At 36.2% G+C, this 72,089-nt stretch overlaps 1 protein-coding gene across 3 annotated transcripts; it reads left to right on the top strand.

Annotated features, from left to right (window-relative positions):
* Window positions 1-3,757: 3,757 nt before the first annotated feature.
* On the top strand, window positions 3,758-44,200 carry GMI1 (gamma-irradiation and mitomycin c induced 1). Of its 3 annotated transcripts, XM_020350509.3 has the most exons (37): window positions 3,758-4,009; window positions 4,259-4,620; window positions 5,083-5,115; window positions 5,197-5,283; window positions 5,371-5,426; window positions 6,872-6,955; window positions 7,840-7,912; window positions 8,228-8,283; window positions 8,381-8,486; window positions 8,601-8,666; window positions 9,430-9,516; window positions 10,234-10,284; window positions 22,984-23,119; window positions 23,283-23,344; window positions 23,682-23,810; window positions 24,493-24,583; window positions 24,674-24,708; window positions 25,683-25,758; window positions 25,845-26,027; window positions 26,319-26,477; window positions 27,899-27,920; window positions 28,018-28,132; window positions 28,204-28,317; window positions 33,136-33,245; window positions 33,628-33,805; window positions 33,884-34,004; window positions 34,097-34,191; window positions 38,941-39,039; window positions 39,776-39,842; window positions 40,055-40,140; window positions 40,227-40,511; window positions 40,583-40,723; window positions 41,004-41,118; window positions 42,089-42,293; window positions 42,423-42,614; window positions 42,831-43,151; window positions 43,881-44,200. In XM_020350509.3, exons 2-37 carry the CDS (start codon window positions 4,270-4,272, stop codon window positions 44,155-44,157), a joined length of 4,464 nt encoding a protein of 1,487 aa, XP_020206098.2. In that variant the 5' UTR covers window positions 3,758-4,009; window positions 4,259-4,269; the 3' UTR covers window positions 44,158-44,200. The 3 variants fall into 3 exon arrangements, with proteins under 3 accessions (XP_020206098.2, XP_020206099.2, XP_020206100.2); XM_020350510.3 differs by lacking the exons at window positions 42,831-43,151; window positions 43,881-44,200 and having other exon boundaries at window positions 3,764-4,009; window positions 42,413-42,592; XM_020350511.3 differs by lacking the exons at window positions 3,758-4,009; window positions 4,259-4,620; window positions 5,083-5,115; ... (1 more) ...; window positions 5,371-5,426; window positions 6,872-6,955 and having other exon boundaries at window positions 7,842-7,912; window positions 8,392-8,486.
* Window positions 44,201-72,089: the final 27,889 nt, after the last annotated feature.

Below are 72,089 nucleotides of genomic sequence, written 5' to 3' on the forward strand. Positions count from 1 at the left end.
TCCATTGAAGTTGATCCGTGCATAAGGAGAGCTAAGGAGAAGAACATTCATCACTCCTCCTTACCATTTCCATCAGGTAGTTATGTGTTAAACCCAACCCTGGAACGGGGCCATTCTGGTTTAAGAACAGGCCATTCCAGGTATGAAATTTACGTATAACGAAGGGGTCCCGAACAGGCCGTTCCGGATTTGGAACGGGTCATTCTGGCCAATTCTAATGTCTATAAATAGCAGACTCAGGCACTATTCTCAAGGCCAAAAAATTTCATCCAAGACTCCTTAGAGCTTGAAAATTCTCTCTCTTTCTCTTATTGTATTTCTTGAGATTTTGTGAGGTAGTTGTAGTGTGAAAGGTAGCCAAAAAGTACCTAAAGAGTCTGCATATTTGAAGATCTAATAAAGCTCGATCAAGAGGTATTTCAATTAACACTTCTCTCTCCTTGCTTCTGCACATTAATTGACTCTTGTTTCAAATAAAAGGAATAACCATGTAGATATCCTAGGAAAATTTGTGTAATTTAAATCCTTATATATGTAAATATGCATTGATAAAAGGGAAAAATGTCTAAATTATTACTCATTGTTATGCTAACTCCATCATAGGGTACCGAAAGGGCGTTGTAGGAGTGCTTAATACCTTCCCTACATGTAACCAACCCCTGAACCCAATTTTGGTTATCAAGGCCATTATGGGATTTTCAAAAACCTTTGTTTTTCCAATATTTTGAGTAAAATATTGGTGGCGACTCCTATGAACCTATTTTCAAAACCATTAATTAGGGATTAGTTTGGTCTCCGGGCATTCCTTAATTTATGAAATCCAAAAGGATGTTTAAACCATAGGTCGCAAGATCTGAAATTTTTGGGTTGCGACAACTAGGAAGGAAACACGTACTCTATGCTCATGATAAGCACAGGTCTAAGAAGCTCATCTCCTCTAGTAGCCTCTTCTAGCCTCCTAGCCATAGACCTTATTAAAGGTCCTATGGTCTTCAAGGATTGTCCTCCATCAATCTCTTATTTCATGTCATGAGTTAGAGTGAGAAATATGGAGTTTATTTAAGAGATTGTTATGCGACTCTTTTTACCTTATGTTGGATTTTATATTTGCTTAATTATGCATGGATTTTGAGTATTTTTATATCCATTATTTTTCTAAATATTAATTTATATGTATGAGAGGTAGAGGGTGTCGCAAGGGCCAAGTCCTATAGGAATGAAGAGGAGTAAGCTAGACTTTAAGAAAGAATGTCCAAGCTCTTGTTAAGCTTAGGACCCCTTTTAGTTGCTTGCTTTCTTTTCTTTGTGTACATTTTTCCTTGTAAATATTTTCCTTATTTTTTACCTTGTATTTTGGGCCAAGTAGTGTAGGAATTTATGTCCTTGTATTTTTATGTTAGGGGTGTAAATAGTAGTTTAGGAAGGGTGCACCAATAAAAGGCTATTTTAGCTTGTTGGGCTTAAATTGGCCCATGGAAGCACATGGACATGATATCCATGGTGTTGGATGTCTATTCCTAGTGGACAAGGTGTCTGAATGTCCAATTCAAGTCTACAACATGCGAAATGGCCTTGTCCAGTCACACTAAATACACATGCCAAGTGGCAACCTCCGATTGGCTCTTCTAGATATAGAATGGTGACATGAGTCACAGTTTCCTTGCCTTGCCACATGGCAACCTTTCATTTTCTATTCTAGATCTAAGATAGTGACATAAATGGGAGGAAAATTTGAAATTTGAAATGTAATTAGGGTTAGTAGTCTTGAGTTCATGTTAGCCTATGTAGACATCAGATTTCGTCTGGGTTACTCCATTAAGGACGAAAGGCCGCTAGGACTTAAATAACAGCCCTCGAGGGTCCAATAAAGCACGAAAACGGACCAAGACAGCACCAAGAGGCGCAAAAGACTTAAAGCCACTATCCAATACCTAGAACGGTTGTTCCAAGTCTTAGAATGGTTGTTCGAAATTCAAATTTTACATATAAAACCCTAGTTGGGAACGAACCTATCCAAATCCGGAACGACCGTTCCCAACTTAAAATTTACACTACAAACCCTAATTTGGAATGACTTATTCCCAAAAACCCTTTTAATGTTATTTTAAGGCCCATAACGACCATTTTAGTGCTGGGAATGACCATTCCCCTTCCTTGGGTGCCTATATAAGTGTCCCTAGGGCTTAGTCTTCCACACTTCACACATAGTTAAGAGACTCCTATTAGAATCATTCCCTTCTCTTCCCTTACATATTCTTGAGCGACTATGAGGCTTTTTATAGAGCGAGAGGCTGTCAAAACATGCCTTTGCACCACTATTTGAAGATTTATTATAAAGTTTGCTTCAGAGGTTCTTATCAATTTCTTCTCTTTCCTTATTTATTTATTTGTTTTTATTTTCATAACCTTATTGTCATGCAAGAATCAGTAACCATGTAGATAATAAGTGTTTAAATGACTAATAAAAAAAGGGGTAAATACTTAATTATGTTTATTATTTTACTAAATTCATCATAGGGTATTGAATCAGGGCACTATGAGGTGCTTAACACCTTCCCCACGCATAATCGACCCTCGAACCTAAATTCTAGCTATGAAGGCCATTGTTAGTTTATTATGAAAACCCTTTTCTTTTTTAAATGTTTTGAGTAAAATATCAGTAACGACTTCTTCGAACTTTTTCAAAAATTATTAGTGAATGATTAGTCTAGTCCTCGAGCGTTCCTAAACCGATGAGAGTTTCAAAGCGAAGTCCAGACTATCTATGGGCAAGATCAGAATTTTTCGGGTTTCGACAGATGGCGACTCCACCAGGGAAGCTTAAAGAGGGCTAGACTCATTTAATGATGAACTTAGCATAATTAAAATAATAATTAAATTTGTACCCCTTTTGCTTTGTTTATCAATATTTGTTTCTTGTATGACTTTAATATCTATGTACTTGTTTAAATTTCCACCTTTGTTTGGAATAAACTATACAAAAACACTTACGCACTAAAATATTTTATTAGAATTTGATATTTAGAAAGAATAGTTAAAATACAATCTCAATTAATAATTTTTTTTGAAAATGATATTATCAAAATGGATGAAATGAATTAAGATTTGTTATTAGACCTAGATTAATTATATATATATTCATAACAGAAATAGTATTTATTATTTATATTTATTTATTACTTTGAATACTTGCAAAAAGCCCATTGATCAAGAAAAATTCTAGTCCAACTCCCATCAATGCTAGCCCTTCATTTAGGAATGATAATTCTTGTGAAAAGGGAAGGAAAAGAGTTTCTTAGAATTGTGAAGTATTAGAAACATTTTGAATTTTGTGTATTGTTTGGTCGTAGTAAAAGACAAGAAAGAGAAGATAATAGTCATGTGGGACCACTATTTTTTTTGTATCATGTGATTTGATAAGATTTGAAGAGATTGTTTGTTATTTTCCCATTTTAACCTCTTACATGTATAAGATTTGAAGGAATTGTTTATTATTTTACCATTTTAACCTCTTACTTATATATATCACGTAAATGTTAATACATACAATTTTTAAACTAATTTATAACATCATTTAAATTATTTAGTTAATTCAAAGTATATGTAAACAAAAAAATTTAACCTTTCTTCTCTTCTCCTCTCCTTAAATCAAACACCTCAATTTTCACTTTTTATTTTTTACTTATTCTCTCGCGAGGAGATGATTTAAAGTCTCTTCTTACCGTCTTAAACAATCCCCATGGTATCAGGCTTTCAGACATTTTCGGACAATAAAACATGACGTGTCCATTTCCTATTGGCTCAGTCCTCGTCCCGCTACGCCTGAGCACACCATATTACAATCTCTGCGACCGACCCTTCACTTTTCCTTCTTATTCCCACTATTCATTCACTCAACTCCTCGTCCTTTTGTCTTCCCAACTTCATTCCCTATTTCATTTCTCCGAGCTTCTGCAGAACCAGCGCGTCCTACACTGCGTTCATTTCAACGTCATTAGGAGCTCGTAAGGTAAAAACATGACAATTTCAATGAGAAAATGTTTGTGTTGCGTTCATATATGCATATGCATATGCACATGCCCTGCGTGTTCCGCAAGGAACAAATTCAACTTCGCTCATTCTTTCAGCTTCCACTGATACGAACAACTTTGCTTGTAGAACAACACCTCAAGTCACATATTGTGGCTTATTTCTTTTTAACTGCGATTTTCTCTTTTCTGTTTTCTACGCGTTCCGAATGACATTGCGCTGTGGACAGGTTGCGAGATCATGGAAGGGGAAAACCCTAGAAAGAGGAGAATGGTGCAAAGCGAAGACGATGATGATTGTGATTTTGGAAAAGTGTTGAGGTTCAAAATCCTATTACCGAACGGAACGAGCGTGGAACTAGCATTACCCGACCCTGAACCGGAAATGCCTTTGTGGAATTTCGTGGGTTTGGTTAAAGATAAGTACTTTGAAGCTCGTAGGCGTAGGCACTTTGAGTCAACAAACAAGTTAAGAGACGTTAACTGGAAGGAAGGTTCTCTCTTTATTCAAGATGCCAATGATACGAAAATCAGGAACGTTATTAAATTGAAAAGCTTTAAGCCAAACAAGTGCCACATTCTACGGCTTCATGTCAGTATACCCTACTCATCCTATGTTCTGTTCTGTTTCGTTACGTAAGGTGTATGTAATTTCTTTTAGGATTAAATATGTTTTAGTTTCTAAATTTTGTTGATTTTTATTTTTAAGTCTCTGAACCAATTTCATATAGAAATTTTAGTCTCTAAAGTTTTTTCTTTTTTATACACAAAAATTTTGACATAAGAAGCAAAATGTTAAAGGAGAAAATTGAAGTTCAGTATTATTCATCGTAAAAAAAGTCACAAAAGTTTATGGTTTAGGATTTACGAATAAAAATATATTTTATCATATTTATATTAACCATGAGCTTATGGGGGAAGGAGTTAGGTAGAAGCGAGAGTAGTTAGATTTGATCCTTGTTGTGTCCTTATAATATTTTACATGATAAAAAAAAATATTATCCATGTGCTTATTTGCTGAATCTTCAACTTGTTTGTATTCTTTCTGAGTCAGGATGGGAGTAGCGATGTTGCCAAGTCTTTCGAGGTTAACATTTTTTGTTGATTTTTGGTTACTGCTGGTAATCTTTTGTTCCACGGTACTATAATGCTTCTGTTTGAAATGCAGAATATGTGGGATTTGACGCCAGATACTGATCTATTACTGGAGCTTCCTGAAGAATATACTTTCGAAACAGCTCTTGCAGACTTGATTGTGAGTTTATTAACTGAACACTGTAGTACTGTACAATGATTTTATTCAGTTCACATCTTGATACTAATACTGCTATTCATACACCAGGATAATTCCTTGCAAGCTGTGTGGTCCAACGGGGAAAATAAGAGGAAGATAATTCGGTACGATTGTATGACATCAATGAGATAGTGATATTGTCTTTCTACTATTATTAAGCGTAGCAAAAGAAAAAAAATCCGCAGTCTGTTATTTTGTATAAATAATTAAGAGGTTCAGGACTGTGAATTAAAATTTATTTTTAACATGGGTAATTTGATCTCAAAGTATTTCTTTCGGTTATGTTATAGTTATTTGCTTTCAATTGATTGTGACTAATCATTCTTTTAAGTACCGTAACTGAACCTTCCATAGAGAAAGATATTAAAAAATACGAAAGGTTGGAATTCATTGTTGTTATTATTACTGTGGTAAGAATTTGTGTCTCTGGCGAAAAAAAATGTGGGTAATTAATATTGAATGAAGTGGGCAGTTAACTTTGTTATATGAACAATTTTTGTTCCTATTTTATCCTAAAGAGATCTATCAGTGAGAAAATATCAAGATATGATAGAAGGATATAAATGTTTTATAAATAATAGACATGACAAATATGTATTCCTTTTATATATTGTGACAGATTATTATTATTTATTACTGAAATGTATTATTAATATCAGAAGAATGCTGTGCACAATGAATTCTGCAAAACCCAGAACAATGATCCCACAAAGGTTCACACCCTTGTTCTCACTAACAAAAAAGCAAAATCTAACTTTTCCTCTCCCTTCTCTCACTAGATAAGGCTTGAGACATGAATTCCCCTCTCTAATTCTCATTCCGTCCCTTTTTATTTCTCCTGCTATATGTTTCCGAACCATGGAGCCAGATAGAATTTCAAAGTATTTGCCCTGGGGGGAAATCCATAACTCATAGTTAACAGTATATTCCACATTCCCAAAGAATTATGGAAATTTAAGATATTTGATTACTTAATGATTAAGCCCTACTCTTAGAATAGTGGATTTAAGTCTAACTCAATCCTACAAAACTGGCTTGTAAGGTGAGGGTTGCTTTCCACTTATATACTATTTAATTGCCTAATCTCTAGTCGATGTGAGACTTGGACTTTTCCGATACAACCCCCTCATGTCCAGCACTATTGGGCTTGGTATGTGGATAAATGATAGGTGACATTTTTTTAATGATCTAGGATTGGCGGGACTTGAATACACCCCCTCATGTGCATGGTGCATGTAACAATGGTGGGTGACCCATTTTTAAGAATCTAGGATAGCTCTGATACCATCTTAAAATAGTGGATTTAAGCCTAACTCAACCCTACAAAACCGGCTTGTAAGGTAAGGGTTGCTTTCCACTTATATACTATTTAATTGCCTAATCTCTAGTCGATGTGAGACTTGGGTTTTTCCCAATAGCCACCATTATTTTTGACGTAACATTTTTCTGTATTAAAATATTACATAGTTGATTTTGTGTCTTGTGTTTGCTTACAAGATTTCTTACACCTATGCACAATGTTCCCTAAAGTGTATTTTATGATTTGCAGAGTAAATCTGAGTAAAGATAAGATTTCAATTTTCGATAATGGCCCAGGGATGGATGACACTGATGAAAATTCCCTTGTGAAGTGGTATCTATCTGATTCTATTTTATTTTATGAACTTAGTATTTGAATCAAACGTCAAGACATTTGAAATTTTTAATATTTAGATATGAATATTAGCCAGACTTGTTTGTCAGAAAAATGCAAAACCAAGAGCCAAGAGGTTGATTTTACTGACCAAGGATATAATGATATGTACTTTCTTGCTTATGTAGCGAAAAAAGTTTTTGTTAGTTGATCAAATTTAAAATCTGTTTTCGTTTTTGGTGTTAATGGCCAAAGGGATTGAAATCTAGATGTTAGGAATAAAATGTCAATTGATACCAATATATTAAGTGTAGATAATAATAGGCAGAGAAATTTTCTGGTTGAAGGTTCATCAGTATGTTTTGCACGGAGTTTGATGGTTATTGTGTTTGGTATTACAATCAAATACACATCTGTGTTTTTGAAAACAAAATTCTAAGAATTAATTGGTACGTGAAAACATTTTCTATTTTAATTAATAATTTTAAAAATATCATCTTGCTTTTACTTTGTTTCCTATTTTCTTTTTGCTAGTTTTACTATTTTCTTGTACAAATCTATAAAAACAATAAATAAGGGATCAAAGTAGCATTTTTATAACTATTAGTGAAAACAAATATTTTTTCGAAGTAAACAGCCCTAACTAAAATTTCAATTCTGTTCACACATTTTAGTTGTTCCCTAATTAACACCTAGTTTTCAAACATGCCAGCCTTTTGATTTTAATAAATTCATATGTCTTTATTTGTACTTTCATCTGACAGGATAGACAGGTTAAATTACATTCACTTTCAATCATATTTTAAAAGGAATTTCTCAGGACTTTTATTGGCTACATATTCTACTGTCTTCACTTGATCATATACTTTTCATCTTTTGTACAGGGGAAAAATGGGTGCTTCACTTCACAGATCTTCAAAATCACTGGCTATTGGTGGAAAACCACCTTACTTAATGGTGCTTTTCATTTTTTCTCTCTTTCTTTCTTTTTATTTTATTTTTATATTTATTTTTATATTTTATGTTGAACATGTTTACGGTAACATTCCCAAATATTGCAAGTATTTTAATTTTTAATCTTGAAGAGCATGGGTTTATGAAATGTGTTAGTAACTAAAGGTATTTCCTTCATATTAACTTTTGTTGAATACACTGCTGTTTTTTCTGCTTATGCACATAGATGAATGTAAATGTTAGTCAAAAGAGGGGACGGGGTAGATTTCTACCGTGTGTTTTAATCTGATTGTCTGTTTGTTGGGGGTAATCGTGCAGCCTTATTTTGGGATGTTTGGATATGGTGGACCTATAGCATCTATGCATTTGGGGAGGTATGATTTCTTACTAATATACAAGTAATTTCCCCATATTATATCTGTGTAATCTGTATCCCCAAATTTCTTACTATTGTTATTTTCACATAATAAGGCGTGCTTCAGTTTCTTCCAAGACAAAGCATGTAAAGAAAGTCTACATGTTACTTCTTGAGAGAGAAGCTTTGTTAAGTACATCTAACTCTAAAGACACGTGGAAGGTATTCATGTTTCCCGAACAAGGCAATGTGTTTAATGCTTTCTTTTTTGGTTATTTGTTTATGCTCTCAACTGACAGTTGGATGTTACTTTTATATATTATCTTTTTTATTGAGACTGGTGGTGGCATCAGAGATCCCTCAGCCAATGAAATTAGGGACTCTCAAGGAAGTTTTACAAAGGTTCCTACCATCTATCATCTTTTGCCTATTTTCATTCTCTTATTTATTTTTATCTTTGTGGATTTTATTTTTGGCTTCAACCACTTAATCATATAATAATAATAATTGGTAAGCTACATGCCCCTCACCATTTGCATTGATGTTTCATTTCGCAGTTGACAGACATATTTTGATTTTGTTACTGACTTTTTATTTGTTTATTTAAGCTATTAAACTATTATTGCTGTCTTAACATGGGATTGTCAACATTTTGGTTCCCTGTAACTATCGTGAAAATTTATCTAAGGCTGGATGCTGGATAATTTTTAAAGACAATCAGTAATTTTTAAGATGATCAGCTTTACACTCTGAGAATGCGGTTTTAATGTCTAGAATAAAGCTATCAGATGTAGGTTTTGCATCTTTCACGTGTTTTGTTGCCTTGAAATCGTATTTCCAAACACCCTATTCAATTTTTCGTGATATGCCATTAATTTTTATTGATAGATCCAGTGTCACATTTTCTTAATATATTTAAGTACTTGGTTTGGTTGAGCCCCTGATTCTTTTTATCTAATCAAGGCACTCCCCATTTTACTTTTTATGCCATATTTACATGAGAAAGTTGGTTATCTCTTTACTTATATATATTCGAACATTAACAAAAACATGTGATATGATATTCTTGCAGGTTGAAACTTACAAGTCCTTTTACTTTACATGAGGATGTTGGTTGTCTCGTTACTTAATTTGAATATGAACATGTGATGTGATACTGTTGCAGGTTGAAATTTACAAGCCAAAAATAAAAGATGTTCACATAAACAGACTCCAGTGCTTCCTGAAGGACATATATTTCCCCTACATTCAGGTTTGAATTCTTCCAATAATTTGATCGAAATCTTTTTTTAATAGGCTAAATAAATATATTAATTCAATGAGTACCAGAAATAATCCCACAAGAGTCTAGTAGAGACTATCAGTAACATTGTACAAGACCTGCAGAACCTGACAACATTTAGATGACTGCTACATAACTGTACATGTAAGAGCATTCCCTCCAGTTAGGTAACCCGTGGTTGCAGTGAATTACAATTGATTAGTTACCCATTAGTTAGTGTTTTAAATAACAGAAATATCTTAGGGTTATCAGTATCTACTTTAATCTTTTTATCATTATCTCTTTATTTTTTTTCTTTTTATATTCAAGTCATAGTTTCCTTATTTTAGAATGGAGATAGTAGTTTTCTCTATAAGAGTATGATTGGAGAATGTAATTGGTGTGAAAAATATTATTGATAAAAATTTCTTTTTTTCTAATTGGTATCTCAGAGCATCCCAACCATGGGAGTTCTGTTTCTGCTGCAACAAAAACAGAGCACTGTTGCCTCTCTAGCTCTGCCGTTAAGGCTGTTGGCGGGCCAGATTTAAATCTTACCATTCGATGTTAATGATAGTGAAAATTCAATAACCTTGTTGAAATAAATATGTTCAAGTGCTTAAAATCCTTTCCTTCTCAGAAGAACATATAAAATATTATTCTTCTCTCAATTGAATATATTTGTTTTTAATTATTTTATTCTTACAGAGTGATGACATGACAGACAAAGGGAAGACTATTACACCTATCGAGTTTCAGGTTCTTGCTTTAGTGTTATATTTTTACAAGCTCATCAACACTATAATCATAGCTTTATCTTGTTGCACATTTATACTATATTATCCAACAAATAAGACCAAATTATATTGAAAAAGGTGTAATGTGAATTTTTAAATATTGACTAGAAGTCGTAGCCTACCTAAGTAATAAATACTGTATCATATTAACATCACTCATGATTAATAGCTTTGAGAAAATAATGTTTGATTGAGATTATCACTCAGCAATCTGAAGTGATAGTATTTACCCATTGACTAAGAGTCCAAGGTCAAATTTTTCTTCTTCGTTGTACCTTTGTTCAGAGCGTACAGACTTTTTATTCATATATCTGAGTGATAGTATCTACCTATTGAACAAGGGTCCAAGGGGTTTGTACCTTTGTTCAGGTCATACGAGCCTTTTGATGTGTATGGTAGGGATGTAAGCAATTCGTGATCGACTCATGCATCCGGTCTCACTCAACTCAATTACATTTTAATAGGTTGGATTGTTTACTTTATCGATTATAATTGGGTTGCATAACAAGTTAAAGGGTTTGTACTCCAATTAACCTGACCTAAATTTTAAAAATAACTAAAAATATTAGTTATCAAATATACATGAGACAACACATTAATTATCGAATAGTAGTGGGATGAAGACACTTTGTGTCTCTATATTTATTTAGAAGTAATTATTAATATTTGTTGAATTAACTGGTATTGTGTGTAGTCTTTCAACTTCAAGGTCTTGGATTCAAAAACTGAATATCGCCTTTATAATAGGTATAGATACATGAAACAACACAAAATTAAATTGAAGATATGCTTGATATATTAGTTAAGACTTAAGTTAATAATCTAATATGTATTCAATCTGATTGCGTACAACTATATATAAATATATATAGAGAGAGAGAGAGAGAGATAATACATTAGTTAAAACTTAAGTTAATAATCTAATATGTATTCATCCTATTATTCTTATTTATGTTATGTTGGGTTGGGTTGCGTCACTACACAAATAAAATACAAATCTAATCCAATCCAACCCGATTATGTTAAATTGGGTTAGGTCCTAAAGGTCTAATCCAACTCACTTACACCCCTAGTATATAGGAAAGCGGATTATAGAATTGCAATGTTCAACATGAGGAGTCTACAATGTTAAAGTAGTAGGGGCTGAAGATGGATGTGCTGGACTGCTGGATTTTAACCTCTAGTATTTCTGATATTCTTTATCACATAATTTTGGTTTAGCTTTCTCAGGTTTGAAGACATTTTCCATCTTGTCAGAAAAACCATTATGAGTATCAATTTTTCTAATATGGCCCATTGTCTTATAATTAGAGCTTTGAGGACTTTAACCATTACCATCACGGCCTCCTCTATTGCTAAGATTTCCCCTTTCTCAAGTGGATACCATTGCTTAAGATTCAGACGAAGATTTCTACTCTAAAGGGTAGGAACAAGTTGTTGTGTTATTAAACTCTCCATTGACAGAAATTCTTTACCGGTCAAGATTTGATGACAAACATGACAAAATCTGGTTTCATAGCACAAAGAATCATCCCCATATGTAACTTGTTCAATTGCTTTCAATGAGTCAGCTTCTAAGAACATCTTCATTTCTTCAACAGTCAATTGGGCTTGAACAGCAAAGGAGATCATATCATGATCTGTTTGTTTGTGGGAAGTTAACTTTTGGGCAAAATCCTAAAGGAGTTGAACATCATTTGCAAAAATAGGAGTTTCAAAAGGAGTTCCAAGTCTTGAATGTTCTAAGGTTCCCTAGTATATTGAGATCCGTTGATTGCCACTAGCGATGAGAATAGGCTAGGTCTTAAATAGGGATTTATGGTCTGACCTCTTTAAAGTCTGACCTGTCCTAACCTGTTTAATAAAAAGGTCAAGTTTAGGTTTTTAAAAGAAGCCTATTTATAAAAAGCTCAAACTTAGATTTATACACAAGCCTGTTAGGCCCGATTATTTTTTCATTATAGGTTTATAAACTTACGGCCTGTGCATGAGTGTACATTAATTTACATGACTAGGTATGAATTGTTCTTTTAACAAAAAATATTCAATTTTTCTCCTATATTTCTTTTAAAATTTAAATTTTAATAATATTGAGTAAACTATATTTTAAAAATAATTTTGTTGATTTTTAAAAAATTAAGTTTATGACATTAATAATTTAAATAGGCTTTAAATAAATTAATAGGCTATACCAGACTTTAAAAAGACCAGGCTAGACCTATAAAAAAAGCCTATAATAAATAATAGGTCAGACTTAAGTTTTAATTTTTTATAGAATAAATCTGACCTTTATATTCAAAGCCTGACTTGACTTGTCCTATTCCCATCGCTATTTGTCACAACAAAGCACGAAACTGAAATACCAACTTCTATCGTTCAATATTATCTAAAGATACTTCGTTACTGTTCTTTTTTCGGGTAATCATAGTAACTTAGTTAGGAACGGAAGTTCAAGAGAACCCTACCAATACAAATAATTGTTTTCATTGTTTTTATGAAGTTATTGCGGGAGTGCTAAAAAAGGAGGAAACAGGTCTAGATGCCAAATAGGTGTTCAAACATGAAGTGACACTTGAAACAGGGTGTGTAAAAGTGTCGATGAGACCCTTGGAGAGGATGCTTTGTCACGTCGTATACCAGAAGGCAGCATGTGTAGCTCACGCACCTGAACGGCGCAAAGTAGCAACTCATAGAGGAGAGCATCGATGGCTGCAAGAGATTGGACTGCTCTAATACTAACATAAGATTAATAGCTTTGAAAAATGTATATATATATATATATTAAACATATAAGGAATCTAAGGAAGATCAGGGAGGATCACGGGAAAAGGCGGAGAGAAGTAGGCAGTAGACTGACTACCATGAACAAGAACAATAAATATGCAAAAAGTAAATGAACAGAAAGTAGATGAACAGAAAGTAAACTTAAAGCATATAAATGTTGAAGCCCAAATGCGGCAAAGCCAGACGAAGAGGGCGGAGGAGATGAGAAGAGAAGAGTAGATTTAATACAAAATAGTTGTATTGATTGACTGATAAAAGATTACAAAGGCTAGAGAGAAGGAGGTTCTCACTCTAACTCTCATGCTTAAACTCGAATCTGCCTAACATCATGGGCAGAGATGCTATTTATAAAATAAAATTTTTTACTGTTACAACAGTAACATTGAAATCCCGCTACAGTGAACAGTAGTGCTCCGCTTCCGCTACAGTGAATAGTGAACAGTTGCGTTGAACATTATCCTTTCGCAGGATGAATAGTAGATTGCCACAGTGCTGGTAACTTCACTGGAACTGTTTATCTCTTCAAACTGGGTAGATGTTTACATACATTGCTGGATTGAAGTGATGCCTATAGATTGTTATGATAATATGAGGTGCAGGGTATTCACAATATAAAATATGAATATATTCACAATATAAAATATGAATATGTCCACCATTAAACAAAATTATCATGATTAATAATCAAACAAGCTGAAGATTGGTTGGTTCGAAATCTGCTACTGAAGCAGTTATTCTTCTTCTGAATTAGCGGCTGCTTCAATATCAATTCCAAAACAGTCATCTTCATTTTGGAAATATGATCCAGATGAGGAAGGAGAGGAGACTTCCTTCTTAGCTTTTCCTTTGGACGAACCTGACTCTGAGTCCGTCTGTAGGAGATCAAGGATTTGATGAAGATTTGTAGCCAAGGCTTCATCACTAGTAGATGCTGCAAGTGCTGCTGCAATTTTGGCCTTCCTATTGAGAAACTGGCAGGTTTCTGGGTCAGCCGTCTTGAGGCTTTTTGGATTCTTCTGAAACCATAAAGCTACTCCTTGGGTGTTTGCTCGGGATGCATCAAACTGATCCCACCATTTGACGGAGGCTTGCTTGCCCAAGATTGGAAGAAGCTTGGAATTCTTTTTATACTGGTGTTGCCAGGCAAAAATCCAAGCTAATGAAAATTTTGGAAAGAAATGAAGAGAGGGATGAAATGGATTAGTTCCTTCTTCAAATCTTGATTTGAATTGGTTGTATCCTTCCTTGATATCATTAGGAAGAATACTTTGAATTGGTCCAAAATACTCCCACCATTCAGCGAACCACTGAGGGAAAAAGTATCGGACTTTCATTTTAAAATAGATTAACCAGGAATGCTTGTGATTCTTATTTTGGAACCAAAAAACATTTGTCCAAGCATTGATATAATCCCAGTAATTGTAACCAATAGGGTCAAAGGGCTGGGAAATTTTTTTGACCTGATTGGGATTGTTCTCAAAATCTTTGAAAGTTAAAATTTTTAAAATTTGGAGAGTTGAATGAGTGATAAGTTGAGTATCACTTCTATCAAAATTGTGTTTGATTGAAACGGATTTTGAATCCACCAGAATAAATTCATAAAATTTCCTAGTCTTATTAAGACTAAGGGGTTTAAAGAGAAATGTTGGTGGAAAGATTTTTTCACAAATTTTATTTGGGTTTGGATCCCAAAATTCAGGTTCCATTTGGATTGTTGGGTGGAATCTTCCTTCTTTTTGCTGATAGGAAGGTTGTTTTGAGGGAATTGGTTGAGGCTGCTCTACCAATTCTTTTGATTGTAGGGTAATTTTGGAATTGGCAATTTCTGAAATAATGGATTTCAGGTTTTGTCCCCAAAAGAGTTGTCGGGTTCTGCTGAAAAAATTTGTTTCCAGGATTTAGAAGGAAGATGGGTAAGCCCGGTATCTTGGAGGGCTTGAAGGGTTGGTATTGCCATTGCATAATCAGATGGCTTGGTGGTTTGCTGAGTAGATGACTCAGCTTTAATTGATTTCTGGGTAGATGACCCAGCTTGGGTAGATGACCCAGATTGTGTTGTCTCCATGGGTGGAGATTTGTTCCTCAAAGCCTTAGACAAGGCTTTATCAGATTGAATTTCATCTGTAGAAGACACAGATTTAACAGATTTGGCTGAGCGGGAAGACCTGCCCAGAGAGATACCTTTACCCCTTCCTCTAGAAGAGGTTACCTTTGATCGTAGTTTTGGTGACATTTCATCACTCTTTTCCTTGTAAAAATTCACGGGTAAGATAGTCAGGTAAGGTGTTTGAGGTGCCTTTGATATATTCTATTTCGAAATCAAAAACACTTAATATAGCTTGCCATCGGGCAAAAATTTGTTTTGATGCAAGATTTTTTACATCCTTTTGTAAAATTTCTCTGGCTGATTTACAATCAACCCGGACTAAAAATTTTTGATTTAATAAATCAGATTGAAATTTTGAAATACAAAGAACAATAGCCAAAACTTCTTTTTTTATAATAGAATAATTTTGTTGGGCTTTGTTCCAGTGTTTTGAAGTAAATGCAATACATTTTTCAGAATCATGCATTCGTTGTTTAAGGATACCACCATAACCAAGATCGGAAGCATCAGTTTCAACGATTTTGAAAAGATTGGGATTAGGTAAATACAAGCAAGGCAAAACTTTGACCTGAAGTTTGATTTGCTTAACAAGATTAGTATGAACATCAGTCCATGGAGGGGGAGATTTTTTAAGCCTATCATGATGAGGCCTAGTAATGTTACTGAGTTGCGGGAAGAAGTCAGCAACGTAATTAAGACAACCCAAAAATCTTTGGAGTTGTGTTTTATCAAGGATTTGGTTGGGGAATTTATCAGCAAATTCAATAACTCGACATATAGGTCGGATGGTTCCTTGGAAAATAGTACGACCAAGGAATTTGATTTTTGTCTGAAAAAGACAAATTTTTGTCTTTGAAACAGCAAGACCATTTCTTTTGATGACATTGAAAAATATTTCAAGATGCTTGAAATGTTGATCAATGGAGTTGGAAAAAATTAGAACATCATCAATATAGACAATGCAGAAATTGGAATAAGGATTGAAAATATCATTCATGATATTTTGAAACTCAGAGGGAGCGTTTTTAAGACCGAAAGGCATTACGTTCCATTCGTACTGCCCAAACGGAACAGTAAACGCTGTCTTGTAGCGATCAATGGGATTGATTTGGATTTGCCAAAATCCTGATTTCATATCGAACTTTGAAAAGATCTTTGCTGAATGCATTCGGGCAAGAACATCTTTTTTATTAGGAATAGGATAATGAATCCATTGGAGAGCCTGATTGAGAGGTTTATAATTGATAACTAGCCGAGGAGCACCACGCTCAATTTCGGAAGCTTTGTTGACATAGAAAGCAGCGCAAGACCAAGGGCTCTTGCTTTTTCTGATTAATCCTTTAGAAAGAAGGTCCTTGATTTCATTTTGGCAATGGATAACGAGTTCATGACTCATTTGGATAGGCCGAGCTTTGGTCGGGATTTGACGATCAGTGAAGTCCTTTTCATAAGGAAGGCTAACCATATGTTTCTTACGATCCCAAAAGGCATTAGGAAGGTCCGAACAGATAATGTTCTGAAAACGATTTTGGAGATTGGTAATACGGTTCTTGATATGAGGTTGAGAAAGTTGGCCTTTGATATGTTTGAAAGAAATTTCTTCTTTGAGGAAATTGATTTGATTAAGCTTATGGTCGATTTGGTTGATACTCCGAACAAGGGGTTTGTTCAGGAATTTAAAGGTAATGGTTTTCCCTAGGTGCTGCGTAGAGATACCTTCGTTGGAGATATGGATTGGGAAAATAGATTTGATGAATGGAGTTCCAAGAATAACGTCATTCTTAAGATTTTTAACCAGGAGAAAAGGAGTTTCAACCTGGAGACTATCGTTTTTGATGGTAGCCAAGGGGAGCTTATACCTTATTTCAAGGCGGGAACCACTAGCAGTTCTAAGCTTTTCAGAGGTTTTGTGGAAGTACTTGGTTGGTATAAGACCTTCCAAAATACAATTAGAGTCAGCTCCGGTATCAAAAAGAGCAACTGTATCTAAGACAAAATCATCGATAAGGATGGTAACATCAACATACAATTTTTGAATGTTACACTGATTAATAAAGGCGGTGAAAAGATCTTCGTCCTCATTGGTCTTCTGATCAGAATGATTACTGAGATTGTCTTCATTGGTATCATGAATCATTTCATCTGAAAAAGCTTCAGTTATTTGAGAAATAAAGGTCTCATGTAACTGCTGCTTCTTTTTGAGATCACGGACTTCGGATTTGAGGAAACAAATTTCTGTTTGAAGGTCTTGAATGGTAACTGGCTTAGCAGCAGATTTTTCAAGACGTTTGAGAGTTTGAGTAAGATCAAACTTGTTATTGACAAACCTGTTATCAGAATGAGTGGATTTAGGTTTGTGAAGAAGTTGCTTGAGCTTCAAAAGATACTCTTCTCGTTCATGAGGATCTTGAATGGATTTTAAAGCGTCAAGGAGGAGATTTTGCTCATCATTGTGAATGACATTAATGAGAGGAGATTCAGAGCTTTCATCAGAAGAGGAAAGATCATCATCAGCTTGAATGTCCTCAGAGGTTGATTGTTTATCTTCTTCATCACTATCAGAAGAATTAATCAAAAGATTGTTAAGCTGATCAAGGGTAGTAGGATCAAGGCTAAGTTCTCTGACCTTAGAAGAAATCCTACAAAACTTTGCTAAGTGACCTTGACGGCCACACTTGAAACAAGTTCTAGTCTCCCTAGGTTTGTTGTTAGGATTGGAAGTCTGAGGAGCAGAATTAGTAATAGGCGACCTATTAATATTGGTTTTTCTAGACCTAAATCTGGAAAATTTGGGTCTAGGCTTGCTAACCTGATGTTGAGGTGATTTTCCTGGTTTCCTATGTTTTATCCTGGCTGGGTTCTTAGAACAAGGCAAACCAAATTGCTGGCAAAAGTTTCCTAAATCCTTACGATTTTGGGCTTTTTCTTTTGCTAATTGTTTTTGGATGTTATCATCCTGACAAATTTTTAGGGCCACTTTCTGGACATAAGCTATGAGATTTCCATAACTTAGTTGGCCATAAGGGATGTCGCCATTGAACTGGGTACGAATTTTTTCTCTAACCTTGTCTCCTAAGGATTTTGGGAGTCCGGCTAGAAACTTTTCTTTCCAGAAAGGTTGGTTACTATCATCCCTGGTGTAAACTCTAGTGAGAAAGGTGTCTTTGTACCACCTAAAATCTCCTAAGGTTCTACATTTAAGATTGGATAGGAGTTCTCCAGAACGGTCTTTCCAGATATTAGGATCTCCTATGAAGTGTTTGACAATGACCATAATAAGGGTGTTAACAGCATCGGGAATAGGTTCTCCCTTTTGGATGATGACATTACCCTCAACATCAGTCTTGACAGCAGTGATAATTTCATGTTTCTCTTCATCAGAAACATAATTATCCCACCATCCTTTAAGTTGTCCAGAAAACCCAGACGTTAGTATTTCAACAATGGCTTCATCTGCACTATCTAAAGCTGTTTGGTAGGCTGTAGAAACCATGGTCATGTGTTGGAGAGTATTAAGAATATTATACTCGGTCAAGCCATCTATATTCCATTCATAGATGTTGGTTGCACTGAATGACCGAAAACTTTGATCATTCTTTTCTTTAAGCAAAAGGTCAGGGGCTGTAGCCCGATTGTAGTAAAGCTTTGAAGGTTGCTTCCAGATAAGCGCCTTATTGATAACAGGATTAACCCTAAGAACGGATTTTCTGCTAGGCTCAGTATCATCGGAATCAGAACCTAAGGACGACGTTCCTATCTTATTAATCCTAAGAGATTGGTCTTTCTGAGAGACGCTCCTAGTAACCGGACCAGTCTTAACAGAATCAGCCTAGGAGGTACTAGGGGTTTCAGGAATGACAATAGAGTTGTCCTTACTGGAGTCTTCTAAAGACTTAGTCCAATTTTGGTGGATGGCTCTAAACTTATGCCTAGTTTGACTAGTTAAACTAGTAGGTTTGAACAAAGGTTTAGTCACAAATTGGGCTTCACTATCCTTAGTTCTGGAGGTAAAAGCTTTACTAACTAGGTTTTCTCCTAAAACTTGGAGATACTTGTTAGTATAATTGTTTTGTTCCATAAGAGCCTTAATATCCTGGGCTCCTACAGATTCATCAGAATTATACTTAAAAGGTGAAGCCAAATACTTATCTTCTAAGTTTGGGATAAAATAACTACTATTTGGGAGGAGATCCGACTTAACAAGTTTCCCATCTTTACGGTGCCAAACAGTAATGGTATTAACAGAAAGATCTTCTGTGATTGTGGTAATCCAAGGTGGACTAATCTTATTTCTACGAGGGTAAACATTAAACCAATCGAAGAAACAAACATGAGTTTGGACGTTTTCAAGGAAAGTATAATATTTAGATACCTCTGAATAATATATATTTTCTGCTAGGATTAACCCTAAGTCTTTAGAAGACTCCAGTAAGGACAACTCTATTGTCATTCCTGAAACCCCTAGTACCTCCCAGGCTGATTCTGTTAAGACTGGTCCGGTTACTAGGAGCGTCTCTCAGAAAGACCAATCTCTTAGGATTAATAAGATAGGAACGTCGTCCTTAGGTTCTGATTCTGATGATACCTCTGGTATCAGAGCCTGATGGGGAAGTAGGAATTTATGGCTGGATCTAATTTGCTTATAATATTTAAATTATGCTGTAAGGTTATTTTGTTGATGGATATATACTCTAACCTTTACCCATATCTTTTCAATTATGGTTGTATTTTCTATTCTGTTCTTGTACATTTTGTGTTACATTTCTTGGTTAAGCAAAGATCTATGGTGTTTCTAGATCCATGGTGCTTCTGGAATGGGGCGTGGAGGCAGTAAGACCTATGGAAAGGCAGTAAGTCCAGGATGTTTATACGCTGATCGTAGATCATCATGGATATTAGGTCATCATACATATTTGCCTGATCAGAACGTTTGTAAAGTTTCTTTATAAAATGGTTTATAGGCTGGACAACTCTGGATCTTCTGGTTCAGAAGAGTGTTGTGAACACCCCCAGAGAGACTTGTCACTAAGTCGCAACGATGCCACGAACTAAACAAAAAAAAAGAAAAAAAAAAGTTTTTTGGGTAAAAGTCAGTTTATGTTCCACAACTAATTGATAATCTTATAGGATGATTTTGTGTTAAAATTGGATTAGATCCTGTTATAACTTTTTTACTGAACTATATGATGGCGATGATATTTGGAGGGTTAATTCATTGCTTGTTTTCACCATCTTTTTGCTCCCTTCCTCTCTTTTCTATCTTCCCAGTCATGTTTAATTCCTTTGTCTCAAAGTTTTCTTGCAAATCGTCCACTCCTGGATCTTCATCGCTCTCTGAGCAACAATCAAAACCCCAATCTTCAAACATTTTCAATGAAGAATTTTGTTTTGAAAACCACAATCAGGAGCTTGATGATTGACAGCTCCCAAAAGTCTCTGCCAGTGAAATCTACAAACTTGATGGTAAATGGTTTAAGCAAACCGATTATATTGTCAAAACCACTGAAAAACAAATTCCCCTCTCTAATGAGGAAGAAGAATTCCATCTTCTTGATGAACAATCTCTTGTTGAACAAGCCAAAAAATACAACTACCTTCATATCGGTTGTATTCAAGTAGCCATCAAACCCTTAGGAATCGAAGGTCTAGATAGCTCTATCCTTTGTTGTCTTCGTGATCTTAGACACCTTAGGTTTAATCAATCTCTGATAGGAACTGTTGAGACCTCCCTTGCTAAAGGTCCTATCTTTTTCAATTGTTTCCCCAACCGTACTATCAGCCTCAAAGATCGCAACATCCTTGATGCTCTTTATCTTCAAATCCAAACCAAAGGATTACATATGAAACCAGGATCTATCCCTTTGCGCTCATCTATAGGGTTCAGTACAAGGTTATGAACTCTATTAGCTCAAAAGTTTACAAACCTCCTGAAGTAGGAACAACCACCCTTTTCCTTACAGACTTTAGTAAGGCTAACGTAGTTGTCCCTGTTTCTATCAAATGGGAAGATGTTACTCTCCTTGATAGTTGGACGGTAACTAAGGCAGTAACCCCTGCACCTAGACCAACCCCTGAGATTCAGGAAATCAACCAACACCCAGCCGGTGAAGTTACTATCACCTTCAACCGACGCAATTCTTTTTCATCTTTTAGATCCAATTCTGTTAGATCTGATAATTTTAGATCTGCTAGAAGATCCTTCTCTGCTGCCCATTCAACGTTTAACCTCCAAGGATTAGACAACTCATCTACTATTCCCAGAACAATCTACAGTAGGAATGAGGACGAAACTTCAACTGAAATTCACTCTCCTACCCAATCTGAAATGCAGTATGGTCAACCATGAATAGGTACACCATTGATAAGCCTACCCTTCATAAGGAATTCTACTCTGGGGAATGGACATCCCAGAGACAATGGTTTCTTAATAATTTTAAGGGTGACCTTAGGTCAAAGATCATAGACTCGTTCTATACTTTCCTTGAAAACGTCCAAACTCATGTTTGTTTCTTCGATTGGTTTAATGTTTACCTTCGTAGAAATAAGATTAGTCCACCTTGGATTACCACAATCACAGAAGATCTTTCTGTTAATACCATTACTGTTTGGCATCGTAAAGATGGGAAACTTGTTAAGTCAGATCTCCCCCCAAATAGTAGTTATTTTATCCCAAACTTAGAAGATAAGTATTTGGCTTCACCTTTTAAGTATAAGTTTGATGAATCTGTAGGAGCCCAGGATATTAAGGCTCTTATGGAACAAAACAATTATACTAACAAGTATCTCCAAGTTTTAGGAGAAAACCTAGTTAGTAAAGCTTCTACCTCCGGAACTAAGGATAGTGAAGCCCAATCTGTGACTAAACCTTTGTTCAAACCTACTAGTTTAACTAGTCAAACTAGGCATAAGTTTAGAGCCATCCACCAAAATTGGACTAAGTCTTTATATATATATATATATAAGGAAACGTCCAAACTCATGTTTGTTTCTTCCTTATATATATATATATATATATATATATATATATATATATATAAGGAGGGATCCGATTATTCGAGGAGTGACTGTACCTAAATTTATTTTGTTTAATAACCCATGTTTTATATACAATTTCAATAATCTAACCATTAAATTTAAAATTTTTAATGCATAGATCAATTTTGTAATTTTTTTTTAAAAAACATTGAAAACCATTTGATATTTCATATCATAAATTCAAATCAACATATAAAATGCTTTTATGTTATTCGTCAATTGAATTAATGTTCAAATTTTTTAAAAATTTGTAAATGTGATCTATGCATTAAGGACTTTAAATTCAACGGTTGAATTGTTGAAATTTGATGTAGAATATGAGTTATTAAATGAAGTAAATTTAAATAAATTTACTCTTAAAGTAAATGAATCTCTCATCTCTATATGTATAGTCTAAACATAGCTACAAAGGAGGAGAAAAATCTATGATCTAGGATACCTATACAATAGGTACATACAACAAAAATCAGCTTATAAAAACTGTACGGTAAACATGACGTCAATCTATATGTATAGTCTCTTTTTCTCATTTTTTTCTCTTTTGTATGAGGCTATGATCATGGGTTTAGTAACATTTATTTTAAAAGCATATTTTCACTTAAGAATCATATGCCCTACATTTATATTCAAATTTGCATGTTACTTCAGTTTTTTAAAGAAAATAAAATTGTTATGCTATGAAAAACATATTGCAATATTATGTATGATTCCAATGTATTTTCTTTTATTTAATAGGTCAATGGTGTTGATTTGACTGAGATTCAAGGTGGTGAAATTGCAATTACTAATTTGCATTCTAGCAATTGTCCTGAGTTTGTTTTCCAACTTCACCTTTCCTTAGTACGGGGCAATGATGGCATCAAAAGTGCAAGTAAACTTTTAAAACTCCATGAACTAATTCATACAGATAGTGAGATATATGATATGATATGTCGCTATATCGTTATGTCAAACGTTTATAACAATAATTCTTTCTCTCCAATTAACTGTAAAGAAATGTGAAAGCAAGGTTTATTTAAATTATTGTATTTTAGGTTCAAAAGACTTCCAAGAAGCTAATGCACGCTTGAGGTTTGTGTATCTCCCATTCACAAAGGTAACAGGCACAACATTCACTTCCCATTTATTCTAAGGACCTATTTTGATAAACTTTTCTATAAATCCTCATAAGAGAAAAACAATAAGAAGAAAAAATAAAATACATAATCTAAAAAATAACTTATCATAAGTAAATTTGTAGAAACCCTCTCATATTGATATTAGCTTTTTCAAAAACTTGTTTTTAACTTGTGCATAAATTAATTTTCGCCTATGGAAAATATTATTTCAATTTTTCATTTTATTTTCTTCTCTTATGGTGCTTGTAAAAATATTATCCAAACAAGCCCTAAATCTCAATTTCAAGGTCAATCCAATAAATTTGTATGTTCCAGGGAAAGGAGAATATAGAGAGGATTTTGGAAATGTTATCTGCTGATGGCTTTGTAATAAGAGAAAACTTCCAAAGCTTCAGTCGTGTCTCTGTTAGGAGGCTTGGTCGTCTTCTCCCAGATTCTCGTTGGGTAAACTTCCAACCTTGGCTTTTAACTTGTAAAGGAAATTTCTTCTGTACTAAGGTTCTAGTAGCCGTTTCCTTATTATTTTTAAAGCTATACAATTACTTTACGGTGCAATGCAAAAAAGATTTCTTCGTAGTTTTCATCCAGTGTTTTTGATGTGAGCTTGTACAATTGTACAATTGTACAATTATTATACTTTAACCTAGTAGAAAATAGAAATATTGTAAATAAGATACCAGATATGTCTCTGACATGGGAGCACAACGTAATATAAAAATTATAGGACATGACACAACTATAATCTAAAATATAAAATCAATCTACAATTAACATAAAATGAAAATTTTAATCACAAGAGAGAATTCATGTTCTCTAAATGAGCACAAGTTATTATCCAAGTATTTGAAGTATCTATGTAGTGTCTTGCTTGTTGGCATAAACTTGAGCTTTTGTAGAAGCTGTCTTGGATTTAAGAGCAGGAGCAGGCTTACGCAAGCACAACTAATGGAAAGAAAATTTGATTGTTCTAATTTGGTGTTAAATCCTTATACATTTCCTTTTGTTTTTGTTCATATTGATTAATTTTATTGGTGTGGACATTTTCTTATGTTTTTTTTTTTTTTTATATCTTTTAATCATCTCGATTTAATGATTTCTGTTGAATTGTATTTTAAATTTTGGACAGACTTTACTTCCTTTTATGGACTTAAGGAACAAAAGGGGAACGAAGGCTGAAATATTGAAGAGATGTTCCCTGAGGGTGAAATGCTTCATTGGTAATAATAGTAGTGATATGTCACCATATTTTTCATTATAACTATCTGATTGTTTGTTTGGTCTTCTGAGTCAGATTTTGTAATTTGCAGAAACTGATGGAGGCTTTAAACCAACACTGTCCAAGGTTAGTCTAGCAATAATTGAACATCTTTGTAAATAAATGTTATTATGCTTACTATACTATTGTTATTTTTACATTTCTGTCTCTGATAGTTAAGCAATTTTATCTTGAGTTTAAACTAATTATCTGGACTATAAAATGATCTCAACCCAGATTAGTAAATGACTGACTTTTCTTGATGCACATCAGATGGTTGTTGATTAGTTTGATATAGTGGTTAAATGTTATTTAGAACCAACCAACCCATTCGTTATGTTTTATTGTCAACTAAAATTCGAATTGGAGCTATTAACTATTATTTCATGCTTGATTTGTACACTTTATTGTACCACTATATATGTTTACCTTTATTATGTGGCAGTAATTTACTCTATTTTTTAATTTTATTACACAACCTTCAGTACTTGAAAAAATTAAATTGTTTATAGATATTCAATAGAATATTGCAGAAATAGGTTGTTTTCCATGTATGGAGTTAGAACCTTCTAGGTTTGGCCATATGGTGTATTCGGTTTTATAAAATGAGTTGAATTATAGCCTAATATTTTCCCTTTCTGCCAGTTGTTTTAATAAGTATTTGTGCAAACTATGTAACTTGCAAAATATATGGTTCAAGAATCAATCGATCCCAGGAAAGCCGTTAACTTTCATTAACTTGCACACTTTTTTTTTTTTTTTTTTAATCTCTATTGGTTGTATATTATGTGTGTACTTATAAAGACAGTATTTACTGAAAAAAAAAAAACTTGTGAAGAGAGTCTTATGTTCAGCTACACATTGACATACTTTTTTCACTTGTGCTTATTTGTGTACACTTGAAAGCATGGTTGAGTAAAATGGAAAACAGGATATAACTATGGATAATTAGATAAAGAAGCAGTTGGTCTGTTTTATTATTTAGGAGTGTGCAATAAAATCTGGTCTTTTATTTACTTGTTCTTGATTTAACTGTCATCGATAAACTTTTGGGTTTTCAGACTGATCTAGCTCACCACAATCCTTTCACTACTGCTCTGAAGAATTTAGGCAATAAAATTTCAGAAAAAGAGAAGGGTATTTTCGTCCGTTAATTCTGATAACACTTTTCAACTTTATTGTCATGGTTATTGGATTCTAACTCATCATTTTTTTAAAATCAGATGTTACTGTTGTAATTCAGAAGTCTACAAAAGTGTTAAATCTTTCGCAGCTGGAAAGGGAGTATCAGGAGTGGATATTACAAATGCATAGTCAGTATGATGAAGAAACTGATTCTGGCGAGGATCAACCAGTTATAATAGTCGGTCCAGCAAATAAAAAGGCACTTGGCATCTCCTCAGATTGTACGAGTCAATGAGTGAAGGATTTTAATGGCAGTCATCCATTTCCCCCCGCCCCCAAATAATGATCTTAGCTTTATGGTATTTCAAACGAATCAAACCAGGGTTTTGAAGAAATGCAGTTATCTCGATCCTTTTCCAACTTTGAGCGAATCCATTTTATATATTAAACAAACTTTAATAGAAAAATATAAATATTGTCACGCTAGTGAAAATGCACAAACATATATTTGAAGCTCATGAACAAATACAACATTTTTTTGTCTGATCATCTTTTTTATTATCAATATGCAGTCATCAGAGTCCATCAGATTTTGAACAGAAAGGAAAAATCTTGGAAACGTGGGCAGAAAATTAAAGTGTTAAAGGGTGCATGCGCAGGTTGTCACAAGACCACTGTTTATGCAACCATAGAATACTTTTTGCTTGAAGGTTTTGAAGGAGACACGGGTGGTAAGCTTTGTGATTGTAGTGCATATGTAAAACACTTATTTTGACAATCCCTCTTTCATCTCATAGGTATGTAGTTAATCATAGTGGACATTCCAATATAAGCTATTAATATAAAGGGGAAGTAGTCACTGACTTCCGTCAACTTTGTCACATATGATGGGTATTCAGTCATAAGCAAGCAGTGATGAATAATTGTTGCAGTACAAAGTTGTCAATTTTTTTTTTAAAATTAAATATACTTTTTAGTCTTTGAAATTTCGTTAAATTTTTGTTTCTAGTCTTTGAAATTTCGTCAATTTTTGTTGTCTTTGGACAAATTTTTTTCTTCTAATTTTAATCCCTAAATTTTACTAATTTTCACTTTAAGATCTTGAACTTTTTTTTTTCATTAACATTAACATTTTGGTCTTGACATCAAAATTTTTTGTTTATGGAGAAAAAATTCAAAGATTAAAACTACACAAAATTTGTTTAGAGGAAAAAAATTTGACAAAAGTGCTCGACTAAATATATATATATTTTTTAAAAAATTTAAACTATATCGTTTTCGAGCTATCAACATTTATATAGTTCTATAGACAACCAAGGACTAATAAATTTAATAAAAGTAATTAGTAATTAGTCACAAATCATGTCTTGTAATTGTTAAGAAAATACATTTTAAATTTGAATTAGTTTCAATATTATGAAATAGGGTGAATATTCAAATTTCTCTCGAAAAATACTACTGTTTTGTTCCTCAAATATTTAATTACAAATATCGACACTTAAAGTCTATGATTAAGTGGTGGAAGCACTACAATATTCCACCTTTATATTTTTCTCTTCAGGTACTAAGTTGGGCTGATTGAACTCTTTTAAGTATTGATATGGGTGGTTATTTCATCTGAATAATCAGTTAGATGTCAGAGTCTGAATAGATCTACCACTAATGCATAAAACATTAACTTGACTGTAACTTCAAGAAAATCTATAAAATAATTGTAGTTTGCCAATGGGGGTTTGTGAACATGATAGGATTGAAGTCTCATGACGGTGCAATTTATTATGTGAAACAACTTACAGTCCCTTCTTCTGTTGTCTTGCTTTGGTTGGTTTACTTAATGCTCTTTAACCTTAACGTGTATGAGAAATATGTGAAATTGAAGTTTGTTTTTTAATAACCCAAAGTAACTTAATTAGTTTATTACATCTTAAAGTTTTATTTTAAACTGTTGCTCTCCATACCCTCTATACCAAAAATAAAAAGAATAAATAGGAGCCTTTCCACTCTTACCTTGCAAAAACAGAAGGAATTATTTTATTAATTGATGCTTATGTTGTCCCAAAAACTTTGACTTTTAACTTCGCCTTAGAAATTAAGTTTTGATTTGATTTGATATTAAATTAAATGCTGACATCTTTTATTTTCTTTTTAATAGGAGAAGCCCGACTAATATGTAGGTTAGTTGTACATATTCTTGCCAAACTTGGTTTAGATATTTTTGTGGTTAAAAAGTTATTTCTAAAGATTATTATTGCTGTTTGTTTGATTTTAAAGGACACTAGATGTTCCAGATGAGAATGGATGTTTCCTCTCAGTCACGGATAAAAATGCAAGTTTGGACATTCGTGACTCTTTGTCTTTACCTATCAATGTGATTGATTCTGGAAAGGTACAGTGATTATATGTTTTTGTGTTTTTTATTCATTTGAATGAGTTTCTGATTTTAAGCATTTTTAACAGGTACTAGTTGTTGATAGTATTGAATGGAAAAATCAACTTAATAAGAAACAAAAAAAATCTCCTTCAATTGACTTGCTTGTTGCAAACCATAATGAACTTCTGGAGACAGAGGGGGTTAGTATTTTTCCTACCCATAAACTTTTTTTTTCCTCATAAGATATTTATACTTTCAATTACTTCATTACAACTTAGTTAATAAATTATACTTCAAAATTGTCATTTGTTGGGAGTGGAAACATGATTGCTGTGTGCGAACAATGCATAGGCCTAGTGTTGAAATGGAACCTTTTTAAAGTTGAGAAAATTGTAGTCTTAATTTCTCAACATCAAGTTAGCTAAAGTGGGGAGATTTACCCAAGTTATAAATAAGAAGTGTTGAGGTAATATGCCTTATTATTGTGGTATCCTAACAGCATTCCCTTGCGCTCAAAGGTGGACTTATTCCGGTCTCCCTACACTAGGATTAGATAAACTTTGATATCATATTATTAAGAGTGACTTGGTCTAATCCAATCCCAAAGGCTAGTCCAGCAAGATTATCTAAGTCATTCATTACACGAGTGCTTTGTCTTTGTCACTAGGGTAGTCAATTTTTAACATGATTCTTCTGTATGTTATTTTTAATTTTTTAATTTTACATCTCGTGTCACTAAATATCACGTCACTTATGTAGTAACATGTTACTAAACAACTTCAAATTTAACAATTAACAAACATTAAAACTTAGGATAGGATGGAAATTCGGTTTTTTTAAAAATAGGAAACTAAATGTCTCTATTTTAAAATAGATGGACCAAATTGCAGATTGACAAAAATAGAAAGATCAAAAGTACAATTTATCCTAAAATAAATTTCCAAAACTAAAATCATTTTGGTTTGGCTCTTAATTAGGCATTATAGTTAATATCAGGAAAATATATAATTACAAGCATATATTTTATTTTTCTCAATTATAAAGAAAATCTGATATGTAAGAAAATAAGGATATATTTTACCCTTATTTTTTATTTGTACATGTTCTCCTTTAAATAAAAGGACCATTAACATGTAAATAGAAAAATTTAGATTGAGCCTAACTTTTTTCTATTGTAACCACGGTGATATCTGTATAACTAAGAGTGTTTAAAATTGAACCATCCCAAATGAAAATCAACAAACCAATCCAAAAAATTGAAAACTGAAGGTGTGACATCCTTTACCCTACTTGTCATAACACAAATAAATATAAAACTAAATAACATAATCTATTATAAATAAGGCCAAATCGTTCTGGTAGAAAGAATGACATTGTTAACATATCTAAAATGTGGCAAAAATAACTAAAATCATAAAAATTAAAATGAAAGTTTTCAAATTAAACAACACAAGCAAATTCCTAAACTAGTTCTAACTACATCCTAATGTTGCATGTCCTATCAAAGCATAACCAATTATAGAAGTCTAAGTCTTGTCACCAACATCTTCAACCTTATGTTGATGATCATTTGTATAACATAAGAAAAGACAACTAAACAAAAGCAAAGGGAGTGAAAAATATTTCACTTTAGCTCATGATGTAAAAATGAAAACAAATAGTCAAAAACAAACAAACATACATATATACATAGTATAGGTGGATAAGTATCAATAACACACTCCATTCATTCATGACATAATAATTAAATAGCACAACATTATAATGCGCTATGCAATGAATACGAACTACATGTTATCATGCATGTGGCGCTAGTCAAAACAACATAGGGTGCATTGTTGCCAGCAATAAACATAGAGTAGTCTAGGATTTCTTGCTAGGTCATACCCTCAACGCACTTATACTAGGAGGACATACTACTAGGGTTTGGTTGGACAAGATAAGCCGTGTAAGATACATTTCATCCACACAAAGGGCGAGACTAGAACTTCTAAACTAAGTTGTCCCCCATAACTAATCCTTAAGCTTTTACACAAGGGAGCCTTCCTTGGTAGTGTATTCCATATCCTACCCTTGAAAAAACATTTTGTGCACTTGTTGCATGGCAAAAAGACTTATGCCATAACATTCGCATGATCTCACTTCACATGTCACATTTACTTATACATTCATCGGTTATTCCCATTCACAATTACATAACATCATATATATCATAGTTTCCATCCAGGAAGTACATCATAGAACTCAAGAGGGACTCAACTCAATAGAGAATTCGCAGGAGGATGGTGCCAAGTGGCACTTATCCTATGCTTGGTGTGAGTCCTCCATAGGCCAATGTTGGTCTTTGTTTGGACCACATCTAGTGTGATTGAGCTCACGCCCGACCAGAACACAATAGAGAGACCCTTGGAGTGTCCATGTTCGATGTGAGTCAACTCATTCCCACAGAAGTGTCAAAGGGAGTCCCTAGAGCTTCTACACCCGATGAGGGTCGTCTCGTATACGACATGGGTCATCTCATGCTAGGCTTGAGAGGTTCCAAAAGCATACACTACTGTTGGCCACAATGGTGCCTAACATGCCTCAAGTTGCGCCCGACTCCATATCAGGAACAACACACACATAGTAGAAATGCAAGTTACAAACCAAAAGAGTTACACATCCAAATCTCATTTCAATCGGAAAAAGTGTTCTAAAACATGTACTTAACATTCTAAACGATGCAATTTACTTATACAATTACATACATCAATTAATCTCTAAATACAATCATTAAATACATCTCTATAGAGTCCCATAGAAATTCAAAGGCACATCAAAACATACCATTACAAGCCAAATCACGAGATTGGGGAACAATCTTGCTACCCGACATACAAATTCACACCCAGAGCGAAGTTTTTGACTCTCCCATTACCTTGGTGTGCACAAGAAGACAAATTAGTGATTCTGGGTTGGTTCCCTTCTTCTTGTAGTTCTCTAAGCTATGAAGCATAAGAGCATTGAAAATGAAAAAAGAAAAAAAAAAACTTCTCTTTTAAAATCAAAAACCTCTCTTTAACCCTCCTCTAGTTGAAAACACCCAACCAAAGTTACAAATATCCCTTCCCCTTAATAAAGTCAATTAAAACAATTAAATATATAACCATATATTATACACATATTCATATCAAATAATTAAAATAATTATTAAAACATTTCCATTAATTAAAACAAAAATACCAAAATTATTTTGTTATCTATTTATATTTTATTTTATGAAAAATGAGGTGTTACAGATGCAAAATCATAAATCAACAGTTCGGTTCAGTTTTTAAATTTTCAAAACCGCGTGATTTGGTGCAGTTTTTGAATTGAAATGTGAAACCGCTTTAACCAAATCAAATCGTACTTATTTGTAAATATATCCTTTTTTCCAAATGCATAGTATAGATATACAAAATTAACACATGACATAAAAAGTGCTTTATAAAATTGTATGCTACTTAAAGGTTGTTTTTCTCTCTAAAAATATGTTATAATATTTAAAAAGTATTTTATAAAATTGTAAGTTACTAAACTGAGTTTTATAATGAAAATTATGAATTATTTGTAACGTTTGAAAAAAAAATTTAAGTGAAAAACTATATATATATATATATATTAAGAAAAAGCATTTAATAAGATAACTAAAATTGTATTAAAGAAATATTTTTAGTAAAATAGTAAGATAAGAATTGGTATTAAATACATTGAGTGAGTGAAATATTTTAGTATTTATATACTTTATTTTTGATGTACGGTCTTAAATAAATAATATAATATTACATATTTTTAGTTAATTTTTAAATAACAAATTTTAAAAACTACAAAAACTGAACCAAACCAAATTACAAAATATTGATTTGGTTTGATTTGTATTGCTTAATTCATTCAAATCAAATCAAACCAAATTACACTTAATTTTCTTTTTTCATCTTTGAAAGTAGTTTTGCTCTGTTTTACTTTAGTACCATTTCATGTTCATTACAGGCATAAGAAACTAATTACTACATTTCTTTTGTCCTAATTATATGAAACATAGACCCATTTTCAGATGCATTAATCGGTAATTTCCTTTTATAGCTTTAATTTATCAGTGAGACAATCATTCTCCATTAGAGTGGAAACATTCTGGTCTTGTTTTTTTTTTTTTTTTTTTTTTTTTTTTTTTTTTTTCCGGGTAAAAAAGTGAGTACTATTAACATTATAAGCCACACTTATTTGTCGAAAAATTATTCTTTGAATTATGTGTAGTGTTTAGGGTTTTTATGGGTATTTTTGGCATAAAAATAAATTAATATCATTCTTTATGAATTACTTATTTGTTTCTTACTTTCTTATATAAAGAATCAGAAAGAATATTTAAATTTAGCTGGTGATATACGTCCAAAACAAGTTGTGGTAGTTATTCCGACAATCTACTTTTTACACTTCTATAGAAAAGTTAGGTCAAAATTATATTTGCATGACAAGTCTAGTTATGTGAATGAAATTAAAATTTAAGAATGTAGATCAAAATGTATAAAAATCCATTCTTTCAGATTCTGTGTTGCCCTAATATTGTTTTTTCCACTGGGAGATTGACTTGAGTCCCACATTGGAAGTATGGAATTCTAGTGTGGGCTTTATAATGTCATAGAACTCTCCAACTACAACAACAAGCTTTTGTGTGGTGGTTCTCAATAAGCTTTATAATTGTTACACATTTTTATATTTAGTTGTGTTGTTGATACAACAACTGATACAGCATTTTATATAACAATTTTTGTCATTTTCTCTCTAATGCATCACTAATTACATTTCACACTTCTCTCTCTTGTCTGTCTTTGTCTCTCTATGTTGTTCAATTTGTTGTACAAATAACATTTCTCTTTTATATTATTTACTATTTGTGAGATGACACAAAGTTGTAATATATTTGATGGTCTTTTCTTCACTGTTTGTTACTATTTCTTTGAAGTGTAATGCTATATTAGTTTTGTAATCTTGTCTGGTAGCTGGACCCAAGCTATAAAAGTTTTGAGAAAAAGGTTATTGTGAAATCTTCTCATCCTGTTGGGAAGTGTAGACTTCTAACCGGCGACCAAAGTCTACAGCTGGATGTGAGGTATGTTTGCTTTACCTATATTGGTTTATAAATGAATTCCCTCTTAATGACAATGACCAACATTTAACATGTCTTTGTTTAACAAAGTGCGAAAATATAGATTATATTTCTCTGAATAATACTTGATACAGTGAGACGTATAAATGGTAATTTGTATGCTATTCTAGCCTTGAAAATCAGGGGAATAATTTTTCTTATAAATGTTATAACTAAATAAGGAAGGTAAATAGGAACAATCCCTTTATGATTTTTCAGTTGTGTACTGCTCGCATTGCTATTTTTCTTCTTGGAATATTGCATAGTTTAGATTGTTGCATATTTATTGATGATCAAGCTTATGTTTTACTTTGGTATGTTCTTGTTATCATGATTTGTTGAACAGGGTTGGTTCTACTTTTCCAACCTTGTGCATCGCATATTATGATATCTATGATAATCAAGCACCTTTTCAATCAATTCCGGATGTAACTGTCAAACTTACGACTGCTGCGGGAATGCACTTTGAAGTACATGGGTTGAAGATTAGTCTTTCAACTGATAGAATGACTTTAAAAATTAAGGTTTGCTGATTATGTACTTCATAGTTCTCACTGAACAAGAAAAAAATCTGATGCATTATTTTTGAATACTTCATATAGGATGCAATGGTCACAAGTAATGAACTTGACAAGTTAAGGCCAAGCTATGAGGTTACACTCACATTGTTTATTGATTCAGGAAACATTCCATTTCCATTTTCACTCTCCATTCCATGTCGAGGTGCTCATGGTTGATCATGTTTTTATTCATTACGAAATGATCTTGTTTTCAGAGATGCTTTCTTATCACTGCTTTATGTTTCTTATTTTCAGTTCATCCAGGTTTTCCCAACTGTGCTGAACTCAAGCCTAAAATAACAGAAGATCAACTCATTCCAGGTTTCATTTTCAAGGAGCTAATGTTGGAGGTATCTTTGAACCTTTAACATTGAGAGATTTTTTTTGACTTATATGTTTTTTCATTCTTCTTTGGGTGCTGCACCCAAGGGTCAATGAGCATTATTATCAGAGGCTAAAGTGAAATTTTTTCTAAATTTCCAAGAGATGATGGATTATGATACAATTGTTGTGTATACTCGAAATGTTTCAAGTAGCTAGGTGTTGGAAATAGAGCAAGAGATATGGGAAAATTTATGGCATTCATAATCTAGTGATAGTCATCATAAAGAAACATAAATTCCTAACCAACAAAAGGATTAAATGGCAATGGCGATGGCAAAACTCAAAGGAGGAAGCGTGCGGAGGGAGAATCTATCACGCGCGGAGGAAGAACCAGGATGAAGAAAGTCTCGTACGAGGTAGCGGTGGCGCGCTCAGAGGTGACAGTGGCGCGTGCAGAGGTGACGGTGGCTCGCGGGGAGGTTAGGGTGGCGTGCGCGGAGGTTAGGGTGGCACGACAATGGTGCACACGCAGGGGTAGAAGAAAGTCACGTTGTTGTACATGATGGTGGAGGCCGCGTCAGAGGCAATGGTGGCAGGCGGAGGCAACGATGGCAGGGGGTCTTGTCAGAGCAGCCGCGGGTTGCACGGAAGAGAGGCTATTATGTATTAGGGTTTCTGCAACCCTATTTTATGTGTTGGGTGCCCAACCCGGGAAAGAAACCCGGGCCCAAACCGAAAAAGAAAAAAAAATGGCCCAAATCAGAAAAAACAAAAAAAAAATGGCCCAAAATAGCGCCATGTCCGCCATTCACGCCATGGACCGCCATGTCTACACTGCCATAACGGCCGTAACGGCCGCCATCTTCAAAATGGCGGATCCCCACCATAGACAACCTAAACGGCCATAACGGATCGCGGCCGCCGTCGCCATACCGTTATGGCGCCGCCATAACGGTTATTTAACAACACTGTAATAGAGTGATTATAATATACGAATTCTTTCCAATATTATCTAAGGGGGGTGTATTGGATTAGGATTTTAAAGGACTTTTTTAGTTAAAAAAAAATCCTACGGATTTTAAAAGATTTTGCAGGATTTTCATGACTTTTAAGATTTTGCAGGATTCTACAAGACTTAAAATCAGGATTTTAATGGATTCTGCAAGACTTTTAAATCAGGATTTTAATGGATTCTGTGGGATTTTGTAGAATTTTCATGGATTTTTGACATTTGATAAGATTTCAAAAATATTTTCATACATTCAAATTTAAAGAGTCAAAGACAAAAATAATAAAAAAAATAATGTCTAGATAATTAATAATAATAATAATAATAATAATTCTCCATAATATCTTGTCCTCTTAAATAGCATTCACTCACATATCCATATCTATACTAGTCCTCCAAGCATTAGCGTATTTTCGCTCTTGTTCCTGGATTTGAATAATAGGTTCAAAAGTATGATCTTCATTAATTGGTAACGTTGAAGATTAAGGTTCATCCACCGCTTCAATTGGAAATTCATCAGAACGACATTCTTTACGTAGAAATATATGTAGTGTTACACATACTAACACAAGTTCTACTCGTGTCTTAAATAAAAATGGAGATGCTGACTTAAAAATTGTGAACCTTGATTTAAAAATACCAAATATTTTCTCGATCACATTCCTTAAAGACGCATGACAAAGATTGAACAATTCTTTCTCATTTTCAGGGTTATTACCCTGACCTGCAAAATCTTGTAGATGATACCTTACACCTCGAAATGGAGCTAAAAATTGGCGTTGATTAGGAAATCCACAATCCACCAAAAAAATAGTTACCTAATTACATATGCAATATATATAATATTAGTATAATAATAATAATAATAATAATTATTATTATTATTATTATTATTATTTAAAGAATAAGCATTTAGATATAAAGAATATATATATATATATATTATTTTAGTTATATATTATATGATAATTTTTAACGATATTTATAAATATAAATTATTCTAACAAATATTTTAACAATATTTCCTCTTTTAAAAAATAAGCTAATGAAGACATAAATTCTAAACCCTAAAAAATTAGATACTGCAACGTTTTATGTTAATTTTCTTTTTTAAAATATAAAAAAGTCCTAATTTTACAATATAAGAAGAAAAAGAAAAATTCATAGTAAAAAAAATAAAATAATTGTTGAGTCATAAAAGGAGGAGAATAAGAGTAACAAACTTAAGGGAAGAAGATAAATCGCAATTTTTATGCTAAGAGGGTTCTTCCCCAAATTAAGATCAATTTTCATCTCATTTTACTCACAGAAACCCTAACAAATTCATCTTATATATATATATATATATATATATATATATATATTGTAGAGATTATAATATCAATTTCATCTTTCACTTTTTTCTTTTCTTGACGTGTGTTATAAAAAAAATTACCACTTAAAAGTTAAAATTTTAAGCATTTTTTTTGTGTTATATAAAGGAACAAATTCAACTACATAGAATAAAATAAAGCAAGTCAATTAAAGAGAACGAACAGAAAAATAGAACAAATCAATGACACTATCATTTATATATCGGAGTTTCACAAAATAGGAGAATGAGATGAGAACAATACTACAATATTATATATGAGCAATGAACAATAGTGCAGTATTATTAGCAAAGAAAAAATGGAGAAGACAGGAGCATAGAAAAAAAAGATAAAAAACTCACTTGAAAATTCTTGAAAAGTCACTTCAAACAATCCTTCAAAATCCGATGGGTTTGGATGAGATTGTTTTATGAATTTGGTATTTATAGATAACACTAGAAAGTCCTTCAAAATCCCTCTCACACAACAATCCTTTAAAATCCTTATATTTTTGAATACCAATGAATTGTTTTTAAGTTGTAAAAAATCTCAAATGAATACCAATGAATTTTAATGGGTTCTTTAAAAAATCTTGAAAATCCTGATTGAATACCACTGGATTATTTTTAAGTGACATAAAATCCTGATTGAATACCAATGAATTTTTTTACTCAAAAAAAGTCTTTTAAAATCCTACGAAATCCTAAACCAATACACCCCGCTAAATTTCTATGCAAAATCTATCACTAATTAAGATAGTAAGACAAAGAGAAAGTGATCAGTCAAGCAAAACTAAATCTTCTGTTTATAGACTTTAAGTTAGATGAGTGTACAGTCATTGGATAGGAAGATAAGCTCAAGTTAGATGTAAGGTCATCCAAAGGCCCAAGATGGTGTGTGTTATGTTTTTGGGTTCTATCAAACTATCAGTTGAAGATATGAAGCATGTTTGACGATGTACGTAGCGATGTTGAATGTGTGTGCTTCCCTAGTTAACATGATTCACATTGTAGACCTGGGATAAAAAAAACCAAACTTATATCTTGGATAAAATTTATGATGGATTTTAAATGAATGCCTACTTAATAGTATCTATATTTGTGTGTAATCGCATTTTAAAATATTAAAATTACTTTTAAATATGTATAGTAAGTTGGTTTAATTTTACTTTTTCACCATAGATGTATTATAATTATTTATTTTTACAATAAATGTGTCATAGTTATATATTTTTAATACAAATAACTGTTACAAAATTATTTTTAATATAAATGATTTAAAATTAATTATTTTATTTCTTTTTATTTTATTTAAAATTTAATATTCTAACAAATATCTAAATCTACATGTATGAGATAGGTTAATATATATTCTCATTTCATCATTCAATACACATGATTAGAGAGTATCTTTCTTTCCCCTTAATAAGATATTATTAGTATATATATCGATACCATTTACAACTCCCATCTCATGTTATGTTGTCTGATATTCCAGAATCGACTATCCATGGCTCTGATGTGCAAACATATTAGTGTTCATGTGCAGCTGATTGAGATGCTTGGGACGTAGAAATTTGACCAAATAATTTGATTAATTTCAGCATTTCCTCAAGTTGCTCTTTGGTGGGCTTGCCATATTTGGTCATGATAATGAGAGGATAGGGATTTTGTGAATTAGGGTTTCAGAGAGTCGGCTCTTGATACCATGTAGAATAATGGCATTCATTCTCATTACAAAAATAAGAGGAATTACAGTCTTATTTATACTGAATATGGCTGGATTTCCATCCATGACCCTAGGCAGATATCCCATAAATCCAGGATTTCTGCTTCTATTAAGTCAGGAAATTATACTAAATATAGATGGATTTACAGACATGATCGGAGGCCGTAATCCCATGATATGAGGGATTTCTGCTTCTAATAAATCAGGAAAATCCATTCCCATTTATAACTTATAAGAAAATTGAATACAGAAAATAACCTAAAGTGTCATAATTGTTGCAAACTTGCAATAAGATTGACTTCTTTTATACAGTGTGGGTTTATGAATTGAATTCTTTTTCTCAAATCAGTACATATCATCTTCTTCCTCCTAACAAGCTACTAATTGTTTAAGTATAACAATTTTCTTGGTTTAAATGATTTAATCATTAATGCATTATTGTCATTTTCTGTTTAATATTTAATTATTATGTATTCATGAAAGCAATCCAGAGAATCTTAATTTCATCCTTTGAATGAAATTGTTCATTTGTTCATCTCTTCGAAATGTTATCTAGAAGGTATTGGTCATTGTAAGTCTAATATTTTATCACTGTATGTACTATTTTATGACTTAGTTTTTAATGTCTTGTTGGGAATTGCATGATGGTAACACCTGACTTATTTTCTTGAATGTATGTCACCCAGATGTTTGATACATATGGGAACCATGTCTTTAAAGGCTTGGAGGTTACTTTAGCTGTGGCTGGATTCAGCATACTAGATGACCTCGGCATGACACGCAAGGTATTGCTTTCTTCAATACTTTGGTATGTGATGCAGGTATCAATGAAGGACTTTTTTTTCTTTTGCGAAATATATGTTGTATTAAAATAAAAATTTAATTGATATGTATATTAATATTAGAAAAAATCCAAGTCCCACATCGATTAGAGATTAACAATTAAATAATATATAAGTAGAAAGCAACCCTCACTTTACAAGCCGGTTTTGTAGGGTTGAGTTAGACTTAATCCACTATTCTAAGATGGTATCAGAACTATCCTAGATTCTTAAAAATGGGCTACCTACCATTCATTGATACATGCACCACGGACATGAGGGGGTGTATTCAAGTCCCGCCAATCTTAGATCATTAAAAAGGGCCACCTACCATTTATCCACGTACCAAGCCCAATATTGCTGGACGTGAGAGGGGTGTATTGGGAAAAATTCAAGTCCCACATCGACTAGAGATTAGGCAATTAAATAGTATATAAGTGGAAAGCAACCCTCACCTTACAAGCCGGTTTTGTAGGGTTGAGTTAAGTTTAATCCACTATTCTAAGAATTAAGGTTCAACATGGTGTTTACGGTTTTACTGGACTATAAATAAACATATAAGATGCCCTTTATTCCCCCATATTTTGTATTTTGAACTATATAAAGGCTACTATAATTTATTTGGTAGTATAGATCAGATGAGTTTTGCTTCGATTTAAATTTATACAACATTGATTGCCATGTGACAATTCTGATAAAGGTGGATGATCAAGGAAGAATTGATCTTGGCGGTCTACTGAAGTTAACAGCAAATTATGGAAAAAATGGTATGCTGCTTGTTGTAGACACATGATGTTAGAAATATCTAGTCTAATATTTAGATTCAATTTCTGATACTACTCAAAATTTTCTGCCCAAGTTACTGATCGTTATTCTCTTAAACTTCGATGAATAGTAAATTATGCAAATTTACTTTAAAGTTGCAAGTTGGAACACTATCTTTTTTCCTCGGGTTCTAATTTATTTCTCGATGGAGCAGCATCCATATCTGTTATGTTTGAAGATCAAACAATTTTCAAGCAGGAATTTTCAACTTTGAGAAGGAAATTGAGAATAGCATCTGAGGTTAGTTCTTTAAAATGTACATAAAAATGTGAAAATGGTTTATCGGCTTGTATTTATTTACGTGTTTATGCTATGATTGATATCAGGTGCCTGAATTTTGTGTTGCTGGTGGTCACTTAGAAAGCATCGATTTTGAAATTGTAAATCCTGATGATGATGTAGTAGATACAAAGTTTCATCACAATGATCAAGATGGCCAGTATCATATGCTTACCATTAAGTCAGACCTTTTCAATGCAGATGAATCTATTCGGTATACTTTTAAGCACGGACGCTGTACTGTCCCTTCTATTTATATCCCAGTGGATGATGGGACATTTTGCTTTGATGTTGCTCATTCACAATATATGGAGTTAAGCCTTTCTGTTGAGGTAGGATCATTTTTTTAATTACTAAAAATCGGCCTTGCTATGAATCATAATTTGATAGGAAATGTGTGCAGGTTCCTGTAATCAAAATACCAACAGTGAAATATGTTGATCAAGCTCCATGCACGGATAAGAGTGTTATGGACTTGCTGGAACCACCATCACTTAATCACGAAAATATCTTAACGAAGTTCTTTGTAAATGATTATGACAAGGTAACAGTCATGCATTCTGTTTTCTTCTCAACTGTAAATGGTTGAATGACAACATGGATGTATATGTATATTTGATCCAGCTTAAAAATTCATAATAACAACAATTTTGTTTACAGATTTTTCTATAACGCTAAAATATTAGGCGATTGCATGAGTTATTAAAATGCTTCCTTCTCGTAACGGTTTATAAAGTATGAATGCAAGTCAACTGGTTGTCTTTATTCATCAGAAATGGAAATTCCTGTTGTCACTATTAATGTCTTGATGTGCTTCAATGCAGGAGCTATTTGATTGCATCTGCAAACTTGGTGAGAAAATTAATAAAGTAGAAATTCATCTTAATAATTCAAGTGAGCTAAAGGCTGAAGCTGAGCAGGAGATAATGAAGATGCTAGGTTGTGACTCTTTCTCTTTATCCATCTTAGAAACATACGCCCAACATTTTAGGCTATAACATTTTAGAAAATGTGCTCTACATGATTAAATAACCTTGTAGTTAGTAAGTGCGGTTTCAATAAATTTAGGCAAAATGTCAGCTTATCTAATTCATAAAAATACATTTGGTTTGGATTGATTTGAATTCGGTATTAAATCTTATCCAATTCAACTAAAAGTGATTTAAGTAAAAATGTTTTATATGATTCCGATTTTTTATCTGTTTTTTAAAATTGAGTTTGAAGTCGTTAAATAAATCTTATTATATTATCTCCCCTCTTTATATTATTAATTTTTGGTATAACACAAACTTATAAAATAGAAAATGATACACGGGAGAAACTTCAAAGTAAACCCAAACTAATAAACTTATAAATAGATTAAAATAATTAGATTTATTACAATTTTACAAGTATATAATTATATAGATATGAGGGAGAGGTTCATTTTCAAAGTTGGATCCTAAATACAATCTTATCCCTTAAAATTTTGTTTTCAATTTGTCCAGTTTCCACTTTTTGCAGTTTGCATTGGGTTAGATTGATTTAGGATCATCCCTAGTAGCAAGAAATAAATGTTTTTAGTTGCTTTGTTATTATTATTTTTAGTTTTAGCTATTATCAGGTTAATATACGACAGAAAGTGCTTGGGATAATACTCATTGAATAATTTTTTTGAATTTGATGTTTATCGTCTTGTAAGTTATCTGTTGGTTGTGTGTGTTTATGAATATTAGCATTGTATGCCTTTTTCTGTCTTGTAGTTATCTCATGAGTGCATGTTTTTTATGCCTTTTTGTTTTGTGCTGTATCTGTTGCTGCAAGTATGCATTTATAAATGAGAGAATAAGCACATTAAATTAAATAACTGATCAAATGATGGAACTTACCTTGCTGGTGTTTTATGTTGTCAATGACTTAAATTGCGCAGAGAATGTTCAACCTTATCAATTAAGCAATATGGACTCTTCATTTACCAAAGACGAACTGAAGACAAAAATTAGAAGCATGGAAAACTCGGCATTTTCTGTGTTGTGTAGCCTTTCTACACATAAAATGCAACCGAAGTATTTCTTGGAAGATTTAATTGGTGTCGTTGCCCTCGTCGGTACCGTTCAGAGTCCTGACCTTAGCAGGTTGATTAATGGCATCCCAAAGAAAAAACGAATAACTCTGTCATTTCAGTATTGCTGATAAAGAATAACATTTTCTTATACCTGTTTTACTTATGAATTATGATTGTGTTTATATCAAGTTATATGCAGAATCTTAGCGGAATATCTTGGTGAAGACAAAATGCTGGCTATTATTTATAGATCTTTTGATACTGCAAGTTCCCTTGAAAGGTATAACCAAAGTGGAGAAATTGATTATGAGCGTGCCTTACATGCTCAAGCCTCTGCTCTTGGAAAAGTTATTAGCAAGCGTTTCCATGTTATATGCATGGAAGATATAAGGTAATCCGTAATTCATTGCATAAGAGTCCTAGGGCCAAGAGTCTGTTTGGATATAGTTTATAAGGATTTTTGAGAGTTTTTCTAATTGTTTTCTAATAAAAAGGCTTGTAAAAGTCTTTCTAGACTTATCCAAACATACACCCAAGACCCTTGTGATTAGGTGCTTTTTATTTAATTTTTTTAAAAAGAAATAATTCATGTGAATTGGTTTGATAGGCCTTACACTGGGCGGTTGCATATGAATGATTCTCAGAGAAGGCTAGGATTGGCATATCCTAGAATGCCAAATGGGGTAACTCCAAAAGGCTTTATAGGTTATGCTGTTAACATGATTGACCTCGACATAAATTACTTGCATACAACGACAGCTTCAGGTCACGGACTACGAGAGACAGTTCTGTTTAATCTTTTCAAGAAGCTCCAGGTTTACGACAAAAGAGAGAGTATGGTGGCTGCTCGTGCCTGTATAGAGGATGATGCTGTTTCGTTAGATGGTGGTATTTTTAGAGGAAATGGAATTCTCTCTCTCGGTTATGGGTCTCTCTCTTTCATGAATATTATTACTGCATCCCATCTACTTTAATTTTGCTAGCATTTTTGCGTGGAGCTCTTCGGAACATATATTTACTGCCTAGCAAGTCAATTTCCTGTGCTCACAAATTATAGTTTTTTATAACTTTTTTTTATAAATTATATTCAAAATAAAGTTTGGAGTAATACTACATGTACAGCCAAAATTGTACATGTAAATTATTATTTTTTGTATTTATCTCTTTCAGTCACTTTATTTATTATGGAAAGAAATATTATTAATGATGGTAAGAAATAACCACAAAAATAATGTAATATAAGTTATATAATTTCTGTTGTATATATAGTATTACTCATCTAAAAGTACTGATTAATCTTTAGTTACTATTTTTAGTAGTCGTAGATAATGTTTATGACCCATCAATGGTTCTCAGTTATTTCGCCAATTACCATTTGGCAGAACCTTTCCATTGAAATTTAACTTGTTCGTTGAAGGTATTAACACAATTCCACTCTATAATATTATAGTATTTTTATTAAAGTATATTAAATAATTGAATGCTTAAAATCTCGTCTAGTGAATATTTCATTAATGTTTTTGGAGGATTGGGCTTGAAATAGACATAAGAGAACATCCTTAAAATGTCATACTTCTTTTAATTATGTTTTATTTGTAAGATAAATTGTGATTTTGAATTTGAGTAGAAGTAATTCCTAACTCTTTCATTTTTATAGGAATCCTATTATATATTTTCCCTGCCAGAACCAGACAGTACTCCCTCGAGAAATTGAAGAAATCTTGAGACAGATTGAAGAGAAGAAGTCAGATCTAAGGAGTATTGATGAAAAAATTAGAGAACTGATCAAATATCGTGAGAAGTGTATAAAAAAATTTAAGAAAAAAAAGGAGAGATATGACAAGTATTTGGACAAAATGGTGCCCATGGAAGAACTACTGGAATATAGACCTGAGGCAGGGGACGGATCAAATACATCTGATAGGCTTAGTTGATCCATGTTTTCAACATTTTTTCTTTTATCATAGAGAAGCATATTGTATACCTTTGGCTTTTGATAATTCAGTTACCCATGCCCGGCTATGCCTAGAATAAAATAGTTAATATAAGATTATGGAACATGTTTCTGTTTATAATATTTTAATCTTAATAGCTTTTTCGTTTTTCATTATAAATAAATTTTTTTAAACTTATTAGTTCTTTATTTGTGATACCTCATGTAATTGATTTACCATAATTGTTTAGCTTATTTCTTATCATGTTAAAAAAAACTTATTCTCTATATGCATAGAGATTCACGTGTTGACAATGATAGAAACAAATACATTTTGATGGCACCCTTGCTTCATTGAAGAAGAGATGATGAACAATAGTAAGGGATGCTTTGAAACTCCTTGGATCAAGTCCTTCAAGGGCGTCTTTAATGGAGGAAGGGGCAGAAATGAAAGTTGTGGGTAAGATGTTTGATGAAATGATTGAGAGGTGCACTCTAGGGTTGACTCACTTTATAGTGATGAAGGTCATTTCTAGGGTGGTTTCTCTCAAGGTGGAGATGGTAGGGTGGTGGTCGAATTAGCCAAGGGTGACTAAGGAATGATATAAAGGCACAAAGGCTCTCTCTATATTCAACATTCAAAGTATTTACAAGGAGTGGTGCCTAGGGTATTTATAAGTGTGGGGTGACATCACAAACCTTAGGGAAGGTGGTGGCTAGGTTATCATTGGATAAATGGGAAGGAAATGCACATCAAATGACATACAAATTAACCCTAGGTGCCGCCCACCTTCACTAAAAATGGGATCTTTTTGGGTTAAGCTTGGCTACTTCTAGGTGCATGATAGGAGAATGCAACCCAGGTGCCCTTTCACTTGGGCCAATGCTCTTCTTAGCCCAAAAGATCCATTTTTGTCATGCCCAAACACTCACATTACCTAGAAAATAAAGCCCTAATTTTTAAGTGCCCCAAAATACAAGGGTAAAATATGAAATACAAAGAAAAATATGAGTCCTAAGCACCCTAAAATACAAGGGTAAAATAAACCCTATACTAATGAGACATAGGAGAGTATTTAGTACTCTATGATCATGAGGAGGCTATTCTTTGGTGGGTGAACTCCCTCCCCTTCTTTTACTCTCCTAGTCACGGACCTTGTGTTAGGGCCCATATGGTTCTTCAAGGATGGTCCTCCATCATCCCCTCTTTCTTGAGAAGCATCTATTCTCAGATTAAGATCTTCATCATATCCTCAACTCTTAGAAATGGTGTGAGATCACATACATTAAAAGATGAACTAATGCCATACTCAAAAAGAAGATCTAATTTATATGCATTGTCATTTATTTTGTGAAGGACTTGGAATGGTCCATCTCCCTTAGGGTTTAGTTTTGACATTCTTTGAGTGGAAAATCTATCTTTCCTCAAATGAAGCCAAACCCAATCCCCAACCTCAAAGGTGATTTTTTTTCTTCCTTTGTTGATGTATTTGACATATTTTTGTGTTTGATTTTCAATTTGGCTCTTGATCTTCTCATGATATTTCTTAATAAAATTCGCCTAGATACACCTTTGTGAAACAAGGAAGGAGTATTAGGAAGGGGAAGTAGATCAAGAGGGGTTATTGGGTTAAAGCCATATACAAACTCAAAGGGTGAAAGATTAGTAGTCTTTTGAACTACTCTATTGTATGCAAATTCTAGGTATGGGAGACAATCATCCCAAGTTTTCTTATTCCCTTTTAGGAGTACCCTTAACAAGGTGGATAGGAACCTATTTACTACTTCAATTTGACCATCGGTTTGGGGATGACAAGTAGTAGAATAGAGGAGCTTTGTTACTAGTTTTTCCCATAGTACTTTCCAAAAGTGACTAAGGATCTTAGCATGAAAGCGGACAACTTCCTTAAAAAAAAGTTTAGCTATATAGCTAGCATCATCCACTTTGTGGCATGGTATGAAATAAGACATTTTTCTAAAATGGTCCACTACCACAAAGATAGAGTCAAATCCTCTGAGTCCTTGGAAGTCCAAGCACAAAGTCCATACTAATATCTACCTAAGGGGAGCTAGCTATAGGAAGGGGGTATAGAGTCCATGAGAATTACTCTTGATTTAGCTTTTAGACAAGTAATATGTTGAGATTCAAGGAGTGGTCAATCAACTCAAATCTGGAGAATGAAGGTTTTGCTGATAACAAAGTGTTGATTCTAAGAATCAAGATTGACCAAGGACATTAACAAGTCAAAAACAAAGTCAAGAAGAAAATATGGCTATTATGATGTGTAATAGGAGTAGCTCATAAGTTGTATTGTTTGTTGAGCTTATTTTTTCATGTGTGTGCTTTGTGCATAGGTTAATATTTATCTAATCTGATTAAGAGTGAGCATGATGATGAGTTAGAAACTTGAAAAGTTATTTTGAGACATAAAATAGTTTTGAAAATTGACTCAAAATAATCGATTATCATTAAATATAATCAATTATTCCAGCAACAGGTAAAAATGATGCCTTGCTGTAATAATCGATTATTTGTGAAATAATCGATTAAACTGTTCTTGGTTGATTTTCAGATATCATGAAGAACAAAATAATCGATTATCCTTTAAAATAATCGATTATCTGGTTCTGAAAATGTTATAAATAGCTTTCACATTTTGAAACTTAAAAAACAAGATAGAACACAGAGTCAAAAAGAGAAAAACGTTATTGTGAAGTCTTTGTGACCTTCTTGGAGTGTTTTCTTTGTGAAACCAAGAAGTAAAATGTTTTTGAAATGCTTTGAGAAAAGATCATCATCATCTTCACATTCTTGAAAAGAGAAAGATTAAGATTTGCTTCTGAGTTCACTATCTGATTTGTTCAGCTTCCAAGTGAATTCGTTCCTTTAATTCTTTATTGTAAAACTTGAGTAGGTGTCTCAAGTGGTAAGGAATTCTTGTAGTGGGTTTCTACTAGGGGTGCTTTCTTGGGGTCAAGAAAGTGGTTATCTTGAATGTAGGATTGTATGCATGTGTGGTATGCTTGTAAAACTTCTTTATTAAGATAGTGGAACAAATCTTGATCAGGTTATGATTGAGGACTGGATGTAAGTCACATGTGGAGTGGCTGAACCAAGATAAAAGACTTGTGCAATCTTCTTTTACCCTTATCTTTTACTTTGAGCGATATCTTGGTTGTGTGTTAAAGAGATTATTCTTGATTAACATGTTTGTATGCACAACATTGCTTTAAACTGAATCAAAGTGTTGCATACTGATTGCTCTTAACTTTGAAGTTTATTAAGAATTAATCAAGAAAGCATATAGGACTTATTTTCATTAACAAGTCTTTAAGGAACTTCTTTGAAAATTCATATTAGAAAAGTTTGAATTGAAATAAAGATCCTAAGAACTCTGAAATTTTTTTAAAGTGTTATAGAATCCAATTCACCCCCTCTTGGATTGAGCCATTCTTTTCTAACAATTAGTATCTAGAGCAAGGTTCTTGAGTGTTATTCAAGATTTCAAAAATGGTCAACAACAACCTACCTTGTGTTGAGGGTGTGTCTATTCATAGACCTCCTGTTTTCAATGGTAAAAACTATGTCTTTTGGAAGATTAGGATTAGAATTTTCATTGAAGTAATTGACATTGCTGTGTGGGATGCAATAGAAAATGGACCCTACATCGCTATGACCAAAGATGACGATGGGAAGAGAGAAAAACATTGGAGTGAGTGGAGTAATGATGAGAGAAAAAGAGCCCAATATGACTATAAAGCAAAGAACATCATGACATCTGCATTGTTTATTGATGAATTTTTTAGAATTTCTCAATGCAAATTTGCTAAAGAAATGTGGGACACTTTGCAAGTCACTCATGATGGAACAAGCGATGTAAAGAGATATAGAAAGCATACTCTCATAAGAGAATATGAATTGTTGAGAATGAACAATGGTGAATTAATTTCTGATTTTCAAAAGAGATTTACACACTTGAAAAATCACCTTGTTGATCTTGGCAGGAAATTTGAAGAAGAAGAACTAAATCTGAAAGTGCTGCAATGCTTGGACAGATCATGGCAAGCAAAGGTTACTGCCATAGAAGAATCAAAGGACTTAACTTCATTGACTCTTGCTACTTTCTTTGGAAAGCTGAGAGAGCATGAGCAAAAGCTGCAAATATTTGAGGAAAATGAACAGCAGGACAAAAAGGGCAAGGGAGTGTCACTAAGAGCCTTGAAATCAGTCAAAGGCAAAGAAGTGTGTGAAGAATCAAGCTCTGAAGATTCTGAAACAGAGAACTTCAACTTGCTGGTGAAGAAGTTCAGAAAATTCTTATGGAAGAAGAGGAATTCCCCCTACAAGTTCAATAAGAAGACTAACAAGAAAGAGGAAGCAAGTACATCCTCCTACAATTATTTTGAGTGTGGGAAACCGGGACACATAAAAGCTGAATGTCTGATGAGTCATTATTTTACCTTATTTTCTTACCTTTCTGTACTTATTTTAATCTCTGATTTGTGCTTAATTATTTATATTCTACACTGTTTTCTATTTAGGCTTTAATTGGACTGATAATTCATATTTCAACTAATTTGAATTTTCGGAATCTAATTATTCCAATTTTTATTTTCAGGGCAATTTAATAATTATTTAGGCTTGAAATTAATTTTTGGACTTAAAGAGGAGCTGCCACGTCATCTGCCATGTCACTGCTGCAACATTTTCCACCTCAGCATTTAATTTCATTTTATATTCTATTTTATTGTAGTTTGGGTCAGACTTGTATTATTGGGGGGCCATTAGTTATTCTAGGTCAAACTTAACCTAGTGATTGTTGTCATGCAAGGGGGCAGCCACCATTATGTGTGATTCATATTTTCGTTTTGTGTTTCAGCCTAGTTTCTTTTTCTCTGGTTTTTCTTCTTCTTCCTTGTGAGACAGAATCATTCATCTATACAGTTTCATTTCATCTTCATTGCTCTATTTTAATTTACGTTCTTATTGTTCTTGTGCATGTTTGTTTTTCTTTTCTGAGTTGATTACTGTTCCATTCGTATTCATTTTCTGCCCTTCATTTTTTGTTTTTCCAGTTTTCCCATTTTGCTACCATTTTCATTTTGCACTATTCCATTCGTTTTGATGTTTAGCATTATGTCTCTCCTGCTACGTTTTGATTTTATGGAGGGCTAAAACCCCAGGGTTGGGTCCTTGGAAGATTGCAACCCTTTGATGGAGGTTCTCTGTGCGTTGCATTTTTGCTCCACTTGATTCTCCCTTGTGAGGTCTCTGTTCTGAGGCGTTCAACATCTGAGTCATGCTTAATGACTCTGGGTTGTTTGCGTTCAGTATCTCAGGTTGCTTAATCTTGAGGAAGGAGGTCTGACAAGGTTCACGTTTGCTTAATTCGTGTAGTGAAGTATCAGGTTAATCTTCGCTTAGTTGGTTAATCTGGACTGAACATGATTAAGTTTGGACAGATTATCTATCGTGAACCGAGGATATTAGAGGTGCATTATGTTCAACGGTCTGACCTATTTTAATTACTGTAATTAATTCATATCTTTACTCTGTGTGTTAATTAATTTCGAAAATCTGCTCAAACCCCCCCAACCACGTGTTCGATCCTTTGACAAAAAGAATTGGTCCTTGGGAGATGACCTAGGAGTCACTTCCTAGTACTTCACTTTAAATGCAATTATTTGACTGAGTACGGCTTCGATCAATGTCCAAACCGCTTAAAGAAGCAACAAGAGGAAAAGAAAGTGAAGAAAAATGGCAAAGGAAAGAGAGCCTACATTGCTTGGGAAGACAATGACTCAAGCACAACAGGTGATGAATCTGAATTTGAAGAGAACAATTTGTGTTTGATGGCTGGAGCTGATCAAGACACAATAGTAAGTGATTCTAACCTTGAATCTAATCCAAACTATGACCAACTCCAAGAAGCTTTCATTCAAATTCACAAAGAGGCTGTGAAATTAGATGCTTTAAATTCAAAGCTTAAAAACAAGCTGTCATGGTATGAAAAAGCTTTAATTAAAGTTGAACAAGAGCTTGAGGATTTGAAAAATAAGCATGATAATCTTCAAACTATTTTGAACTTCAATGAAGCTCATTGTGAAACCTCCCCTTCTTCAAAAGGTGTTTGTGAAAATTGAAAGACTTTGGAAAAGGAAAATGCTGATTTGAAAATTACTCTTGCAAAGTTCACAAATGGAAATGCAAATTTGAATATCATTTTGGGAAGACAAAGAAATACTTTTGATAGAAGTGGACTTGGTTTTAATCAAAGCATGAACATGCCATTAAAATCAAAGGAAGGAGTTTTTAAGAAAAACAAAGTTTTCAAAAAATACAAAGGCAATTTCATTAGACAAACAACTTGCTATTATTGTTGTAAGAAAGGTCATACAATAAGGAATTGCTACTCTAGGAAGTATGAAGTTCCAAATGGAGAAATGGTTTGGATTAAAAAGAGCCAAAGACTGAGAACTAACCATCAAGGACCCTTGACATGGGTACGTAAATCATTTTTCTGATCTTTGTTGTAGGAATGCTTGAGAGCCAAAAGCTTATTATGGTATCTTGATAATGGATGCTCAAGGCATATGACTGGAGATCCTTCAAAATTCTCAAGTCTGAAATTGAAGAATGAAGGATTTGTTACTTATGATGACAACAACAAAGGGAGAATTCTTGGTCATGGTAATATTGGTAACTCCTCCTCCCTAACATTGATTGAGAATTGTCGCCACCCGCCGAAACGGACCTTGGCATTCGCGACGATGGTCGGACTCTTTTTAAGTTTTGAAAAATGATGGATTGTTAGAACGACCTATTCTCAAACTGAGACCTCATCGAACTAACAATTTTATTAAATGATTCACCAATCCATGTTAATCCCAAGCGGGACCCTCCATGGATTAGTGGTTTTCGCAAAAAGAAGGGTTCTTGGAGTCGCCACCAATGTTTTACTCAAAACATTGGAAAAAGGGATAAGGCAATTGATTTTCGCAAATCAACCTTGGCCATTACAACTAGAGTTGGGTAAGGGAGTCGGTTACGTGCGAGGAAGGTGTTAGCACCCCACAACGCCCCTTTCGGGTTCCCTATGACGGATTATTTTATTAATAATAGTGTAAAATTACTAAATTACCCCTATTTATTATAAACGGCTATGAATAAGATATCTACATGATGAATAAATTAAACATGCGATGCAACAATCAGAAAGCAGTAAAAGGAAGGATTTTGAAGAAGAAACCTTTGAAGCGTGCTTTTATATATTCAAATGTTAGGAGGCTTTTTGGCGCTCCCTCCCACTACACGCTCGCTCGCTCCTTCCCTAAAAATTAATCTTTACTATGGAAATCAAAAAGATTTCCCTTCGACTAGTTCGAATTCTCAAGCTAAATGCTCAGAACTCAAGAACTTCGTCGGATCGGCTCTCGGAGAGAATTCTAGGGCAGAACACTGCTCAAAAACCCCAGAATACTCAGCAAGAGGGTCCAGAAGTCTGGAAAAAGTGTGGAATGACGTCCAAATGACGTCCTATATATAGGAGTGAGGCGCAGTACGGCCTCTGACATCAATACGGCCCGTACTGAAGATTTGAACTACAGTACGGCCGTATTGAATTCAGTACGGCCGTACTGAAGTGTCAAAAACTTCACTACGGCCGTATTGGTTTCAGTACGGCCGTACTGAAGTTCAAAAACTTCAGTATGGCCGTATTGGTTTCAGTACGGCCGTATTGTAGTTCAAATTGTTCAGTACGGTCGTACTGAACTTCTAGGAGGCCGTATTGAGCTTCAATTCTCCCACATCCTTATTTTAAGCTACTCTAAGACCTCTAAACCTACAGATAATCATCCTAGGGTCTTCCAGGAGTCCTTCTGGCTGACTTTCCTTCGGTCTTCGAGAGTCTTCGAGTCTTATTTCCGACCCGGACAATTTTAGGGGTCTACAGCTGCCCCCCCTTTACTTAGTCAAATGGCTTTTTAGTGTACCGGTTGCGAAGTAAAGGAGTTGACCCAATTGTCCGGGGAGTAGGCCATCCTTCTGACTTGTAGTGTCTTCCGATGGAAAATTGTTGAGTAGCCTCTCCAGGTTGAGTATTAGTCGTCGCTGTCGCCACCGGCCCGAACGGGCCTCGGCGGTCGCGAAGACGGTCGAGCTCGCTTTTATTTTAGTTTTGAAAATGTATTGGATTATTAGAACGACTTGTTCTCAAACTGAGACCTTGTCGATCTTATCCAATTTATTTATTAAATGTCTCACCAATCCATGTTAATCCCAAGCGGGACCCTCCATGGATTAGCGGTTTTCGTAAAAGGAGGGTTCTTTGGAGTCGCCACCAATGTTTTACTCAAAACATTGGAAAAAGGGATAAGGCAATCGATTCAAAAATCGACTTCGGCCATTACAACCAGAGTCGGGTAAGGGAGTCGGTTACGCGTGAGGAAGGTGTTAGCACCCCACAGCGCCCCTTTCGGGTTCCCTATGACAAATTATTTCTAAAAATAATAGTACAAAATTATTAAATTACCCCTATTTATTCTAAACGATTATGAACAAGATATCTACATGGCGAATAAATTAGAGATGCTATGCAACAATCAGAAAGCAGTAAAAAGAAGGATTTTGAAGAAGAAACCTTTGAAGCGTGCTTTTATATATTTCGTAAAACTGGGAAGCTTTTTGGCGTTCCCTCGCTCTACAAGCCCGCTCGCTCCCTCCTATAAAATTTTGACTACGGAAATCCGGAGGATTTCCCTTCGACTAGGTTCGATCCTCAAGAAAAATGGCTCGGGGCTCAAGAACTTCGTCGGATCAACTCTCCGAGTGATTTCTAGGGCAGAACACTGCTCAAAAACCCCAGAATACTCAAGGAGAGGGTTGAAACTATGTATAAAAGTGTGGAATGACGTCCAATTGACGTCATATTTATAGGGAATAGGCGCAATACGGGCTACAGAATCAATACGGCCGTATTGAAATTTTTGAACTTCAATACGGTCGTATTGAGTTCAATACGGTCGTATTGAAATTCAGAAATTTCAATGCGCCCGTATTGAGTTCACTGCGGCTGTATTGAAGCTTCAATACGGTCGTATTGATTTCAGTACGGCCGTATTGAAGTTTCAGAAACTTCAATACGCCGTATTGAGTTCACTGCGGCCGTGTTAAAGCTTCAATACGGCCGTATTAAGTTTAGTACGGCCGTATTGGGCTTCATTCCCTCCACTTCCTTATTTTAAACTACTCTAAGACCTCTAAACCTACAGATAGCCATCCTATGGTCTTCTAGGAGTCCTTCTGGCTGACTTTCCTTCGATCTTTGAGGGTCTTCGAGTTTTATTTCCGACCTGGACAATTTTAGGGGTCTACAGCTGCCCCCCCTTTACTTAGTCGGACGGCCTTTTGGTGTACCGGCTGACAAGTAAAGGAGTTGACCCAATTGTCCGGGTGATGCGCCGACCTTCTGACTTGTAGCGTCTTCCGGTGGAAAATTGTCGAGTAGCCTCTCCAGGTTTTGCTTTGCTTGCTGCCCAAGCTGGAAGCTGTGAGTACCGCCTCTCCAGGCTTAGCTTCACTCTTTGTTCGAGCCGGAAGCTAAGTACCCTTGTGACAACGGTAGCAGTGTGAGTTTCGCCTCTCCAGGCTTAGTCTCGCTCTTTGTTCGAGCTGGAAACTAAGCACCTTCGTGACGACGGTGAGCAGTGTGAGTTTCGCCTCTCCAGGCTTTGCTTTGCTTGCTGCCCAAGCTGGAAGCTGTGAGTACCGCCTCTCCAGGCTTAGCTTCACTCTTTGTTCGAGCCGGAAGCTAAGTACCCTTGTGACAACGGTAAGCAGTGAGTACCTCCTTTCCAGAGATAGCTTCGCTCATTGCTCGAGCCGGAAGCTGCATACCTCCGTGTTTGTGACGACGGGGGTAGCGTGAATATCTCCTTTCCAGGGATTTGTGATGATTTTGTCTCCACAGTCCACGATGCTGCTTCGACGGTTGTTTTTTGATTTTTGTGCCACTGAGGGCTGGATAACGCAGGGATCCGTCTAGGGGATGTGCAGTTACTCATAGGTTCTTGTGTCCCAACTTTCCATTGCGTAGTTGGTGCCCACTGGGGAATTTCTGATTCCTTAGGGATGCAGACACAAAGATGCTCTTTCTGATGTGAGCGGTGCCTTATGATTGGCTGACGCCCTTTCGACGTTGGTGGAGTATCCCGGTTATCCTTGTTCGGGTGTCTCTTTTGGTTTTCTGATTTTGCTGCCTCTGTATAGGCTGTTATCCACTGGGGGATTTTGTCGTTGATTTTGATTAGCCTCTTCTGTTAGGCATATCACCTTGATGTTCAATGATTGGCTGAGAGCTAGATTCCACTTGGGGAATGATTATTGATCTTTTTATGATTTTTCCTTTTGAAGGAGTGCCTCTTATGTAGGCGACTGGGGAATGGGGTTCAGTGTTCGGCTGAGTGCCGGATTCCGCTTGGGGAATATTTATTGATATTTTTTGATTTTTCTCCTTTTGCAGGGATGCCTCTTGAGTAGGCGACTGGGGATTTGGGGATCTTATGTATCCCAGAGTATTTTTTAGGAAGCCTCTGCAGGCTCAGCCTCACTCAACGCCTGAGTAGAAGAGCTATCTTCACTGAGGAAGTTTTAAAGTCCTTTGACTTGGATATTCTTCTTGGGCGATCGTGTTTCCATTAGGGACTTTGACGATCTTGCTTGATAGCTCTTGCTGGGGATTTTGAGTCCAAGAGCGTGAGTTGAGGTTTCTCTGGGGAGTATTATTTCTGCGAGCCTCTCCAGGCTCAATTATGATGAAGGAGTATTATTTCGGCAAGCCTCTCCAGGCTCAATTATTCTGAAGGAGTATTTTTTAGGCAAGCCTCTCCAGGCTCAGTTATTTTGAAGGAGTATTATTTCGGCAAGCCTCTCCAGGCTCAGTTATTCTGAAGGAGTATTATTTCGGCAAGCCTCTCCAGGCTCAATTATTCTGAAAGAGTATTATTTCGGCGAGCCTCTCCAGACTCGATTATTCTGCATGAGTATTGTTTCGGCAAGCCTCTCCAGGCTCAGTTATTCTGAAGGAGTATTATTTCGGCAAGCCTCTCCAGGCTCAATTATTCTGCGGGAGTATTATTTCAGCAAGCCTCTCCAGGCTCAGTTATTCTGTATGATTTGTTGGATTTTCTATATTTTGCCTTTTTTGTTGATTTTGGCTTTTTCTGTGTTTTTGTTGATTTCTGTATTTTTGCCTTTTTTGTTGGTTTTGGCTTTTTCTGTACAGAAATGTCTCAGTTATTCTGAGAGAGTATTATTTCGGCAAGCCTCTCCAGGCTCAGTTATTCTGAGAGTATTATTTCGGCGAGCCTCTCCAGGCTCAATTATTCTGTATGAGTATTGTTTCGGCAAGCCTCTCCAGGCTCAGTTATTTTGAGAGTATTCTTTCGGCAAGCCTCTCCAGGCTCAGTTATTCTGAGAGTATTCTTTCGGCAAGCCTCTCCAGGCTCAGTTATTCTGTATGACGCTGTTGATTTTCTGAATCTTTGCATTTTGTTTGCTGCTGTCATACACAAGCAATTTTTCTATTTTTCTATTTTATGTGGTTGCCTCATGACGAGGTCTTTGAGAATTTCTTTATGGCCAATACGGCCGCATCCATTTCAGTATGCCCGTATTTGAGTTAAAAATTTGTTCATAACCCCAATTTTAGTACGGGTGTACTGAACATGGTACGGGCGCATTGTTTTTTCTGAAGTTTATATATTTTTTGTTTTTTTTGTTTTTTTGTTTTTTTCAATAAACAGAGAATAAGTGATCTTCCAGTACACCTATCATCTGTATGCATGTATGCGGTATGATGCACCTAATTCTATTTGATTCACTTTTCAAAAGAATTAACCGATGCGTTTCTCTGTTTGGATTTTTGCCATTCCTCTAGACGGGCTGTGCGCTGCCGATTTCTGTAACCGAGGAATGATGCGTGTTATATTGAGATTTGGTGTCATCAACCAAATGATCCTTCCCTTCCTTTAAAAGATATGTCAACCCTCCTATTGACCACTATATCTCCATGTTTCCACTAGATTATCCTAAAATCGTTTGGGACAAGAGAGAAAAGAAAGGAAAGGTATATTCTTTTTTTGAAAGTTTGTGTTTTAGAGGGGATTATTTATTTTTTGAAAAATGGATTTTGTAAGAATGGCTTGGCCAATGGTAGGCTTAAGTGTTTAGGCTAGTTTGATTAAACACTTATGAAGTTAAGCACATCTTTGTTATTAATGATTGTGCTTTGACAATTTGGATAGCTTTTCTTGAGCCCCTTGTTGAATTCAATTGATGGTACCATCATGGATTTATTTTGTTTTTTTCTTTTTTTGACGGCCCTAACTTTTGCCTAAAACACCCTTTTGTGATGTCTTAGCGGGCTTTTGTATTCATTTTGTAACCCTAACTTTTGCCTAGGTCACCCTTTTCGTGGGATTCCTAGCGGGTTTTTGTCTTCATTTTGTAACCCTAACTTTTGCCTAGGTCACCCTTTTGTGGGATTCCTAGCGGGTCTTTTGCTCTTATTTTTGCGCAGTCCCCTTTTTGGGTTTCCTGCCGAGCTTATTATCTTTAGGATTTCTTTTATCCATGATGGCACTTATTGATGCCAAGAAAAGGTGCTCCAAGCTGTCATGCACATTTCCACATAAAAATGATGCGGGTTTATTGTTATCAAGATGATTTTAACCTCATTTATGCTTATTCAAACAGGGTTAAAATAATGTGGTCTAGAATTTTATTGCAAGCAAGAAAAGAAGCAATAAAGAATTAATGAAGAATGATTTTATTATAATCGCAGCGGAAACATGTGCCCTATCGAGGCTCGGGGGTCGGGCTGTCCCCGAGGAGTGATCTCTAATAGTCACTGAGTCTATACATCCCTATTGGAAGGAGAAAAACATTTTGACGACGACGACCGGCCTTGACGCTTGTGAACCGGCCTTCCTAAAGATCTGGCTTAAAGAACGTCGAGAAGGATCTTGATTCCTCTTCGTTCTTTGATCTTTAACAGGGTTGTATCCTAACCCTTGTTTTCCCGGATTGTCCTTGATAATGGGTAGCTCCGGGATTCCTTGGGAGTCCTTGCCTAATCCTTGTCTTGGCAAGTATCCGTTCTTTGTGAGCATATGAGCTACCTTCTTCATTTCTCGGGGAAACGTTTCAACATTGGCAATTTCCAATGCTTGGAAGGCGGTTTCCAAAGCTTCCTCTGCTGCATCCACATAAGGTATGTTGGATGGCTTGCTGATGAGTATGTCATCTTCAGCTTGCACGGTCACCATCTTGTCACCCATTATGAACTTGACTTTCTGGTGGAGCGTAGAAGGAACAGCTTTCGCATCATGAATCCAAGGTCGGCCGAGGAGACAGCTGTATGCGGGAGTGATGTCCATCACTTGAAATTCGACGTTGAAGATAGTGGGTCCAATTTGGATTGGAAGATTGATCTCTCCCACCACTTCTCTTTTAGATCCATCGAAGGCTCGAACGATCATGTTGCTCGGGCGCATTTGGATTCCCTTGATTGCCACTTGCTCGAGCGCTCTTTTTGGCATTACGTTCAAGGAAGATCCATTATCTACCAAGACTTTAGTGATGTGATACTCCTTGCACTTTATAGAGATGTGCAAGGGCTTGTTGTGGTTTGATCCCTCGGCGGGGATTTCTTCATCGATGAAGGTGAGGTGATCATTAGCCTTGATGTGACTAACAATCCCCTCAAACTCGTCTTGGGAGATAGTGTGCGACACGTATGCCTCGTTCAAGACTTTCAACAGAGCTTGCCAATGCGATTCGGAGCATAGGATCAACGACAACAGCGTAATCTTTGCTGTCGTCCTATGAAGCTGATCCACGATGGAGTACTCGCTCTGTCGGATAAATTTTAACAGCTTGTCAGTCTCCTCCTCGGATTCTTTTTCCTCGGTTTTCTTTTCTTCTTTTTCTTTATTCTTGGGGGCTTTGTTATGAAGATCATCGGGAGTGTAGATCCTACCACTCCTAGTCATGCCCCCAAGTCCAACGATGTTGGAGATATTGCTGTCGGCAGAAGAGTGGATGTCGTATATCCACGGCACAGCCTTATTTGATTTGTAAGGGAAAGGCCTTGGAACTGTGATCCTTAATGGTGTTGGACCTTCCCCTTTGTTTGTCTTGATTACCAACAACGGAGTTGACGTGTGCTCGCTTGGCGCGGTTGTTGGCTTACACTTGATAACGAACGGCGTGTGATCCATTCTTTGAATATACGCATCGATTATTTCTTTCTTTTTATTAATGTTTATTAATGATTTATTGGGAGGGATGTATGAAATGCAAATCTAGATCCCTCCATGATCTTTGATAAGAATGCATGATATGAGATGATGGCGATGAATATGCATGCATTGTGTTTATTCAACTAAGCATTATCATGTTTTTAGGATGTCCCTAAGATGATGCATGATATTGCTTGGTTTGGATAAATGACCCTTTTTTTTCTTTTTTTGGGTATTTTTTATTTTATATATTTTTTGTATTTTTTGGGTGAAAAGGGAAACTACCTATATGAATGTGATGAAGGTAGATGTTAACACCGTATAATGGAAGATTCTTATTCCTATTTATTCTTATTTTTAAAAGAATAGGAATGTTGTATGTTTAAAGAAATGCAATGTATGCTCAAACAATTTCACATAAACAATGCACAAACAATTCACTCATCCACGAACAGTCACGAGCGAATCACGAGGTAGGGGTATCCTGCAGAAAAGTGCATATTCAAGGTGGATCTAACTGTTCTCACCGGTCTGAGGCCCCCAAGGTGCCCCCATTATAGGGACCCAATTCCTCTCATCGTAGGTCGATGGAAAGCTCCAACGCACCGTCGGACTCAAGTTCATGGTTATCACCTTGAGTGATGTTTTCCGACAACGGTCTACGGGCACCTATAGACCCATTCGACAACCGGCCGTACTAACATCCACTCCCTATGGTTAATCACTCATGCCCCCGGGTATAGAGGGAACTGTTGTGTGCAAAGGTTTGTGTGCAGTTTTTATTTCAAACAATTGCGTAAATTTTAAAAATACAACAGTTATTAAAGCCAAATAGATAAACATGTTATCATACAAGTGAGGTGTAATAAAGTAATTTTTAACTATTATTTGTTAAAAATAATCTGTCACTAAATGGGACTGACTCTCGAAGCATCCCCAGCGGAGTCGCCATCTGTCGCCACCGGCCCGAACGGGCCTCGGCGATCGCGAAGACGGTCGAGCTCGCTTTTATTTTAGTTTTGAAAATGTATTGGATTATTAGAACGACTTGTTCTCAAACTGAGACCTTGTCGATCTTATCCAATTTATTTATTAAATGTCTCACCAATCCATGTTAATCCCAAGCGGGACCCTCCATGGATTAGCGGTTTTCGTAAAAGGAGGGTTCTTTGGAGTCGCCACCAATGTTTTACTCAAAACATTGGAAAAAGGGATAAGGCAATCGATTCAAAAATCGACTTCGGCCATTACAACCAGAGTCGGGTAAGGGAGTCGGTTACGTGTGAGGAAGGTGTTAGCACCCCACAGCGCCCCTTTCGGGTTCCCTATGACAGATTATTTCTAAAAATAATAGTACAAAATTATTAAATTACCCCTATTTATTCTAAACGATTATGAACAAGATATCTACATGGCGAATAAATTAGAGATGCTATGCAACAATCAGAAAGCAGTAAAAAGAAGGATTTTGAAGAAGAAACCTTTGAAGCGTGCTTTTATATATTTCGTAAAACTGGGAAGCTTTTTGGCGTTCCCTCGCTCTACAAGCCCGCTCGCTCCCTCCTATAAAATTTTGACTACGGAAATCCGGAGGATTTCCCTTCGACTAGGTTCGATCCTCAAGCAAAATGGCTCGGGGCTCAAGAACTTCGTCGGATCAACTCTCCGAGTGATTTCTAGGGCAGAACACTGCTCAAAAACCCCAGAATACTCAAGGAGAGGGTTGAAACTATGTATAAAAGTGTGGAATGACGTCCAATTGACGTCATATTTATAGGGAATAGGCGCAATACGGGCTACAGAATCAATACGGCCGTATTGAAATTTTTGAACTTCAATACGGTCGTATTGAGTTCAATACGGTCGTATTGAAATTCAGAAATTTCAATGCGCCCGTATTGAGTTCACTGCGGCTGTATTGAAGCTTCAATACGGTCGTATTGATTTCAGTACGGCCGTATTGAAGTTTCAGAAACTTCAATACGCCGTATTGAGTTCACTGCGGCCGTGTTGAAGCTTCAATACGGCCGTATTAAGTTTAGTACGGCCGTATTGGGCTTCATTCACTCCACTTCCTTATTTTAAACTACTCTAAGACCTCTAAACCTACAGATAGCCATCCTATGGTCTTCTAGGAGTCCTTCTGGCTGACTTTCCTTCGATCTTTGAGGGTCTTCGAGTTTTATTTCCGACTCGGACAATTTTAGGGGTCTACAGTCGCCTCTCCAGGCTCGTGCATACCTCGGTGCTTCTGACAACCTCGGTAGCTTGAGTACCGCCTCTCCAGGCTTAGCTTCGCTCGTCCTTCGAGCCGGAAGCTGCATACCTCCGTGTTTGTGACGACGGGGTAGCGTGAGTTTGCCCTCTCCAGGGTCTGCGGTTTGCCCTCCCCAGGGTTGCGTACCTTCGTGCTTCTAGTCACTTTGGTAGCGTGAGTTTGCCCTCTCCAGGGTCTGCGGTTTGCCCTCCCCAGGGTTGCGTACCTCCGTGCTTCTAGTCACTTTGGTAGCGTGAGTTTGCCCTCTCCAGGGTCTGCGGTTTGCCCTCCCCAGGGTTGCGTACCTCTGTGCTTCTAGTCACTTTGGTAGCGTGAGTTTGCCCTCTCCAGGGTCTGCGGTTTGCCCTCCCCAGGGTTGCGTACCTCCGTGCTTCTAGTCACTTTGGTAGCGTGAGTTTGCCCTCTCCAGGGTCTGCGGTTTGCCCTCCCCAGGGTTGCGTACCTCTGTGCTTCTAGTCACTTTGGTAGCGTGAGTTTGCCCTCTCCAGGGTCTGCGGTTTGCCCTCCCCAGGGTTGCGTACCTCCGTGCTTCTAGTCACTTTGGTAGCGTGAGTTTGCCCTCTCCAGGGTCTGTGGTTTGCCCTCCCCAGGGTTGCGTACCTCTGTGCTTCTAGTCACTTTGGTAGCGTGAGTTTGCCCTCTCCAGGGTCTGCGGTTTGCCCTCCCCAGGGTTGCGTACCTCCGTGCTTCTAGTCACTTTGGTAGCATGAGTTTGCCCTCTCCAGGGTCTGCGGTTTGCCCTCCCCAGGGTTGCGTACCTCTGTGCTTCTAGTCACTTTGGTAGCGTGAGTTTGCCCTCTCCAGGGTCTGCAGTTTGCCCTCTCCAGGGTCTGCGGTTTGCCCTCCCCAGGGTTGCGTACCTCTGTGCTTCTAGTCACTTTGGTAGCGTGAGTTTGCCCTCTCCAGGGTCTGCGGTTTGCCCTCCCCAGGGTCTGCCTCGACGTTTCTGACGACGTTGGCAGTGTGAGTTTGCCCTCTCCAGGGATTTGTGATGATTTTGTCTCCACAGTCCACGATGCTACTTTGACGATTGTTTTTGATTTTTGTGCCACTGAGGGCTGGATAACGCAGGGATCCGTCTAGGGGATGTGCAGTTACTCATAGGTTCTTGTGTCCCAACTTTCCATTGCGTAGTTGGTGCCCACTGGGAAATTCTGATTCCGTGGGGATGCAGACACAAAGATGCTCTTCCTGAGGTGAGCGATGCCTTATGATTGGCTGACGTCCTTTCGACGTTGGTGGAGTATCCCGGTTATCCTTATTCGGGTGACTCTTTTGATTTTTTTGGTTTTGTTGCCTCTGCGTAGGCTGTCATCCGCTGGGGGATTCTGTCATTTTGATCTTGATTGGCCTCTTCTGTTAGGCGGATCATCTTGACGTTCAATGATTGGCTGAATGCCGATTTCCGCTTGGGGAATGATTATTGATTTTTTTTGATTTTCCCTTTTTGAAGGAGTGCCTCTGAGTAGGCGAATGATCTTGATGTTCAGTGTTCGGCTGAGTGCCGGATTCCGCTTGGGGAATGGTTATTGATCTTTTCGATTTTTCTCTTTTTGAAGGGGTGCCTCTGAGTAGGCGAATGGGGATTGAAGATCTTATGTATCCCAGAGTATTATTTAGAAAGCCTCTTCAGGCTTAGCTTCACTCGTCGCTCGAGTTGGAAAGCTATCTTCCACTGAGGAAGTCAAAGTCCTTTGACTCGGATATTCTGTTCAGATGATCATGCTTCCATTGGGGAATCTTGCTGATCTTGTTTTGATAGCTCTTACTGTGGATTTGATCCACGAGAGTGAGCTGAGAAGTCTCTGGGGAGTATTATTTCGACAAGCCTCTCCAGGCTCAGTTATTTTGTACAATTTGTTGAGTATTATTTCGGCAAGCCTCTCCAGGCTCAGTTATTCTGTATGATGAGGGAGTATTATTTCGGCAAGCCTCTCCAGGCTCAGTTATTCTGTACGATGGGGGAGTATTATTTCGGCAAGCCTCTCCAGGCTCAGTTATTCTGTACGATTTATTGTTTTTTCTGAATTTCTGCCTTTTTTGTTGATTTCGGCTTTTTCTGTATTTTTTGCCTTTTTTGTTGATTTTTGGCTTTTTCTGTACGGAAGGATCTCAAACACACTCACAGATGAAGTATGCAGAGGAATGAAGATGTTGTGATGAATGAGAATGGGCCAATACGGGCCGTATTGAATTCAATACGCCCGTATTGGTGTGGACGTTATGGCCAATGCTGCCGTATTCATTTCGGTACGCTCGTATTGAGTTGAAAATTTGTTCATAACCCTGATTTTAGTACGGGTGTACTGAACATGGTACGGGCGCATTGTTTTTTTTGAAGTTTGATTTTTTTTTGATTTTTGGTTTTTTCAATAAACAGAGAATAAGTGATCTTCCAGTACACCTATCATCTGTATGCATGTATGCGATATGATGCACCTAATTCTATTTGATTTATTTTTTCAAAAGAATTAACCGATGCGTTTCTTTGTTTGGATCTTGCCATTCCTCTAGACGGGCTGTGCGCTGCCGATTTCTGTAACCGAAGAATGATGCGTGAGATATCGAGATTGGCGTCATCAACCAAGTGATCCTTTCCTTCCTTTAGAAAACATGTCAACCCTCCTATTGACCACTATATCTCCATGTTTCCACTAGATTATCCTAAAATCGTTTGGGACAAGAGAGAAAAGAAAGGAAAGATATTTTTGTTCTGAAGTTTGTGTTTTAGAGGGGATTTATTTTTCAAAAATGGTTTTTGTAAGAATGGTTGGCCAAGGTAGGCTTATGTGTTTAGGCTTGTTTGATTAAACACTTATGAAGTTAAGAAAATCTTGTTATTGACGTTGTGATTTTGACAACTTAGATAGCTTCCCTTGAACCTTTTTTGAATTCGGCTCATGGTACCATCATGGATTTCTTTTGTTTTTTGATTGTCCTTATTTTTGCCTAAAACACCCCTTTGTGGCGTCTCAGCGGACCTTTTTTTTTTGTTCATTTTTTGCAACCCTAACTTTTGCCTAGGTCACCCTTTCGTGGGATTCCTAGCGGGTTCTTTGCTCTTATTTTTGTGCAGCCCCCTTTTTGGGTTTCCTGCCGAGCTTTTTTTTGTTTTTATGATTTTTGTTTTTGAAGGATTTCTTTTTATCCATGATGGCACTTGTCGAGGCCAAGGGAAGGTGCTCCAAGTTGTCACACAGACTTCCACATAAAAATGATGCGGGTTTATTATTATTAAGATGATTTTAACCTCATTCATGTTTATTCAAACAGGGTTAAAAATAATGCGGTTTAGAAATTTATTGTAAGCAAGAAGAGAAGCAGTAAGAAATAATAAAGAATGATTTTATTATAATCATAATGGAAACATGTGCCCTATCGAGGCTCGGGGGTCGGGCTGTCCCCGAGGAGTAATCTCTAATAGTCATCAGGTCTATACATCCCTATCGGAAGGAGAAGAGCACTTGATGACGACGACCGGCCTTGACGCTTGTGAACTGACCTTCCTAAAGATCTGGCTTAAAGAACGTCGAGAAGGATCTTGGTTCCTCTTCGTCCTTTGATCTTTATTAGGGTTGTATCCTAACCCTTGTTTCCCCGGATTATCTTTGATGATGGGTAGCTCGGGAATCCCTTGGGAGTCCTTGCCAAGTCCTTGTCCGGGCAAGTATCCATTCTTGGTGAGCATATGGGCTACCTTGTTCATTTCTCGGGGAAACGTTTCAACATTGGCAATCTCCAATGCTTGGAAGGCGGTTTCTAGAGCTTCCTCTGCTGCATCCACATAAGGTATGGTGGATGGCTTGCTGATGAGTATATCGTCTTCAGCTTGTACAGTCACCAGCTTGTCACCCACAATGAATTTGACTTTCTGGTGGAGCGTAGAAGGAACAACTTTTGCATCATGAATCCAAGGTCGGCCGAGGAGACAGCTGTATGCGGGAGTAATGTCCATCACTTGAAATTCGACGTTGAAGATGGTGGGTCCAATTTGGATTGGAAGATTGACTTCTCCCACCACTTCTTTTTTAGAACCGTCGAAAGCTCGAACGATCATGTTGCTCGGGCGCATTTGGATTCCCATGATTGCCACTTGCTCGAGCGTTCTTTTTGGCATTACGTTCAAGGAAGATCCATTATCCACCAAGACTTTAGCGATGTGATACTCCTTGCACTTTACAAAGATGTGCAAGGGCTTGTTGTGATTCGGTCCCTCAGCGGGGATCTCTTCATCGGTGAAAGAGAGGTGATCATTAGCCGTGATGTGACTAACAATCCCCTCAAATTTGTCTTGGGAGATAGTGTGCGACACGTATGCCTCGTTCAAGACTTTCAACAGAGCTTGCCGATGCGGTTTGGAGCTTAGGATCAACGACAACAGAGTAATCTTTGCTGGTGTCTTATGAAGTTGATCCATGATGGAGTACTCGCTCTGTCAGATATATTTTAACAGCTCATCAGTCTCCTCCTCAGATTCTTTATTTTCCTCGGTTTTTTCTTCCTTTTCTTTCCCTTTATTCTTGGGAGCTTTATCGTGAAGATCTTCGGGAGTGTAGATCCTGCCACTCCTAGTCATGCCCCCAAGTCCAGCGATGTTAGAGATATCGCTGTTGGCAGAAGAATGGATGTCGTATATCCACGGCACAGCCTTATTTGATTCGTAGGGGATAGGTCTTGGAGCAGTGATCCTTAACGGTGTCGGACCTTCCCCTTTATTTGTCATGATTACCAACAACGGAGTTGACGTGCGCTCGCTTGGCGCGGTTGTTGGCTTTCGTAAATGTTGAAACAAGCCCAAGCATTCGAAAAAATAATAGTAGAAAAAGGAAAGCTTCAAATATGAAAAAGTCAAAGCTAAGAAAATGAAATTCATAAAAAAATCTACCACAAATCAAGCAAATCAATGAGGGCACCAACGATTTCCTCAAATACAACAAAGGTATGGAGATACTGTACTCGCATTCCAATCTAGTATACGACAAAGCCGTGAGGGAAAGGTCTGGAGAGACTGTACTCACCTCCCAATCCGGTATACAACAAAGCCGTGAGGGAAAGGTATGGAGAGACTGTAATCACATCCCAATCCGGTATACGACAAAGCCGTGAGAGAAAGGTCTGGAGAGACTGTACTCACCTCCCAATCTGGTACACGACAAAGCCGTGAGCGAAAGGTCGAGAGAGACTGTACTCATATCCTAGTTCGGTATACGACAAAGCTGTGAGGGAAAGGTCTGCAGAGACTAGACTGTACTGACATCCCAATCTGGTATACGACAAAGTCGTGAGGGAAAGGTCTGGAGATACTGTACTCACCTCCCAATCCGGTATACGACAAAGTCATGAGGGAAAGGTCTGGAGAGACTAGACTGTACTCACATCCCAATCCGGTATACGACAAAGCCGTGAGGGAAAGGTCTGGAGAGACTGTACTCACCTCCCAATTCGGTATACAACAAAGCCGTGAGGGAAAGGTTTGGAGAGACTGTACTCACATCCCAATCCGGTATACGACAAAGCCTTGAGGGAAAGGTCTGGAGAGACTGTACTCACCTTCCAATATGGTATACGACAAAGCCGTGAGGGAAAGGTCCGGAGAGACGGTACTCACCTCCTAATCCGGTATACGACAAAGCCGTGAGGGAAAGGTCTGGAGAGACTATACTCATATCCCAATCCGGTATATGACAAAGTCGTGGGGGAAAAGTCTAAAAAGACTGTAGTCACCTCCTAATCCGGTATACAACAAAGCCGTGAGGGAAGTTGAGCTATGAAAATACTCCCTTTTCAACAAGCTACAAAGAAGAGAACGCACTATCGCAAGAGAAGCAATCAGAGCCATGACATGGATCATCTACTCGAAGATTGATGATCAGATGTATAGTTTGTCACCCTTGTTACCCAATAGAGTACACAACCCAACACTTAGCTGCTCTAAAGGGCGAGGATATAAGTAGATACACTTATCCAAGGGAAGCAATGCAGAAGCGCAAGCACAAAGTGACAGGGAGAAGACCCGGACGGAATGTTTACGTCTTTACTTGCCTTTGAAAAAGCAACACATAGCTATTCCAAAACTGGAACGGGCCATTCCAACTCCCTAAAAAAGACTAAAAACCTAAGTTTGGAACGAGCTGTTCCTAAACTAGAACAGGTCGTTCCTAAACTAGAACAGGCCATTCCAAGTTTCAAAAATGGCCTAAAACCTTGGTTTGGAACGGGTCATTCCAGCATAGGCATTTATGTGTTAAACTGAACTTTGGAACGGGTCGTTCTGGTTTTAGAACGGGCCATTCCAGGAGGCAAAATTAACATATTGTATATATCCAGAACGAGCCATTCTGAATCTGGAACTGGCCGTTCTGGAAACCTTTTAATGTCTATAAATAGCATATTCGGGCACAGTTCTTAGGGCCATAAAATTTTGTCCACGACTCCTTAGAGCTCAAAATTTCTCTCTCTCTCTCTCCCTCCTATTGTATTTCTTGAGTTTTGTGAGGGATATTGTAGTGTGAAAGGTATCCAAAAATGCCTAAAAATTGCCATATTGAAGATTCAATAGAGCTCGTTGAAGAGGTATTTTAGTCACTCTTCTTCTCTTCCTTTTGTTTCTTATCTTTTATAAATATTTTCATAATAAAAGCAATCATGTAGACATTTTAGAGTCCATTGTGTAATTTAAATTTCAAGCATGTAAGTAGTCATTAATAAAGGGGATTAAATATTTAAGTTATTAATTTTTATCACGTTAACTTCATCATAGGTACCGATTTAGGGCGCTGTAGGGGTGCTTAATACCTTCCCTACACATAACCGACCCCGACCCCATTCTGGTTATCAAGGCCATTATTGGACTTTTAAAAAAAAACTTCTTTTTCCAATGTTTTGAGTAAAACATTGGTGGCGACTCCATGAACCATTTTCAAAATCATTAATTAAGGATTAGTCTCGTGTCCGGACATTCCTTAATTGATGAGATCTTTAAAAGGATGTCTAAACCATAGGTCACAACATCGAAAATTTTTGAGTTGCGACAAGGAGTAAATAGAAAATACAAAGAAAAATAAATTCTAAGTCTTAAGCACCCCAAAATACAAGGGTAAAATAAACCCTATACTAATGAGACTTAGGATAATATTTAGTACTCTATGATCATGAGGAGGGTATCTTTTGGTAGGTGAGCTCCCTCATCCTCTTCTACTCTCCTAGCCATGGACCTTGTGATGGGACCCTCATGGTTCTTCAAGGATGGTCCTCCATGACTTTTAGTCTAGAGTTTGGGGGAGATACTCATAGTAATAGCATGATCATCTTTGTTCTATCTTTACAAAAATAAGACAATTTAATAGCTGTAGACCCCTAAAATTGTCCGGGTCGGAAATAAGACTCGAAGACTCTCAAAGACCGAAGGAAAGTCAGCCGGAAGGACTCCTGGAAGACCCTGGAAGACCCTAGGATGATTATTCGTAGGTTTAGAAGTCTTAGAGTAGCTTAAAATAAAGATGTGGGAGGATTGAAGCTCAATACGGCCTCCTAGAAGTTCAGTACGGCCGTACTGAATAATTTAAACTACAATACGGCCGTACTGAAACCAATACGGCCATACTGAAGTTTTTGAACTTCAGTACGGCCGTACTGAAACCAATACGGCCGTACTGAAGTTTTTGAAACTTCAGTACGGCCGTACTGAATTCAATACGGCCGTACTGTAGTTCAAATCTTCAGTACGGGCCGTATTGATGTCAGAGGCCGTACTGCGCCTCACTCCTATATATAGGACGTCATTTGGACATCATTACACACGTTTCCACACATTTGGACACTTTTTCCAGACTTTTGGACCCTCTTGATGAGTATTCTGGGGTTTTTGAGCAGTGTTCTGCCCTAGAAGTCTCTCCGAGAGCCGATCCGACAAAGTTCTTGAGTTCTGAGCATTTAGCTTGAGGATTCGAACTAGTCGAAGGGAAATCTTTTTGATTTCCATAGTAAAAATTAATCTTTAGGGAAGGAGCGAGCAAGCGTGTAGTGGGAAGGAGCGCCAAAAAGCCTCCTAACGTCTGTTTAAATATATAAAAGCACGCTTCAAAGGTTTCTTTTCCAAATCCCTTCTTTTACCGCTTTCTGATTGTTGCATTGCATATTTAGAATTTTCATCATGTAAATGTTCCGCTTATAATCGTTTCTAATAAATAGGGGTAATTTAGTAATTTTACACTGTTATTTATGAAATAATCCGTCATAGGGAACCCGAAAGGGGCGTTGTGGGGTGCTAAAACCTTCCCCGCACGTAACCGACTCCCTTACCCAACTCTGGTTGCAATGGCCAAAGTTGATTTGCGAAAATCAATTGCCTTATCCCTTTTTCCAATGTTTTGAGTAAAACATTGGTGGCGACTCCAAGAACCCTTCTTTTTGCGAAAACCACTAATCCATGGAGGGTCCCGCTTGGGATTAACATGGATTGGTGAAATCATTTAATAAAATTGTTAGTTCGATGAGGTCTCAGTTTGAGAATAAGTCGTTCTAACAATCCATCATTTTTCAAAACTTAAAAAGAGTCCAACCATCGTCGCGAATGCCAAGGTCCGTTTCGGCGGGTGGCGACAGATGGCGACTCCACTGGGGAAGCCTCGAGAGTCAGTCCCATTTAGTGATGGATTATTTCTAAAATAATAGTTTAAAATTACTTCATTACCCCTCGCTTGTATGATAATATGTTTTATCTATGTGGCTTTTAATAACTATTGAATGTTTAAATTTTCGCAATTGTTTGAAATAAAAACTGCACACAAACCTTTGCACACAATAGTTCCCTCTATACCCGGGGGCATGAGTGGAAAGCCATAGGGAGTGGATGTTAGTACGGCCGGTTGTCGAATGGGTCTATAGGTGCCCGTAGACCGTTGTCGGAAAACATCACTCAAGGTGATAACCATGAACTCAAGTCCGACAGTGCGTTGGAACTTTCCATCGACTTACGACGAGAGGAATTGGGTCCCTATAATGGGGGCACCTTGGGGGCCTCAGACCAGTGAGAACAGTTAGAACCTCCTTGAATATGCACTTTTCTGCAGGATACCCCTACCTCGTGATTCGCTCGTGACTGTTCGTGGATGAGTGAATTGTTTGTGCATTGTTTATGTGACATTGTTTGAGCATACATTGCATTCTTTAAACATACAACATTCCTTTTTAAAATAAGAATAAATAGGAATAAGAATCTTCCGTTACATGGTGTTAACATCTACCTTCATCACATTCATATAGGTAGATTCCCTTTTCACCCAAAAAAATACAAAACAAAATACCCAAAAAAAGAAAAAAGGGTTATTTATCCAAACCAAGCAATATCATGCATCATCTTAGGGACATCCTAAAAACATGATAATGCTTAGTTGAATAAACACAATGCATGCATATTCAACGTCATCATCTCATATCATGCATTCTTATCAAAGATCATGGAGGGATCTAGGTTTACATTTCATACATCCCTCCTAGTAATTCATTAATAATAGTAATAAAAAGAAAGGATTAAGCGATGCGTATGTTCAGAATGGATCGCACGCCATTTGTTATTAAGTATAAGCCAACAACCGCGTCAAGCGAACACACGTCAACTCCGTTGTTGGTAATCAAGACAAACAAAGGGGAAGGTCCAACACCGTTAAGGATCACTACTCCAAGGCCTTTTCCCTACGAATCAAATAAGGCTGTGCCATGGATATACGACATCCATTCTTCTGCCGACAGCGATATCTCCAACATCGCTGGACTTGGGGGCATGACTAGGAGTGGCAGGATCTACACTCCCGAAGATCTTCATGATAAAGCTCCCAAGAATAAAGGAAAAGAAAAAGAAAAGGAGAAAATCGAGGAAAATAAAGAATCCGAGGAGGAGACAGACGAGCTGTTAAAATATATTCGACAGAGCGAGTACTCCATCGTGGATCAACTTCATAGGACGCCAGCAAAGATTACTCTGTTGTCGTTGATCCTAAGCTCCGAACCGCATCGACAAGCTCTGTTGAAAGTCTTGAACGAGGCATACGTGTCGCACACTATCTCCCAAGACAAGTTTGAGGGGATTGTTAGTCACATCACGGCTAATGATCACCTCACTTTCACCGATGAAGAAATCCCCACTGGGGGACCAAATCACAACAAGCCCTTGCACATCTCTGTAAAGTGCAAGGAGTATCACATCGCTAAAGTCTTGGTGGATAATGGATCTTCCTTGAACGTAATGCCAAAAAGAACGCTCGAGCAAGTGGCAATCAAGGGAATCCAAATGCGCCCGAGCAACATGATCGTCCGAGCTTTCGACGGTTCTAAAAGAGAAGTGGTGGGAGAAGTCAATCTTCCAATCCAAATTGGACCCACCATCTTCAACGTCGAATTTCAAGTGATGGACATTACTCCCGCATACAGCTGTCTCCTCGGCCGACCTTGGATTCATGATGCGAAAGCTGTTCCCTCTACGCTCCACCAGAAAGTCAAATTCATAGTGGGTGACAAGCTGGTGACTATACAAGCTGAAGACGACATACTCATCAGCAAGCCATCTGCCATACCTTATGTGGATGCAGCAGAGGAAGCTCTAGAAACCGCCTTCCAAGCATTGGAGATTGCCAATGTTGAAACGTTTCCCCGAGAAATGATGAAGGTAGCCCATATGCTCACCAAGAATGGATATTTGCCTGGACAAGGACTTGGCAAGGATTCCCGAGCTACCCATTATCAAGGATAATCCGGGGAAACAAGGGTTAGGATACAACCCTAATAAAGATCAAAGGACGAAGAGGAACCAAGATCCTTCTCGACGTTCTTTAAGCCAGATCTTTAGGAAGGCCGGTTCACAAGCGTCAAGGCCGGTCGTCGTCATCAAGTGTTCTTCTCCTTCCGATAGGGATGTATAGACCTGATGACTGTTAGAGATTACTCCTCGGGGACAGCCCGACCCCCGAGCCTCGATAGGGCACATGTTTCCATTATGATTATAATAAAATCATTCTTTATTCTTTCTTATTGCTTCTTTTCTTGCTTGCAATAAAATTCTAGACCACATTATTTTAACCCTTTTTGAATAAGCATGAATGAGGTTAAAATTGTCTTAATAACAATAAACCCGCATCATTTTTATGTGGAAGTGTGCGTGACAACTTGGAGCACCTTTCCTTGGCCTCGACAAGTGCCATCATGGATAAAAAAAAAATCCTAAAAACAAAAAGCTCGGCAGGAAACCCAAAAAGGGGGCTGCGCAAAAATAAGAGCAAAAGACCCGCTAGGAATCCCACGAAAGGGTGACCTAGGCAAAAGTTAGGGTTACGAAAATAAATAAAAACAAAGGTCCG

This window comes from Cajanus cajan, chromosome 9 (genome assembly GCF_000230855.2).
Source record: "Cajanus cajan strain Asha chromosome 9, NIPB_CcT2T_4, whole genome shotgun sequence".
In the NCBI taxonomy this organism is placed as follows: Eukaryota; Viridiplantae; Streptophyta; class Magnoliopsida; order Fabales; family Fabaceae; genus Cajanus; species Cajanus cajan.

What these genes read in the sequence shown, in the direction of transcription:
- GMI1 (XM_020350509.3), top strand. Translation starts at nt 4,270, where the DNA reads ATGGAAGGGGAAAACCCTAGAAAGAGGAGAATGGTGCAAAGCGAAGAC. An exon ending in GCCACATTCTACGGCTTCAT is followed by an intron (nt 4,621 to 5,082) that starts GTCAGTATACCC and finishes TTTCTGAGTCAG; the next exon opens with GATGGGAGTAGCGATGTTGC. An exon ending in AATAAGAGGAAGATAATTCG is followed by an intron (nt 5,427 to 6,871) that starts GTACGATTGTAT and finishes TATGATTTGCAG; the next exon opens with AGTAAATCTGAGTAAAGATA.